We start from the raw sequence: 72,089 nt of genomic DNA on the forward strand, positions 1-72,089 counted from the left end.
ATCTTCTGGTCAGTCTGACATACCTTAAGCCATTCCAGGTTTATTTTCTCACTCTGCTGGTTGAGGTCCTTGGTGAAGGCAGCCTTGAATCGCACAATATAGGCAGGATCATCATCTGAGATCTTCATCGCGTGCTGGAGGTGGCACAGGGCAGGTAGAACCACAGAGCAGGATACATATTTATCCCCACCAAGGAGCTCAGTGATGTACCTACACACACAGACAGACAGACAGACAGACAGACAGACACACACACACACACACACACACACACACAGACAAACACACACACACACACACACACAGAGAGACAAACAGACAGACAGACAGACACACACAAACACACACACACACACACACACACACACACACACAGAAACAGAGCAATAAATAATTAATGACTGATTAATTTAACTCAGATTACACATGTTTTAAGTTCTTAATCACATTACATTTAAGGGCACGTGTTTCTTAAATACAAAGTGACATTTAAAATAACTTGTATGCCAATTTATGAACACGCTATCTTTGTAGACCATACCTGCATGGCTCCAGCAGTTTCTCTAGCTTTGCCAACTTCTCATATTCAGCATTTGTTGGGAGGGCCAGATTGTGCTTCTGCTGAGACAGCGTTGTGTGCAGTGCGTCTTTGTTGCGCATCACGCTTGATCATCTCAAGGGTGGAATTCCACCGTGTTGGAACATCTTGCACGAGTTGCTCCTGAACTTGTCCAAGGGAGGCTTGCTGGACATTCAGCTCGTCTGAGTTGGCCGGACTATGTTTGAAATGTCCGACCACTTTACGGCACTTGGCCAGTGCACCATCAAAACCACCTTCCGAGTGACATTACAATAGCTCTCTGTACAACATGCGCAACACAGGGCAAATGCTCGAATGGCAGTATCCTCCCTGCTGCCACCATATTAGGAGCGCTGTCTGTTCCAATAGTGCTGATTTTATCAGCTATCCCCCACTGATTAGCGACGTCGAGAAACTGCCTGGCACACGCTTCTGCAAAGTGACGCGTCTCTGTTTTGATCACACCTAACGGACAGACAAAGTAGATCAGAATAAGTTCACTACTAGTAAACAACTAGCAATCATCAAGAAGCAAACATAATGTGGTGGTAATTCGTGATGTCGTGGTAATTAATAGGCTAAGTAATTAAATTAAATGATGTAATTTAAAATTACATAACGTAGCCTACCTAAAGCGAAGGAATGAAGTTCCCAGCTGGCATCGATGATGTGTACAGTAACGCCGAGGTAGTTATCGTTGTTGACAGATGTCCAAAGGTCCCCAGTCAGTGCTACAGACCTCACCTCTATCATCTTCTCATCTTTTGCGGCTTTCTCTGTGGCATGCTGGTCATGTATTCTCCTCATGATAGTTCGCCTCGCAGGTAGTTTGTAAGATGGGTCACCTATGGCCGCCTGGAGAACAAGCTCGAGCCCATCATCTTCAACCACACTGATGGGCCGGCAGCTGGTGGCAATCCACTGAGCGAGGAGATTAGTTAGCTTGGCTGATAGAGCTGTGCTTACGGGCTTGCCTCGGTTGCACTCAAACAAAGTAGTTTGACGACGACTCTTCTCCGGCGCTACATCAGTGCTTGGCCCGGCATCAACCGCATTAACTAAGGGATGCTTTGCATTTAGGTGGTACTTGAGACTGGAAGAACTCCTACAGTAAACTAATTCCGCATCGCAGAAGGTGCAAACAACCTTAGTTTTGTCGAGGTTTCCATTGGTGTCACGAACCCCGCTCCTCTGCCCCATCTCCGCGTCCACGAGCACGCACACATGCACTCCGCGAGCGTGCTCGCTTCCCGCTTCCTCGCTCTGCCCCCTTGAGCTCGTACGCTCTGTTTCCTCCCTCGCTGAGCTCACTGCGCTCGTTCTGCTATTACTGAGCTCTCGCTCAGTAAACTCTCTCCCCCCTCTGACCCACTTGCACTCACGCGCTTCCTATCTTCACACATTAGTTTCACCCGCACTCGTCCCAATCACCTGTCATTCGTTACACCTGCACCTTCCCCTATAAATACCCAGCACTTCCGTTTCACGGGGGTTGGTTATTGTGTATTTAGATTCCCGTGTTTATGCCCCCGCTAGTCTCGTCTAGTTTTGCCCCTGCTAGTCTCGTCTAGTTTTGCCCCTGCTAGTCTCGTCTAGTTTTGACCTCCCCACTGTTTGATTACCTGTTAGCTTGCCAACTCCCCATTCCTCTCGTCCCCCTGTCTTCGTTCCCGCTAGTCTCGTCTTGTTCCTCGCCCTAGTTGTTAACTGTTTTCCCCGCTATCGTTCACCTCCCTCATTATATCTTTGATTCCCCGGCTTTTGACCCTACGCTTCCCACGACTACTCTTCACTGGATTTGCCCCCTTGTTTGTACTTTTGCCCGGACTGCTTTTATTTAATAAAGCAGTTTACATCCGTCATTGTGACTGTCTTATCTTGTGTGTGTGTGTTCGCTACAGAATAACCAACCTCACCGTTGACAGTCACAATGCCCTGCGCTAAGGATTCGTGCAGCTCACTCGAGCAGAGAAGCACGTCACATTCGGCGCGAGGAGCTAAAGTGTGGAGAGAGGACCACGCGCTCACGGCCCGGGGGCAGAAGGTATGCACTATGTCTGATTTATGTCACCCTGTTTCACCTGTGTCTGCCCCCGAGTCCGTTTATGCATCCAGTGCATTTCTGAGCGCCGTGAGCTCTCCATCCCCGGAGAGGTTGTGCGGCTCTTTTGACGCTGACCAAGGGGTGTTTATGCGAGGCGGCGGTTGTGTGGCCCATGGCCCCGCCCTCGGCATTGTGGACCCAGCGGCCCAACTCGTGGGTTTGCGTCAGGGGAGCCAAACCGTGGAGGCTTATATTATGGATTTTTGTGTCCTGGCGTACCAGGTGAATTTTAATGAGGTGGCTCTGAAGACCATTTTCCAATGTGGACTGAATGAGCCAACCTCATCATTAATGCCTGGTGGTCGCTGCCCCCTTAACCTGGTTCAGTTTATTGACCTCGCCCTACTGTCCTCTGGTTCCTCGTTCACTGTGGGGGAGGCAGACACTGAACCAGCGCTCCACACCAAGACCCCCCTCTCGAAGCCTACCACGGCCCCCGTCTCGAAGCCTTACACGGCCCCCGTCTTGAAGCCTACCACGGCCCCCGTCTCGAAGCCTTACACGGCCCCCGTCTCGAAGCCTTACACGGCCCCCGTCTTGAAGCCTTACACGGCCCCCGTCTTTAAGCCTTACACGGCCCTAGTCCCGAAGCCTGACACGGCCCCAATCCCGAGGCCTGTCACGGCCCCAGCCTCGAAGCCTGGCACGGCCAGCGAGTCAACGCCCATGCCCGCCACGGCCAACGAGCCAGCGCCCATGCCCGCCACGGCCAACGAGCCAGCGCCCATGCCCGCCACGGCCAACGAGCCAGCGCCCATGCCCGCCACGGCCAACGAGCCAGCGCCCATGCCTGCCACGGCCAACGAGCCAGCGCCCATGCCCGCCACGGCCAACGAGCCAGCGGCCATGCCCGCCACGGCCAACAAGCCAGCGCCCATGTCTGCCACGGTCAGCGAGCCAGTGCCTGTAGCCTCGACCGCTCCAGAGCCAGCGCCTGTAGCCTCGACCGTCCCCATGGCCACATCCCCTGTTGGCCGAAGACGTCAGAGAAGGAAGAGGGCCCCTTCTCCCCAGTCTCGTCTTGTGCTCAAGACCGCAGAGACCCCCCCAGAGTCTTCCACGGCTCTGCCGGGTTCTGCTCCGCCCCCAGAGTCTTCCACGGCTCTGCCGGGTTCTGTTCCGCCCCCAGAGTCTTCCACGGCTCTGCCGGGTTCTGCTCCGCCCCCAGAGTCTTCCACGGCTCTGCTGGGTTCTGCTCCGCCCCCAGAGTCCTCCCGGGCTCCGCCTCTCGAGCCTCCCAGGGCTCCTCCTCACGAGCCTCCCAGAGCTCTACCCCTCAAGTCCCTCAGGGCTCCCCCTCCTTCCAAGCCTCTCACGGCTTCACCTCTCGAGTCTCTCAGGGCTCCATCCCTCGAGTCTTTCACGGCTCCACCCCTCAAGCCTCTCACGGCTTCGCCTCTCGAGTCTTTCAGGGCTCCATCCCTCGAGTCTTTTCACACGCTCGTTCTGTTCCCTCGAGCTCACATGCTCGTTCTGTCCCCTCGCGCTCCTCGCAGCCGAGCGCTGCCGTCAGGAGCCGTCCTATTCAGAGGGGGGAGTACTGTCACGAACCCCGCTCCTCTGCCCCATCTCCACGTCCACGAGCACGCACACATGCACTCCGCGAGCGTGCTCGCTTCCCGCTTCCTCGCTCCGCCCCCTTGAGCTCGTACGCTCTGTTTCCTCCCTCGCGAGCTCACACGCTGCGTTCTGCTATTACTGAGCTCTCGCCAGTAAACTCTCTCCCCCTCTGACCCACTTGCACTCACGCGCTTCCTATCTTCACACATTAGTTTCACCCGCGATTCGTCCCAATCACCTGTCATTCGTTACACCTGCACCTTCCCCTATAAATACCCAGCACTTCCGTTTCACGGGGTTGGTTATTGTGTATTTAGATTCCGTGTTTATGCCCCGCTAGTCTCGGTCTAGTTTTGCCCCTGCTAGTCTCGTCTAGTTTTGCCCCTGCTAGTCTCGTCTAGTTTTGACCTCCCCACTGTTTGATTACCTGTTAGCTTGCCAACTCCCCATTCCTCTCGTCCCCCTGTCTTCGTTCCCGCTAGTCTCGTCTTGTTCCTCGCCCTAGTTGTTAACTGTTTTCCCCGCTATCGTTCACCTCCCTCATTATATCTTTGATTCCCCAGCTTTTGACCCTACGCTTCCCACGACTACTCTTCACTGGATTTGCCCCCTTGTTTGTACTTTTGCCCAGACTGCTTTTATTTAATAAAGCAGTTTTCATCCGTCATTGTGACTGTCTTATCTTGTGTGTGTGTGTTCGCTACAATTGGGAAGCTTCTTAAAAATAAATTTTCCCTGAAGCAAACACGGCGGCTTCCTGGCTGCATCCATGTTAGCACGTTTGATGTGGTAATTTCACAGTAGGCATACACACACACACCGATTCGAAGACTCGTTCTCGCCCCCTACAGTGCAATTCGGCTAGGTATACATCCGCGCTAAAATATCAAGTGAAAGTCATCATAGCTTGCGTAGTATAGACCCAGCTCCCAACCCAACTTTGAGAATAGATTAACGGCGATATTTTTTTTATCGCCCGATAAGAGTCTCACGTTAACGCAGCACGTTAACGCCGATAACGGCCCACCACTAAATTTAATCAACTGATATGACAACACTTTTAAAGTGACACACTTCCTTCCACCTGTTGGTGGCGCTACAGTTTAGGATGAGCTCACACCCCTGACAGTTTGTAAAGCTGCATATCTCAGCAACTACATCCTGAGTAAAAATTGTCTTTGATGTTGTAATCATGATTATTAATGTCCATTAAAATTTTAAATTAACATAATGTCACAAAGTAAGCAACCGTGTGGTTCTTCAGAGTAGCAGATTTCAATGGTGGATATGAGCTGCGCTGCACTTTCTTTTAAGCATTATGTTGTATTGTATTTTATATTGTAATAATGTTTGTTAAGCTAAGGCAGATAAAAACATATTTTAAATGGATGTCTATGGTATGGAATAAATTAAATTATTGCTAAATTACTGCTTAAATTATTAATTCACGTACAGTAAATAATATGGTATATTCAATATTCAAACTTATTAACAGCCGATTTAAATCAACCAAGCTACTCTGTCCAGTAAGCCCTTTCATGGAGAGACAGTGTACATTTCAGTTTATATTGTATTTATATAAAATGTAATAAATATGTTTATGAATATATTGTTCATTGTTCATGATGTCTTATACATTAACTAATGCTAATTAATGGAACCTTATTGTAAAGTGTTACCAAAATAATTTATTACATTTAAGTATTTGAATAAAAGAATGACTCAGTATTTTATTTATACATTTGGAAAAAGAAATGCCCTCATAAAAATAAAAAATGCCCCTAAAATTAAATCCATGAAGATAATAAAGCAAGCATCCCCTTATTTCCCCTTTATGCTGCACAATAAATTACATTTTTGAGGGGTAATATAATGAGGAATAAAGGTCTTCTTGATCTTTATAAGGTATAAGAGGAAACTGTTGTCATAATTATTTGCTAATTTTAGTAAATCTCACTGGTAAATAAAATAAGTAAATTTTACTTAACTTTTTCAAAGCTGGTGTTCCCAACATTCACCATTTAACCATTTAATATAGTTAATTATGTTGTGCATTTGTTAAATCTTTGTTTTGTGCAGTCTGAAATCAATTTTCTATTCAAAATGACCCATTCATGATCAAACAAATGATCTGCTGATTTTCACTGTTATCGTGATTTGTGCACAAAGTGTTGAGGTCTGCATGGATGGCTCTATTGTTTCTATCGCCAATAATGCAAGGTGATGTGGTCTCTGTAAAAACAGCATGAAAAAGTCAATTTCTCACATCATATTGGAGGTTGACCGCACAGTCTGGCGAAAGCTACCTAGGTCAATACCGAATGGATGGCTAGGCTTAAATGGGAGAGGTTTTGGTGCCTGTGAATCAATGTCAGAGTACCAGGGATAAGAAACAGAGTCAAGGAAGCATTTACGCTATCTAGCTGACTTGGGACCAGTGCGAGAGTGTGTTGTGTTTCTGAAGGAGGAACATTTTGTGAACGTTCTTGTGGAGAATGGAGTTGACGGTGACACCTTTGCGTGCACCTGCAACAAGAGTAACGATTTCAAATGTGCCTCCATTCATTACAAATGAAGCGATCATAAAACAACTTGGCCGCTTTGGAAAATTTGCAAGTGCAATTAAAATGGTCCCACTTGGCTGTAAGAACACTGCGCTGAAACACGTAATGTCTTTTCGGAGACAAGTTTTCATGTTTCTGAGCTCACAGTCTAATTTTTTGGAAGTTTCCTTCCGTATACAACATGGCGATAGCTCATTCATGATCTTCGCAACAACGGACAGTATGCAATGTTTTGAATGTGGAGATATAGGTCACAAGAAGTTTTCTTGTCCGCACAGAAAACAAGCAGAAGAGGGAAATGCAGAGACCAGGGACATTGAAACGATTAATCAGGTAGATCACTGAGGAACTAGTGATAAATCTGAAAAAAGATCTATGCTGGCAAAGGAAACACCTGTACCACCGAGAAAAAAAAACAAAGAATACAAAGTTAAGTTCAAGAAGAAGGGATAGAAGATGAAAGTCCTAACTAGGGTTGCAATGGTATTGTAGTGATGTATGTCTCGAGACCACTTTTACGTGGTCTCGGTCTTGTCACGGCCTTGACGGTCTTTGGTCTTGTCTTGGTCTCGGACCTCTCGGTATTGTCTAGGTCTCGCTGTCTCAGACCGACATAGTGGTCAGGGGATTTAGCAATACAATACTACAATATCCACGACGACACAACGTTCGATAATGCAACAGTATTATTATTTTGCGCCCTTCAAATGCAACCAATCACATGTATTTTTTTGTGACACAGCCGTTGGCGCTCATCCATCCATATAACATTATACCTCAGTGAGTGAGTGTAGCGTAGAGCGTAAAGAGCACAGTCAGTCAGTAGCATGTCAGCGAATTACTAGGTCATAAAATTTGCTTTCGTAGAACACAATGAGTTCTTCTGCACATCGTCAAATAAAAAGAAGCATTCGGTGAAATGTAGATTCTGCAAAGTCTGCTTGACAGAGACAGCCGGGACCACCTCAACGTTCACCAGACACCTGGGGCGTAAACACAGGGAAAGGTAAGCTATCTACCCATTTTCAAACTCTTTGAGGTAAAACCTTTCCAACCTCCCATGACCAAACAGATCATGTATCTGTTGTTTATCATGTGTTCTTCTCACACGTATGGTATAAGTTATTTAGGGACATATTTTTTGCAAGCCTCTCTAAGGACGTAACTAACGTTAACCTGATGAAGAGTGTAACTAACGTTACATGCTAAGTAACGAGATTTTGGGTAACCGCACAACTGACAGATGACTTTGAGCGCACCGCCAACGGTGTGTGTGTGTGTGTGTGACCATAGCGACAAAACGACCAACTTTCGGATCCTGCACTTAAGCCTATAATTTCGTTTTTAAATATATAATTATGTATTTAAAAGTTTCAGAATGGATTCATTTGGAGACTTCGAAATCAGCAGAGATAGGCAGGCAATGCAAAACAAAATCTTACATTGGGAAATAGTGGGGGGACAAAACTTATTACATAATTGTTATTATAATGAAAACCGCATTATATTTAATTTCTCTCTGTATGTTTACAGCATTATGTGAGATATATTTTTTCTTGAGAAATATTAACATGCAGGCTATCTACTGTAGCCTACCTAATATTTATCCAAATGAGTCAATATTGAATCAAGATTGAAATCAAATCCAAGAATTGAATTGAAATAGTGAAAATTGTGTTAAGCAATAATGCAAACAGTAGCCTTCCAGTCATTGTACATGTAAACATTGTAACATGTAAAATATCGTTATAATACCGTGTACCATGATAAAAGCTCAATCAATTAATTGCAGCATGAAAATTTTATACCGGCACATGCCTAATGTAATGTCACTGTACTTGTAAGATATAGTAGTTTGTTGTGGTTGTTAAATAGAAACAGATGTCTTACAGATTCATTTTCCCCTATTTTGTAGGTACAAAGCAGGATGTGCTGCATCAATGACAATAGCCAACCCCACACAGCCTCAAATATCATCGTTTGCTCAAAGGGTCCACTTATATTCCCCAAATTCAGCCAGGCAACAGGGCATCACCCAGTCCATCCTCCAGGACCTTGTGATTGGATGCTAAAATCCAAATTTTAGACGCTTCCTGAATGTCCTGGATAGCAAATACACTCCCGTGTCTAGGACCAGCTTGACAGAGAATTGGATACCTCACCTTGTCACTAAAGTTAAGGGCGACATAATCAAAGCCCTGGAAGTCCAGTCAAATCTTGCAATAACAACAGACCTCTGGTCTGACCGGAGGCTTCGGTCCTTCCTGGGAGTTACCGCTCATGTTGCCTGCAAGGACAAGGACTCTTACAGTTTAAAATCATTTTTGCTAGACTGTAGGCGTTTCACAGGGAAGCACTGTGGGGAACGAATTGCCACAGCATTTGACAACATTGTTGAGGAGTATGGCGTTGGCCATAAAATAAGCTACATTCTGACGGATAACGCGTACAATATGAAGCGGGCCTTTAAAGTGAGGATGCCAGAAGTAGAGCAGCAGCAATGACCTCGATGATGAAACGATGTGGGAGGATGCAGAAGATGTAGAGCCATGGTCATCGGGTGAACGTCTTTCTTGCTTCGCCCACTCGCTGCAACTCGTCATCAATGACGGGATGAAAGAGGTAAAGGCAATAGCTAGAGTCATTGCCAAGGCCAGCAAATTCACAACTCTGCTGCACAGCAGTAGCAAGCATAGGGACATGTCTGAGGCCCACTTTGGCTCTAATAAGTCTATCCCAGCAGCAAACAACACCCACTGGAATAGCACCTACAAGCAGTTAAAGGCTCTCACCACACTTGACCACCGGGGCATCACAGAAATGTGCAGTGACACAGAACATTTTGTGTTTTCAAACCGAGAATGGGCTCAGCTGAACGACCTTTGTGCTTTGCTTGAGCCATTTTTTGAGGCAACAGACCTCACGGAAGGAGACACTGTAGTTATCATCAGCATGGTGGTCCCCACCGTTCTGTACTTATGGACGCATCTCATCAAGATGGAATTGCACCTGCCGCAGATTGTGACAATAGTCAGAGCAATGAAAAAGTCTTTAGAGAAGAGGTTCTCAGGAATTTTCAGAAGGATCAACATGGACGAGGGAGATCCGGAGCAACCATTTAACCATCGCATCTACTTTCTTGCCGCCATGCTTGACCCCCAGTTTGGATTGGGTTGGGTAGATTTAGATGTCCAAAATGGTGAAACCGGTCCAGCACTGAAGAGGTTCAGAGATGACCTTAAAAAAACATTAACAGGTGGTTATATTATTATTATTATTATTATTATTATTGTTGATGTTGCTATTATTAAGGTCATTTTTTTATATTGTCACTAGCAGCATCCTGTCTAATCCTGTCTTTGTGTGTGTGTGTGTGTGTGTGTGTGTGTGTGTGTGTGTGTGTGTGTGTGTGTGTGTGTGCACCTTTTTCCAGACCTTTTGATCACAGAGGTAGACAGAGATGCAACTGAAGCACCGATAGCAGAAGACGCAGAAGACACAGAAGAATCGCATAGTGACTCACCGCCGCCCCTGAAACATCAGCGTCTTCTTTCACGCTACAAGGCTTTTAAGTTGCAACGTAGCACAACCCAGAACTCGAGCATTAATGCACAAATAAGCAAGTACCTAGACAGCATAAATGACTGTGACTGTGATGCACTGACCTTTTGGTCAAAAAACAAAGAGCGTTTCCCCAATCTACACAATGTTGCCTTGAAAGTTCTCTCTGTTCCTGCCTCTTCTGCCCCAGTTGAGAGAGTTTTTAGTAGAGGAGGCATTCTAATGAGACCCCACCGTGCACGGCTAGGCCATAAGGTGTTGCAATTTTTAATTTTCCTGAAGTGTAATCAACCACTGTTTTAAAGCACACACAGGTGCGTGAGGGGGGCGTGTCTTCAATTAGCCATCCCATAGCCCTACTCTCTGGATCCATACAGTGGACACACTGGAGCCTCTAGGTCTAAATGAGGATTTAGATCTATCTTGCTTCCTTTAGACCTGGAGCCTTTCCAGTGAATGGACTCAGATCCCCTCCAGAAAATTCACACTGTTTCCCTAACCATAGAACAATTTGTTCTTCTCAGCTAATCCACACTGGTTCTAATTTTAATATCCACACTGGTTCTGCGCACATGATATAGTATGCCTTTCATTCTAGTCTGTCTGTGTCCTATTGTTCTTGCCCCACTGAACAACAGGCTTGATTTCATTGACAGTGTGTTATAATCACTTCACACTGGTCTCTTGGTTCCCTAACCATAGAACAATTTGTTCTTCTCAGTTAATCCACACTGGTTGTCACTGTTTTAAATATCTACACTGGTTCTGATATTTATAATGTAATTGTTTGGTATATGTATAATTGCCTATGTATAGTTGACATGGCTGCCCCGCCCATGTATAGGCTGCCCCCCCCAACTCCTCCCTGAAAACTTAACACACAAATGCGCACATGATATAGTATGCCTTTCATTCTAGTTTTTGATGTATTAGTTTATCAATCTGTTCTTTGTCTATGGTATCTGTGTTCTATGGTTCTTGCACCACTAAACAACATGTTTGATTTCATTGACAGTGTGTTATAATAACATGCCACTGCAGAAATCAAGATATCAGAATTTTATAAGCTCTTATTCTTATTAATGTACAATTTGATGTACAGACAGTTTTTGATGTATTAATATTTAGTATTTGTATTTTGCATTTGTTTAGATGAATTTGTGTCTTTGATATCTGTGTGTGTGTGTGTGTGTGTGTGTGTGTGTGTGTGTGTGTGTGTTGTTTGATTACAGTATTGTATTTAAGATGGTGTTAGACTAAATAAATGGTCTTTTAAATATCATCTGCATATCTCCGTTGTGTTGACTAACCATTAGGCCTAATCCAAGTTTATAATTGTGTATCTTTAATTTGATGTTACGATTTCATCTACACATTATGTATAATTTCAATTGGTTACATATTTCTCATTCTTTAGACAGTTGTTGGAGGAGCAAGATGGTGTTGGAGGTGTTTGATGTTTTGTCAGATGAATCAGTCAGTACCAGTCATGTCAGTCCTCAAGAGTACACAAAAGTTAAGGGAGTCTCAATCCTCTAATAGTGCAGTAATAGCCGTCATGCAATTGCTACACATAGTTGATCTCACCCAGTCTGCAAAAACATTTACAGTAAGCTCACAGTCACACACATGACATGGTCTGTCTCTGTATTGTTCTGCCTGTGTAGTTGAAGTAATACCGTCTAATATGTATTGAATGTAAACTGTGGCTGAACCCTAGTATGCTGCTGTTCTTGAATTCATACAAGTTATTGCTTAGCTTCAACACTAGTCTGTTTTTTTTCCCTCCGGTCTCGACTTGGTCTCGGTCTTGGTCTTGACTTGGTCTCGATACCCTCTGGTCTTGGTAGTGTCTTGGTCTCGGTTTAGGCGGTCTTGACTACAAGTCTACGGTATTGTCACGATTCCCTTGTTGTCTACCCTGTGTTTCGCTTGTCTTTGTCTAAAACTACACTTCCCATGATCCCCGGCCCTCATCACTGCCAGCCCTGTGTCATTGTGCTCACCTGATTATCGTTTGTCATCATCATGTCTCCTGTGTATATAAACCCTGTTTGTTCTGCATTCCCTTGTCGATCGTTGATGTTTGTGGATGCTTGTCTGTCTTTATTATCCGTGCTCTACGTAATGTTATCCCGCCTGTTAACCCTTTGAATGTCTTCCGTGTTTTTTTTTTATTTTCCCATTGTGGTTCTTTCCTTTGTTCCTGTTTTGTCTGTTTTCAAGTTTTTTTCAATAAACCGCTGCAAGTAGATCCTCACCCCGCGTCTGCCTTCACCTGCTCATCATTACAGAACGATCGACCGAAATGGATCTAGCAGCGATTTTCACCGAACTGGCCCAGGCGGAGTTGACCATCCGCGAGTACTCACATCTCTTCTCCACTGTTGCCATCCACACCAGGTTCGATGACGCTTCCCTGAAGACCATCTACTGGCTCGGTCTACCAACATGCCGGCAGAGGGAAGTGCCGGAACCCGGAGATCACACGTGGAGGGAGTATGTGAGTCTCGCTGTGAAAGAACTCGCTGCCGAGGAACCACCTCTCTCGATCCAGGCTTTCGAGCCAGAGCCCACGCCTGCCTTGATCAACGAGCCAGCGCTGCCAACTTTGTCCGCCCGGAGGAGGAGGAGGAGGAGGAGGAGGAGGACAAGAAAGGCTTCCGCTCCCCAGTTCACGCCAGCCACGGTCAGCGAGCCAGCGCCTACGCCTGCCACGGTCAGCGAGCCAGCGCCTACGCCTGCCACGGTCAGCAAGCCAGCGCCCACGCCTGCCACGGTTAGCGAGCCAGCGCCTACGCCTGCCACGGTCAGCGAGCCAGCGCCTGCAGCCACCACCGTCAGCGAACCAGCGCCTGTAGCCCCTAAGTATTGTATTGCTCTACAAAGATAGATACTTTTCTATCAGGCATTAAAAAACAGAATAAAGGCTGAGCTTATACATTCATTTACTTATAACTTCCCTGTTCATTTATTATTCAGTTTTAATAATGAATATGATAAATGATTACTGCAAGAGTTAGATTAACATACAGGTGTGAGGGGACTTAAACATTTCTAAATTGCACAAATAAAAAATAAATTAACATATTCATCTCTGGCTTGCTTTTGCTCGCATGTCAATGATTACTCCTCCGTGTGTCAATGATGCCGAGATTTATATTTAATCACTGAGAAGGTTTACCTGCAAAGTAGCACCAAACATCACAAGCAGCCTCAAGAATGGACACAGAGTAGCTGTATAACACTTTTCCTTGAGCAGAATATTGCACTACAGATCGCTAAATTTGTTCAAAGGGGAAAGCGAGATAGAAATAGCGCACTCGCGTGCATGGTTGCCAGATTGCACAAAATAAGTATAACATTAGGCGGAATATTTTCAATTTGCACAAGTATAAATCTCAAACCGGGGGTGTTGCGTCTCTTATCTGGCAACCCTGAACATGTTAAACGCCTGTAGAGACGCATTAGGTCCCAATGCAAGTCAACTGAAATATCCAATGAAAAATAAAAATGCTTTTACGATAAATGAGCCGCGGGCCACATTAAACCATGTAGAGGGCCTGATCCGGCCCGCGGGCTGTATGTTGCCCATGTCTGCTTTAGCTGTTTGCGAGATTATCATTACATCTACGTTGGCAGTCCTAAATAGTCTATCACTTGTGTGGCTGCCAAAATATCTTCAATGGGAGAACCATGGCATTGTTTTTTCCCTGTTGTCCACGACCCAGTCCGAATAGACCAGTTGAGAAACACTGCTTTAACACACACTCATGTCAGACCCCCTCGCCTCGCTTCTCTCAGACATTTTCTCCGCTGCGTGTGTGTGTGTCGCAAGTTGACGAGTCTGACAGGCAGACAAGGAGGAAAGGAGATGTGCACACGCATGTGAGATTCTCCGTCCGGTTGCATTTCATTCAAACCGTGATATACCGTGAAACCAGTATACCGCTGCAACCCTAGTCCTAACAGCGGGTGTGCTTCTCATGCCCGTGAGATATTCCAGATTGAGGGTTCAGAAGGGCAAGCTGTGTCAGATATGGAGTCAGTTTCGAGAACAGAGGTGAGTAATCTTTATTTTCCGAATTTGCTTGGCGGTTCAAAGGAAGGTGCAGGTCAGTTTGTTTTGAATGGCAATGAAATGGAAATCGAAAAAGCAAGTGGAAGTGGTTTACAGTCTGGGATTTGATGTTATATCAAAACGAAAGCGGTATCATTTTAAATTTGTCTGTTTTCTTTCTTGTTTCTTTCTAAATCTTTTGACATGCAAGTTTTAAGAGTTAAAAACCCCAAGGCTTTTGTTAAGAAAACAAAAAATATATTACAAGAAAAAAAAAAAAAACAGATACATATACATATTTAAGTAATTTGAAAGTCTTAAAGACAGCGTTGAGAAATAATTATATTTATTTAGTCTCATGAGAGCATGTCAGTGAGGTTCATGTAATAAGGTGGTAAACTTGGCTAATGTAGATAGCGAAAGAATGGTGAGCTCGAAAATGGAGATGTTTCTTGTAAGTCAGTGTAAAATGCGAAATGCAACGGAGACAGACAACCCTGCCATCTCCAAGGATTTGGTAGACAACATAGAGGAGCGAACAGTGAGGATCACGATTGGGACCATGATGAAGAACAGGTGCCTGCGCCCACAGCAGGACCAGCTAGCCCCTACCCCGAGCTGCAGTGGAACAAGCGCTGCCCCCCCTCCTCCGCACTATATCCGACATCAGTCGGTCAACCAGTTATGGACCAAGGCACCCTATGTTGAGAAAACACCCGGCAAAGAAGTACGGTCAGCAAATGCGGTCGTTCAATCACCAATGGTATGAACAGTACCCTTGGCTCGAGTACTCAATGACCATGGAACGTGCGTTTTGTTTTGCCTGCAGACATTTTGCTCACCAGGGCCACGGATTCCATAAAGAAACCACGTATACCCATGACTGGTTAAGCACATTGGTTAAAGCTACGCAGTCATTCCATACACATGATGTTAGTGGACATAAAAACACGCCATGGATGCATGGTCTGAGTTTAAAATACGGAAAGAGAGCAACTCAAAAATCAGTAATGCACACAGCGAGGGACATTCAAAGATGGTACGTGACAACAGGTTATATATGCGGGCTGTTGTGGAGGCACTGCGTTACACTTTGTGTCAAACCATTACCCAAAGAGGACATAGGGAGGAGGAGGGTAGATCAAACAGGGCCAACGTCATCGAACTTTTACACTTACCTGGCAAGTTTGACAAAACTGTTGCAAACGAAATATCCAACAATCCCAGAAATGCCCAGTACACACACCACGACATTCAAGATGAGCTACTCGAGCTAATGGCAAATATGTTAAGGGACCAAATCAGTGGGGAAGTACAGGAGGCTGGAGTTTTTGCACTGATGGTGGATGAAAGCAAAGACGTGAGTAGAAAGGAGCAAGTGTCTGTGGTGGTGCGGTACTTGCATAACAATGACATATGGGAGGAGTTCCTTCACTTCACTCTAGCTGATGGCCTAAATGCCGATTCACTTTTGACCACTATCAAACAAACACTCAGTAAATGCAACATCGATTACAACATGTGCATTGGCCAGTGCTATGACGGCGCTGCCGTAACATCAGGGTGTAATAACGGTGTGCAGGAGAGGTTTCAGAGAGGTACCGCATGCTCTGTATGTACATTGCCATGCCCATTGTTTAAATTTAGTTTTAGTAGACTGTGTCAATAATGTAGGACCAGCAGGAGACTTTTTTGAAGTTGTGCAGATGCTGCATCATTTTTTTTCTGGCTCTCTCTCGTACACAACGTTTTCCTCATGAAGCAAAGGGAACTCGAACCAACAGAAAAGTCAGTTGAATTAAAAAAGATGTCAGAAACCAGTTGGGCTTGTCAGTATGCAGCACTGTGTGCCATTCAGAAAACACTGACAGCAATCTGTGCTACACTTGATGATGTAATCAAACAGTCGATGGCTAGAAGAAAAACAGAAGCTAAAGCAGTAAAGGCACTGATAGACGGACAGTTTGTTTTGCAGCTCACTCTATTTGAGGATCTGTTTCACACCACCAAATTCTTGTCCGACCATTTGCAGTCCCCAGGTCTGCAACTAGCATCTGCTTTGGATCTTGTTGAGTCCGTAATTGCATCCCTGTCTGAAAAGCAAAACGAAAAGTCATGGAATGACATTTGGGACAAAGCACAGGCCCTGTGCACCAAGACAGGGATCATCGTTCAGTTCAGACAAGAGCGACGACAAGGTCAGCCTGCATGCCACCTGGAGGGATTTGTAGTTGACGCCCACACAGGAAAACGTCCACCACTCACCTCCATCGATGACATCCGAAAGCACTGCTACTACCCTGTCATTGATAGACTTGTCAATGAAATGAAAAGGCGGTTTTCACCCGAAACTTGTGGTGTTCTACAGGGCACATCTGCCTTAAACCCCCAAAACAAGTCATTCCTTCAGATGAGCGTTCAATCACCCATGGCCCAGCATTATGGGGTAACAACAGAAAACCTGTCTGCTGAACTTCACCAAGTTCGACGGCTTCTTGACCGAAAAACTTAGCAGGGACAAACTGTGAACACCTCACATGAATTCCTCTCCATTCTCCGGCCATACAAGGACACATTTATTGATTTGCACAGACTTTTGTGTATCCCGTCACGTCTGCAACCTGTGAACGCAGCGTTTCATGTTTACGGCGTGTTAAAAACTACTTGAGGAGCAACAGTGGGGACTCTGTATAGAGGAATAGTAATTTGGATTTGCTGTCCATCAACGCAGAACGTGCAAGAGCCCTTGATGTGGAGGACATCATAGACGCTTTCGCCATGAATCACATGTGTGTGTGTGTGTATGTGTGTGTGTGTGTGTGTGTGTGTGTGTGTGTGTGTGTGTGTGTGTGTTTCGTTTGCAGTGGGGTGGCGATCTTTCAAAGAATGATTGCCACTCTGTACATATCGGCTTCGACTAACTCTTCATCTGTTGAAAATTGGCCAGTAACTCCTTGCGGTCATATAGCAACTGTTAAGCTACTGGAATGAAACATTTCTGGTACCGCCCATGGTTTTCATGCACACCAAAAGTACCGAAAACCTTGAAAAGAATAATAATAATCCTTAGAAGAACAATAGGGCTTCACTCTATTGAGAAGAAGAAGAAAAGATTATTCTGCACTAGTCATGCCTGTATCATGTAGACCAGTGGTTCTCAACCTTTTTGTCTCCAAGTCCCCCACTGCCCAAAATAATATTTGAAGGCCTCCTCACCCAAAACTAGACGTGTCTGATTAAAATAATTAATCAGGGATAATCTTTGATTCTAGAGGTTTCAGAAGGACTGTTTATAATTTGTAGGAATACTATTTTAAGTATTGTTTCGCATTTTAATTAAGTAGAATTATTTTAATATTTCTCATTTTAAATGAATTTGAAGTAGGCTAATCTTGAGGCCCCTTAGAAGTGTGCTGAGGCCCCCTGGTTGAGAACCACTGATGTAGAGTATATGTGTATGTGTCCTGCTACAATCATTCAGAAGCATTTGAGATTTTGTGATTGAAGCTTTTCTTCTGCCTGCATCAGCCTTCTGTGTACTGCTGTAATATTGCTGTAGAGTGTCATACGAGCCAGTAATATCTCCTCAGCCAATAACTCTGTACGGGAGGGGAGGAACACATGATGACCCGTGAGGCTATCTAAGGAATTTGAGAAGAGCCGCTGCCTGCTGCACCGACGCTCCAGTCGCGTTTCTTTAGGAATGAATAAATGCTTCTCGTCCGACACACGGTGAAGACATGAAGAGCGGCGCGCAGCTCGGCGCAGATCTCTCCACATGAACGCGCACAATATCACGATCAGATGACAGTAACACGTGTTGTCATATTGCGCTGGCTCTAGTCCAAAATTAATCCAGGATTACACTTTAACACACCGAGAACTCAATGACTAATAAGCGCAACTGACCGAGGCCGTTTCATTTGCCGAAGACTTCTGTTATATAACAAACTATATCAAAAAGAAAATTCAAACAGTAAAAATGAGGTCTAAAGGAGTGTTTTTGCTGATGTTGCTGGGGGCGTTGACAGCTTATTATGTTTATTCACCTATTCCGAATAACATAGAGGAGAGATGGAAACTAATGCTGACCGACTCTTTCTTCCGAAGTTTAAGTCACTTGGTAAGTTTCTTTTAAAGAGCATCAATTTGTCTTTAAGTTTGACAGAAAATGTGTTTGTTAATTTGTTAGTGTTTTAGGCTACCTTTAATTCCAGTAAACGCATTCAGCATCGATCAGTCTCTTGTCTTTGACAGGGTTGATCAATGTGCGTGTTTATGCAACTGATCGCAAGTGTATTTGTCGGATCAGTTACGCGGTTTAATATTTGTTTGGGTGTCGGAGGCGTCGCTCAAATATTAGGCATGACACAGTGTCTCTGCTCGGGATTGTGTGTTGATATAGTGAGGCAGATTTTCTGTTACAACCGATTATGTCAATTCTTAATCCGCACTGTCGCTTATATAGTAAGCTTTGTGTCTAACAGAAGGAAATCATTTCGATGAAATCAATTTTCGAATAATATTTGCGTTAAATACGCATCACAGATGCTCCAATTTAAAGTCTGTATTTAAAATACTGTATTGCTATGCTAAAATGAATATTTACGTGCTCATTAAATTAAAGGTTGGTTTAACCTTTTATTAATATTATTATTATTATTATTGCTCTTATATTTAATGAGATGTAAGGAACTTTTCTTTATTGTTTGGGCCTACTCAGAATTTGTCAGATCATTATTAAGTTAAAAGTTTGCACTTTTTGTCTGCAATCAATATCCTGTAATTTTCACAACCTTGCAAGTCTTTTTTAAGTATTTATTCAAGGATGTGCTCTGAGACAGTGGTTCTCAACATTTTTGACTCCCAGGTCCCATTTTATATAATAAATATTTTTTTTAATAAATAAGGAATCACTGTTATTTGACTGATTTCAGAGGTTTCAACTGTATGTTAATTCAGCAATTAAAAATGTGTGTGTGAAATCAGTCCGTGCAGACCTCTACGCCCCAATGAAATAAATTGTCCGAGCAATGCTGTGCATTTTGATCTGTCACGATGGTGGGTGAAGGCAGACACAGGACGAGGGTCTATTTGCAGTGGCGGTTTATTAAACAAAGGGGTAATACAAGAAAAACATGAACAAAAGAAAACATCCACGATGGGAAAAAGGTAAACAAAAACGCGGAAGGCACACAAGGAGTTAACAGGAACACAGACGGCACACAAGGAGATTACAGCGGCAAAAAACAACGATGGAAAACATGGAAATAAGGCATCTACATACAACATCTAAAGACCGACAGGGGAATGGAGAAATAAACAGGGTTATATACACAGAGGTGATGGAACTAAACGATACGCAGGTGAAAACAATGAGTGAGTGCTGGCAGGTGGTGAGGGCAAGGAGAGTTGGGAAGTGTAGTTTTCTACACAGACAGTGAAACACGGGGCGGACAACAAGGAAAACGTGACATGGAATATGACGTGCTGAGTGAAACAGAAAACACGGACCGGACCACAAGGGACATGACATGGAATGTGACGTGTGGTATGTGAAATAGAGAACATAGGGCAGACAACACAGGAACGTGACATAGCCCCCCTCAAAAGGACCGGATTGCAGACGGTCCTAACAAGAATAGAAAAAAATAAGCAAATGTTCCAGGAGAGGGGGGGCTAGACAAGGGGGAAAACAGACAGACCAAAGGGGCCACAAGGGACACAAAGACAGACTAAGGAGGCACAAGGGACAATTAGGCAGTCCATGGGGGCAAAAGGGGCAATTAGGCAGTCCACGGGGGCAAAAGGGGAAATGAGACAGTCCACGGGGCAATTAGGCAGTCCACGGGGGCACAAAGGGCAGACAGGCAGACCAGGGAGGCCGAGAGGGCAGACTGGCAGACCAGGGAGGCCGAGAGGGCAGGCAAGCAGTCTCTGGGGGTGTGTGAAGGGAACCGGGTCAGGTGGCCTGGGAGGCATCCACAGGGTAGGGATAGGCTTAGGAGGCCAGGGAGGTATCGACCGGGCAGGGACAGGTTTAGGTGGTCTGGGAGGCATCAACCGGGCAGGGACAGATTTAGATGGTCTGGGAGATGGCCGTAGAGCAGGGGCCGGTTCAGGGGGCCTGGGAGGAGGCCATCGGACCGGGACAGGTCCAGGTCCAGGAGGCAGCCTCAGGACAGGGACAGGTCCCGGAGGCGGAGCTGAGAGGGGCTCTGGAGACGAAGCTGAGGGAGGCTCAGGAGGCGGAGCTGAGGGAGGCTCTGGAAGCTCATGAGGCGGAGCTGAGAAGGCCTCTGGAGACAAAGCTGAGGGAGGCTCTGAAGGCTCAGGAGGTGGAGCTGAGGGGGGCTCTGGAGGCTCCGGAGGCGGAGCTGAGGAAGGCGGAGCCGAGGATGGGTCGGGAGGCCCAGGAGGCAGAGCCAAGAGAGACCCAGGTGGCGGAGCCAAGGGAGGCGGAACCATGGAAAACTCAGGGGGCGGAGCCGTGGGAGGCTCTAGAGGCAGAGCAGAGGGAGGCTCAGGAGGCAAAGCCGAGGAAGGTTTAGGAGGCGGAGCCGAGGAAGGCTCAGGAGGCGGAGCCAAGGAAGGTGGCGCCGTAGGAGGCTCTAGAGGCGAAGCCCTGGAAGGCTCTGGAGGTGGAGCCGAGGGAGGTGGCGCCGTAGGAGGCTCTGGAGGCGGAGCCCTAGGAGGCTCGGGAGGCGGAGCCGAGGAAGGCGGTGCCATAGGAGGCTTTAGAGTCTCTGGGAGTAGAGCCGTAGGAGGCTCGGGAGGCGGAGCCGTATGAGGCTCTAGTATCTCTGGGTGAAGAGCCGTAGGAGGCTCGGGAGTTTCTGGGAGAAGAGCCGTAGGATGCTCAGGAGGCGGAGCCCTGGAAGGCTCGTGAGGCTTGAGAGGCGGAGCCCTGGAAGGCCCGAGTGGCTTGAGAGGCGGAGCCCTGGAAGGCCCGAGAGGCTTGAGAGGCGGAGCCCTGGAAGGCTCGAGAGACTTGAGGGGTGGAGCCCTGGGAGGCTCAAGAGATTTGAGAGGCGGAGCCCTGGGAGGCTCAAGAGGTGGAGCCCTGGAAGGCTCAAGAGGCTTGAGAGGCGGAGCCCTGGGAGGCTTGGGAGGAGGAGCCCTGGAAGACTCGAGAGACTTGGGAGGCGGAGCCCTGGAAGGCTCTGGAGGCGGAGCCCTTGGAGGCTCGGGAGGAGGAGCCCTGTTAGACTCGAGAGACTGGAGAGGCGGAGCCTTGGGAGGCTCGGGAGGAGGAGCCCTGGAAGACTCGAGAGACTTGAGAGGCGGAGCCCTGGGAGGCTCGGGAGGTTCGAGAGGCGGAGCCTTGGAAGACTCGAGGGGTGCTGGCTCTTGGACGGTCCTGGCGACTGGCGCTGGCCCTTGGACGGTCATGGCGGCTGGCGCTGGCTCAGGGACGGTCATGGGTGCTGGCGCTGGCTCAGGGACGGTCATGGTGCTGGTGCTGGCTCAGGGACGGTCGAGGCTACAGGCGCTGGCTCAGGGACGGTCGAGGCTACAGGCGCTGGCTCAGGGACGGTCGAGGCTACAGGCGCTGGCTCAGGGACGGTCGAGGCTACAGGCGCTGGCTTGCTGACCGTGGCAGGCGAGGGCGCTGGCTTGCTGACCGTGGCAGGCGTGGGCGCTGGCTTGCTGACCGTGGCAGGCGTGGGCGCTGGCTTGCTGACCGTGGCAGGCGCAGGCGCTGACTCGCTGACCGTGGCAAACGTGAGCTGGAGAGCAGAGGCTTTCCTTCTCCTCCTCCTCCGGGTGGAAGGAGTTGGCAGCGATGGCTCATCGATCAGGGTAGGCAGGGGCTCAGGCTCGACAGCCGGAATCACGAGGGGTGGTTCCTCGGGCGCGTGTTTTCTCAGAACGAGACTCACGTACTCCCTCCACGGGTGGTCTCCGGGTTCCAGCGCCTCTCCCCGCCAGGATGACGGTAACCCGACCCAGTAGATGGTCTTCAGGGCGTCATCGTCGAACCCGGTGTGGATGGCGACCGTGGAGAAGAGCCGTGAGTACTCGCGGATGGGAAAATTTGCCCGGGCCAGTTCGAGGAAAACCGCTGCTAGATCCATTAGTGGTCGGTCTTTCTGTCACGATGGTGGGTGAAGGCAGACACAGGACAAGGGTCTATTTGCAGCGGCGGTTTATTAAACAAAGGGGTAATACAAGAAAAACATGAACAAAAGAAAACATCCACGATGGGAAAAAGGTAAACAAAAACGCGGAAGGCACACAAGGAGTTAACAGGAACACAGACGGCACACAAGGAGATTACAGCGGCAAAAAACAACGATGGAAAACATGGGAATAAGGCATCTACATACAACATCTAAAGACTGACAGGGGAATGGAGAAATAAACAGGGTTATATACACAGAGGTGATGGAACTAAACGATACGCAGGTGAAAACAATGAGTGAGTGCTGGCAGGTGGTGAGGGCAAGGAGAGTTGGGAAGTGTAGTTTTCTACACAGACAGTGAAACATGGGGCGGACAACAAGGAAAACGTGACATGGAATGTGACGTGCTGAGTGAAACAGAAAACACGGACCGGACCACAAGGGACGTGACATGGAATGTGACGTGTGGTATGTGAAATAGAGAACATAGGGCAGACAACACAGGAACGTGACATGATCAGATTGAGAAATATTATGTCAGTTGACATATTGTAGGTTTATGTCTCGATTTCTAGCAGTTTTAACATTTTAGCTGTTTTAATTTAACTTTGATTTTAAATAATTACTGTGAGTCATTATGTTTTTGCAGAGGCCCCTTAGTTGCGAACAACAAACCCCCTGGTTGAGAACAACTGCTCTGAGAAACTTGTTACATACTACACCACGGTTCATGCCGAATTTCATTCCTGTTGTTAATGTAAATGTTCCTGATGCTCAGCTGATCGAGCATGTTGCCAGCAATGCCAAAGTTGTGGGTTCAGTTCCAGGGATGCACATTCTGAAAAAACACACCTTGAATGCATTGTAAACTGCTTTTGGTAGAAGTACCTGCCAAATTAATTTACAGTATGTACATTTTTAGGCCATACATTATAATTGACTGCCACAAACATCCGACATTATAAAATACTGCCAATTGCATAAATATAAATTACACAATAAAAATGGGTTGTTGTGCAAAACACAGCCAGAGTTTAGTATCAGTAGTCATAAACTACTGAGAGAATTGATAAATATTGGATAAGGGAGAAATAGGGGCATAACAATGTATGCAATAACATAAGTGGCTTAACAATGAGCAGTTGTGCATTAGAGCAAAAGTTTAGGGCGTTCACTATCAGTTATGGTTATTAGTGAGATGATCTCAGCGATCAGTCAGCTATGTTTATAACATTTCATAAGGCAATAGAGCACCATGTGACCTCCACTGGAATTTCTCACTAGAATTAACCCAAACACTGCCACTGCAACGCTTCTCTTTTTATTTGACTCTTCACAGGCAGATCTTAGTGAGCAGGTGGGACTTTTGGACTACATGAGAGTTATGATGTTCATCACCTTTGCAGAAAGGGTGGTGCCTATATCAGATGAGCGGGTGCGTGTGGCTGATGATCATTTTGATGGAGTTGAGGTGGTTGTGTATCAGCCAACCCAGCAAGGAGAATCTGAAGAGCTAAGAAGAGCAATCATTTACCTGCATGGAGGAGGATGGTGTCTGGGCAGCTCCCGTGAGTTCTATTAACCACACACTGCTGTATTTCTGATAAAGTCCACATGAAATCAAAATGGACCTATTTACTTTCTTAATGCACGTAGAAAAACTTTGTTACTTTCATCAAATCATTTGGACCAACGTAAAACAATTATTTAAATAAACAACTTAAAATTAAGTTGGATGAATCTAATAAAGTTGAGGTAAACCAATTATATTGCATTGATTTGTCCTAATCCAACTAAATTATGTTGGGCCAATTAAACGGTTTTCATTTGAATGAAATAGATGAAATTGCTTGTAAAAAAAATTCTAATTCAATTAAGGGGAAGTTTATGTTATAACTAAGGCTGTCAATCGATTAAATGTTTTATTTGAATTAATTACATGGTGTCCCAATCAATTAATCGCATATACAAATATTTGCTGAGAAAGCCCCTCATATAACAATAATTCAATAAATAAAGATGAAATAATTATACATAGTTCTCTTTAAATATTAATTATTCAGATAATTAAAATGCATTACATTCTTGTGGCAGAAGAGTTCATCATTGATAAAAGCAGCTTTAGAATACAATGTATTGTTTACTACCATATTATTGAATTTAAGCAATCATCGGCACACAGTTCACAGCAGGGCTGGACTGGTAATCTGGCATACTGGGCATTTTCCTAGTGTACTGATGCACTTTGAGGCTATTTAGGGGCGGGCTGGCCATCTGAAGAACCAAGCAGGCCGGTGGATCAGCCGCAAAACGTGATAAGCTAAAATGAGCTGCCGCGTTATGCAGAACGGACCAGAAAATGGCGACGCGATATGCAGAAAAGTTGTTTTGAACATAATGCATGTCTGTGTTGTTCTGTCTGCTGAAGGTTTGTTTTGTTCTCTGTATACAATGATTGACTTATGATTAATAATATGGTAGTAAACAATACATTGTATTCTAAAGCCGCTTTTATATTGTTTTATCAATGATTAACTCTTCTGCTACAAGAATGTAATGCATTTGAATTATCTGAACATTTTTAAATATTTATATATATATATATATATATATATATATAATTTGTAAATATTTAAAGATAACTATGCATCATTATTTCATCATTATATATTGAATTATTGTTATATGAGGGGCTTTCTCAGCAAATATTTGTATATGCGATTAATCGCGATTAATTAATCGGGATGCCATGTAATTAATTTGATAAAGAATTGTAATCGATTGATAGCCCTACTTATAACATAAAGCCTTTTGACTTTATACACTATGCAGCTTTTGCATGACAGCACTTATCTGCTTTATTACTTTATTAACATGTGCTGCGTTAAAATGCGTTGTACTCTAAAGTATAACTATGAATAAAGGGAAGTCTTATAATGTAATTTATCTGTAGTTATAATTATATTAAGGTTTATTTATTGAAATAAGGTGTATTATGAGACATTATGAATACAGTATTATGTATTTGTAATGCTTTTACAATGCATTATAATATGGGCTTCTTTGAAAGTGTTACCAAGAAATTATTTTAACTTTAAAAGCAAAGTGGCCAATGAAATGTTTTTTAAGTGCTGTATTCTTCTCTGAGGATTCAGTCAAATTCAGTGATCCACTTTGTATTTAATTTGTTTTTACTTTCATGTACTAGATTTATTCCCTCCTTCTAACCCTCTACCTTCCCTTTCTTTACCTTAGGTATGGGCCCCTATGATCTCTTAGCCAGGCACATGGTTACAGAGCTCAGTGCAGTTATTGTATCTGTAGAGTGAGTATAATTCTTTTTTTTTTTTTATTCTGTCAAAATGCTTCTATCCACAGCTAAATATAAATTAGGAAGGCTACAACACACAGTGTATGATTCACCTTAATGCCTGAGACCCGAGCGTGACTGCTCTGTGCATTTTTCAGTTCTCTTTTTCATTTGTAACTAGTAGCACCTAATAAACAAGCAAAAAAATGGGACTTAGTTGTGAAATTTTAATACATTTTAAGTAATAACAAGCTATAGCAAGTAAGATTATTTTCATCAAATAGTTTATGTGTCCATGAGTTTTGGTTAATCATGTTTCTGAGACATTATAGACATTACAGCTGATTTTCTATAAAGCTGAATAAATAATTCAGATTGAAATTAATGTCCAGCATCATCCAATCACTGTCAACATGTTCAAATAAAATGATCCATTATAAATGGTGAATCTATGTATTGATTATCATTGTCCCATGTGTGTCAAACATGTTGAGTGATCCAAACATCATCTGCAGCCTGAAACTGAACTTTTGATCAGATTTTAGGAGTGAACGCACTTAACTGCATAGAGAGCTATAGGATGCTGCCTTGCTCCCTAATTAGTGCATGACTTAACCTCCAGTGTGCTGTCTGTCTGCACTGGTCTCAGAACAGTTATAGGAGAGCTATAGGATGCTCCCTTGCTCCCTATTTAGTGCACAACTTAACCTCCAGTGTGCTGTCTGTCTGCACTGGTCTCAGAACAGTTTGAAATGCATCTTATTTTCATCATAACTCCATATAAAGCCTCTGAAAGCAAATTTTTTCAGCTTTTGCATGAATACATTTATTCTCAATGTGAAAATGCACAGTGAATATAGGAATGCATTTACTAAATTTAATTCATAGAACCATATTGGTATACACACATGAGGAAGACGGGTTTCACAAGGTTAAGAAATAGTTTACTAATAACGTTTTTCACGGTTTAATAGTAAATTTGTTAATACTTGTCAAGTGCTCACACTTACGTTTTTAAGCATTTCTTGAAGAAAGAGAGGGAGGAATTTGATAGGTCCTTTCACCATTGAGGTACAGTGAAAGTGTAAGTGAATGTGCCTCTCTCTGTTGGTACCACGAGGTGCCACTCACTCACCTACCACAGACATCTGTAATGTAAAATTTAGGGCTGGGAAATTTAATGCATTCATTTCTGTGAGTAATGTTTTTTTGTTTAATGCCTAAAAAATAAATATAAAGTGCAATAAATGCAGTATCCATTTTATTTGTTCCCTTAACTTCACATGATAGAAGAAATGTATCCCGAGTCGTTCCTGGCAGGCTACTCAACCTTACAGGCTCTGATTAGGGTGGGAGTGGGGCTAGGGCATCTGCTGCCTGACAGGAACATACCTAGACACCTTTGTACAATGGATGAAACTTCGCTAATGTTTTTCCCCACTTTCTGTGGCTAAAACTGGCATATATATATATATATATATATATATATAAAAACACTGATTGTGTGGAGCAGTGCATGCTTATTCATTATGTGTGATGCATGTCCTGGGCATAATAAACACATGAGCGGATTTACTGTGTGGAGAATGGTGACTTCACCTGAAAGCGGTAATACAGGTGTGGGACAGACACGGTTAAGCTGGCGTATCTCTTCGCATTGCCCAAAACACTTAATGTCAATATGTTGAAATTAACATTAACCTAGATTAATAAATACTGTAAAAGTAATGTTCATTGTTTGTTCATGTTACTAATGTTTACAAATGGAACCTTATTGCAAAGTCTTACCAATATTTTTTTTATATCTGTATTTACAGTATAACATCTAATACATACATTATACCTGTAAAATTGTGTCTAATTAGCTCTATTTGCAAAAAAAAAAAACCTGAACATTTTAACATGTACATATTGAAATAATTAAAATAAATGATTATTTATTAAGTTCTTTGAGACAAAGTATAAAGTAAATATATTTATGATGATTTTTTTAATGTTTGTTGCAATGTATCATGTAACAATTAAATCGCAATTAATCACAGAAAACTGTACGATTGCTTAAAAAAAACAATTATCGATTCACAGCCCTAGTGAAATTACTTCCAAACCAGTATAAATCAGTATATAAACCAGGATCTCATGTGAATCTATTTAAACACATTACTTAGAAGTTAAATTATGTAAAAATAGTTTTGGAAAGGTAACTTTTCGAGGATTTTTTATCCTATCCATAAAGATCTGTAAGTTGAATGAGGAGTTGTGATTTGGCAACATCTGCGTCTGTATCCTTTGCACTGCAGTGTTTTGTAGTTGTAGTGTATTGTGTTTGTGGCCGTGGCCGGTGCACATGATGCGGTTGCGTTTGGTGGACATGAGGATGGGGATACTTTGTTGCAGGTGGCTTTGGATAGTGAGAACTGGTCACGCTAGGATTAGGCACTCACCGATGTTTCCCCCCACAGGGCTTGACTGTACAGCTCAGAGAGGCTACTCGCCCCAGTGGAAGCGGCTGAGGTGGCCAGCATGTGCACCTCCTCTGCTGAACTGGTATGTAAATCCAAGCCTTCGCTGCCATCCAAGCGCCTGTCCTGTCCCTAGCTCCTCTCACTTTTACCAAGTGTGTCGACGTGGCCCTCGCTCCGATGATGCTGAGCAGTGTCTGCATCCTGAACTACCTTGACGATTGGCTACTGTTAGTGCAGTCACAGGAGTTGGTGTGCAAGCTCAGGGATCTGTTGCTAATGCTCTTGGAGCATTTGGGTTTCAAGGTCAATTGGGCAGAGTCGGTTTTCTTCTTAGGAATGGAACTCGACTTGGTGACTATGACTATGACTAGACTTACTCTTGCATCAGAGTGTTAGACCAGATGATTTGAGACTTTGTCCTCAGAAAGTTCAGAGGATTTAGGAAGTATTCTGGGAAGCAGAGGTGGACCTGTTTGCTTCCCCAGTGACAATGCAATGCCGCCTCTAGTACTCACTGACTCCACTGGTTCACAAATGGCCAGCCAAATGCAAGTATGCATTCCCTCCTGTTTGCTTGCTACACCAAGCTCTGTACAAGTTCAGGAAGACTGGGAAACCATGCTGTTGTTTGCATTGGAGTGGCCCAACTGTCCTTGGTTTCTGGAACTGGTCAAGCTACTGGATGATCCTCCCCGGAGGATTCCAAGCTCAATGTCTGGCCCCTGAACAAGGCTGCTAGACATTTAAGGGTTGTCTCAGTCAGTACTCAACACAATGTTGCTGGCTAGGGCACCCTTGACGAGGCGGCTTTGCACTCTGAAATGGCACCTCTTTGTGGCCTGGTAGTCCTATCAAGGTGAGGACCCAGTTCATAGTCGCGTGCAAGCAGTGCTTCACTTACTGACGGCTAAGGTCTCTCGTCCTGCTACTTTCCCAGCGTGGGACTTAGCGTTGGTGTTGCAAGCACAAGATCTGTCTGGCAGCAGGCTGAACATCCCTTAACAACTTTGCTAGGTTCTATAACTTTGATGTTTCGATAATCAATTCCCAGGTTCTTACTGTCCAGATGGGCTCATTTAAATGTTTTCACTACCCTAACTGGCTAGCGTGCATTGCTTGGTGCATGTGAATCAGTTGCACAGCGTTATGAAATACAGCTCCCATAATGTCAGCTACTGATGCTGCGTCAAAGTGACTAATTTAAAGGGGAACAAATTGGTTACTATCCTTGGTTCCCTGATTGAAGGGAACAAGGCTCTACCCAGATATGTTTAGGGACTGAGATGGCTCCTCTCTTCAATAGAAAAATCCTAACAAAATGGTGCTGTGCTCTATGTTATATGCGCATAAGTGGCAGAGCATCTCTCGCACCATCTGCCAATAGCTTGACGTAATTTTATGCAGGCTTTAGAGATCAACACTCCTGGGGGAGTTTCAGCTTTTGATGCAGTGTGTGAATGTTTTTAAGCAGAATTCACAATTAATTGATAAGTTTGCACTTAAATTTATTCTAATTTTATGATAAAATTTTCAAACACACCATCTACTGTCCATGAATCTCTAGCAAGAGAAATGTCACAGCTGGAAGGAGACCTATGAGCTGAATATGGGTGTTTTTTAATATTGTGCACTGACTTGGGAGGGTGACAAGACATCCCAGTCCCAGTGTACCTGGTCTCACAAGGTGTTTCCTGCTGTCCAGACTGGGCATGTAAGGATACACAAATTTCAAGATACGATATGATGCATACCCTCACAATACAATATGAGCAACCACAAATGTTTCGCTCAGACTTATTCAAGTATTTGACATAAATGTCTTTTAAATCATAAATGCCACAAAAGTGACCGACATTGGCATAAAATATTATAATAAAGTAACTTAAACAACAGCACTGCATTTATTTAGCTTGATTGTTATGAGAAAGCCTAATATGAACTCACAATTTTCATGTTTTTCTTGAGAAAATAACTTTGTCTACACACTGTTCATTTATATTTGTATAGTACTTTTAACAATACAGAGTTTTAAAGAAGCTTTATAGAAAATCATGCCCCCTGTGAGAAAGCTGAAGTGATAGTAGCAAATAAAAACTCCTTTTAATATTATTTAGTATATAAAAAAATAAAAAAAGAGGAGCTTTACTATACATGTACATAATCCAATATTATTTAGCCGTTTGAGCAAATGTAATTTATTTGCCCTCTTCTCCATTTGACTTTGTATGTAAACTTTACAGTCGTTATTACCGGCGTATCCAATGCATGCAAATGTTGTTCTCAAAGCTGCTTACATTTCGAAGTCAAAAGCAGAGAATTAGAAGTCTCATGTAATCCCAGGTTTTTTACATTGTTGGTTTTAATAAGCAGTTTTTTATATATATTTTTGAGCTTCACACTCGCTGCGAGAGGCGGCTTTTAAACCTGCTGCTGCTGTTTCTGCCTCAGATAGCAACATATTTGCGCGGTGATGTCGGCGCAAATAAAATGACATGTTTGATTTACTGTAGCGGCGGGACATGACACCGTTGTTTGGCAAATTTGACAAACTGTACTGCTACAGTACAATCTACTTGCTGTTTGCCATTGATCTTCTCACCTATGTACTGTAGATCTGTTGCTCTGTTTGCACTCTCTGGGAGGAGACTGTTCCACAGCTCTCAATGTTGCACTGCTTGGCTTTAATTACACTATAATGTGTTTGTTTATGTATCGTACGATACATATGGTAAGGAATTATGAGTGTTGTATAGCACGATACAAGACGATACAATATTTTTTCCTAAAATATTTATTATGTCCTGGCTTCAGCTCACTGATTTATTTCTTTGAAATTAAATATCCTTAGTGTCCCTCTAGCTATCGTCATGCTGTTCCCTTTCAAAAAGCTCCATTTATGATGCTGCGCTGATTTAGTGCTTCGGGAACATCTTTAGGAGTGACCAGTTGTGAATATGTGTGCCACATGTCAATGAACATTGACCAGAATTTATAGCCTCAGCCGGTGACATCATTGGATGCACCTGTATCAGGGCTATAAATAGATGCGTCACAGGTGCATCATGAGCCTGTCCGAAACTTTCTACTTTCCTCTGTTAGGAGTTAGAATTGTTAGGCAGTGCGCAGAAACCTTTCTCTTTCTCTTTTCTTTAAAAAAAAAAAAGAAGAAAAAGAATGACTGATAAACAAAGCAAGCGGTTTTGTTTTGTGTGTTTGGGGGAAGAGCATGCTGCTCTTGCATTGCAGCAGAGCGGGTGAAGGCATTGCGATCTGTTTACAGTCAAAATGCTTCACACTCGTCTCGCTTACTTCCAAGAGCCAGCGCCCACTCTTTCGTCGAGGGGCTCTCACATAGATCTGGCTGAGGAGCGAGAGACGGGTCCGTCCCTATCGCTCGCTCTCTCCCCAGATCCAGCTGATCCTTCTCGTAAGCCTGAAGCGCTCCTCTGTGCCTCTTCGATTCACGAGGGGGACGTTGAACCTCCACGCACATTCCACGCACAATAATAAAGCGTCTGAGGAATAACTTGAGATGGTTACTCGGGCTGTGGCCAGACTATAGTTAGACTGGCCACGCGAACAAGAGACCCCCCAAACCCTTCAAACTAGAAGACAGATTTCTGTCTGGTGGCCAAAAATAAATAAATAAATAAAATGAAATAAATTAATAAAAAAAGGGAAGGGAACGCTATATCAGTCCCTTCCTGTCTTCTGTGACCTCCATAACGAGCATTCTCATTCATGGAGGAATCCTTATACTTCCCATGTCCTAGTGCCCTCGACATTGACATATTCGACTATCGTGGGTGCTGAGGCTCGGGGGGGTATTCGGTGATGCCGCCGGTAGAAGAGACACTTGCGGGTTATCTCTCGCCTGGCTCGGCATCATCGCTAAAGAGACCCACTCTCCCCACAAAGCTGTGCAGGACCACCTCCATGCTTGTGGGGAAGGCTTATCAGGCAGCAGGTCAGGCTGGTGCTGCCCTGCACACTATGGCAGTGTTACAGGCATACTAGGCTAATCTGTTGAAGTATTCGGTGATGTCGCCGGTAGAAGAGACACTTGCGGGTTATCTCTCGCCTGGCTCGGCATCATTGCTAAAGTGACCCACTCTCCCCACAAAGCTGTGCAGGACCACCTCCACGCTTGTGGGGAAGGCTTATCAGGCTGGTGCTGCCCTGCACACTATGACAGAGCCACGGATCTGTCTCTCTGCACGACCAAGCGGACGGCCCACGCCATTGGCCAGTCTATGTCTGCTTTAGTCAGCATGGAGAGACACTTAAGGTTTAACCTATCGGACATCAGAGACAAGGACAAAACTTTCCTTCTCAATGCCCCGGTTTCACCTTCTGGCTTATTTGGTGATGCTATGAATATAGTTATGACCAGGTTCCAGGAGGCAAAAAGTCACGAGGAAGCCTTCAGGCAATTCCTTCCTCGCCACACTCAGGGGGAGGGGCCATCCAGCCCCGCCCCGCTCCTTCTAGATGGGAGGCTCGTAAAGACTGGGGGCCAGTTCGTCACCCTCAGCAGCCCCCAAAGCAAGACCTCAGGGCAGTTATTAAAAAAAAAAAAAATAAAAAACCCTGACAGTTTTGCACCCAGCCTTGTGGGGGTAGCCCCCCCCTTGGGACGCGTCATGTGAAACATCCACCTTTACTCTCCGATATCCCCATGAAACCGCTCCATTCCCACCGCCTCTGGTGTTTCGGGAGTTAGCGGTTTCCAGCTAAATGTTGGGTGTTCCATTGCTTCCTGCCTTAGTCCAGGACACGGGACACTTGACACTCCCCTCAACAGGAAGTGTCAGAATCGATACCCATCTCAGAGAACCTGGCAGTGTGGAAACTACTGCCAGGTGGTTCTATGTGGGTCCTGAGAACAGTAGAAAAAGGCTACAGAATTTAATTTGTTTGCCATCCTCCACGTTTCAACGGCGTGGTTCCCACTACCATGAAACTGGAGCAAGCATGTTTACTGTGGAAAGAACAGCAAAATCTGTTGGTTAAAGAGGCCATAGAACTTGTTCCCCTTCCAGAGAGAGAGAGTCAGGTTACTACAGCAGATACTTCCTGGTTCCCAAGAAGGTTGGGGGGTTGCGTCTGATCTTTGACCTTCGAGGCTTGAATCGCTCCGGGGGCGTTCAAGTTCAAGATGCTAACTGTCAAGACGGCCGTGTCTCAAATCCAACATCGTGATTGGTTGGTCACGATCAATCTCATGGATGCGTACTTTCATACAGAAAGTCTACCACAACACAGGAAGTTCCTGAGGTTCGCTTTCGGGCACGAAGCTTTCAAATATCGGGTCTAGCCTTATCACCCCGCACATTCACGGAATGCATGGATGCAGCACTGGCTCCTTTGCGACTCCGTGTCATCCGCATTCTGAATTACATAGACGACTGGCTCATACTAGCACAGTCACAAGAACTGGCATTACAGCACAGGGATATCGTCTTAGCTCATCTGGTTCTCTGGGGTTGATGCTCAATGCCAAGAAAAGCATCCTCTCTGCCACTCAGAAAACTAGCTATCTGGGGATCATATGGATTTCGATCACAATGCAGGCACAATTGTCTCCCACTCTAAGCGAGTCCATTCAGAACACCATGTGCAAAGTCAGGCTAGGCCAAGGTTGCGCTGTTTGTCAGTATCAATGACTACTAGGTCTCATGGCAACTACGTCCTCGGGCCCTTTGGGCCTTTTTGCACATGAGACCATTTCAGTTGTGGCTCAAAGCCAGGGGATTTCATCCAAGGGCCAATCCCCTAGGCTGATAAGGGTTACGCGCTGCGTGCTACGTACCCTTTCTATGTGGTTCAGACCCCGGTTCCTTTGGGTCTTTGGGTCCCACTGTGCATCTTGCCATCACAGGTTGCTAACAACAGACCCCTCCCTGACGTGCTGGGTAGCGGTCTTAAGTGGTCGTCCAGCTCAAGGGGAATGGGAGGGTCATCAGCTCGATTGTCACCTTAACTGTCTCGAGTTGATGGCCGTATTTCTGGCCCTGAAATACTTCCTCCAGAGGCTGCCATGTCTTGGTGCGGGTGAACAACACGTGGTAGTCTCTTACATAAACCATCACGGAGGTTCACGCAAGCTTAACAGACTGGCATGACAGATTCTCCTTTGGGCCCAGGGCAAGCTCCTGTTAATCAGAGCTGCTTGTATCCCTGGATGCCTGAATGGGAGCAGATTTACTGTTCAGACAGAAAATACAGATGGGGGAGTGGAAACTCCACCCCGAGGTAGTGGAACAAATCTGGTTGAGATTTTACAAGAGCAGAAGTGGACTTCTTCGCCTCCCAACAGACTTGGTTTCTCTGCACCTGGGAGTCTTGGTCAGAGTTAGCCAGCAAGGGTCCTGCCTCTTACTGATAGCGCCGCTCTGGCCAGACAGGGTATGGTTCTCTGAGATAATGTCTCTCCTCGACGGCTCGCCTTGGGCGATTCCGGACAGGAGGGACCTTCTGTCTCAGGCACAGGGGACAATATTTCATCCCCGGCTCGATCTGTGGAACCTTCATGTTTGAAGGGGTGCTGTTGGGGGACATCCTCTACTCGCTTGCTTCATGTGTGGAGCTATGCGACTGAGGCCTCCTGTTAGGACCAGGACCCCTTCATGGGACTTAGCAATAGTCCTTGAGGGTCTGGTTGAGACCCCCTTCGAACTTCTAGAGTCAGCATCTGATAAACTTCTGACTCTCAGGATGGTTTTTCTTATGGCAATCACCTCTTTAAAAAGAATTGGGGATCTACAGGCTCTGTCTGTCTTGCCAGCCTGCTTAGATTTTGCCCCAGGAGTGGCTAAAGCAATTTTGCACCCTCACCCTGACTACCTGCCTAAGATTCCTTTCTCGACATTACATCCAGTCACTCTCGAAGCCTTCTGCTCCCCGCCGTTTACAGACTGTGCCCTTCAGACTTATGTCCACCACACTAGCCAGTGGTGTAAGTCAGGGCAACTATTCGTTTGCCATGGGGTCCGCAACAGGGGGGGCGGTCACCACCAAGCAGATTATGTCGCATTGGGTGAGGGACGCTATCGCCCTGGCCTACGAGGCTCGCGGTCAAGCTTCGCCAGTAGGTATCAGGGCTCACTCTACCAGAGGGTTCACCTGCTCTATAGCCTTGGCTAGAGGTGTCCCTCTTTAGCATGTTTGTGATGCGGTATTCTGGTCTTCTCCGCACACATTCATTCGATTTTATAGTTTGGATTTTCGTGCCACTCCGGGCTCTTATGTCCTTGAGTCGACATCACAAGCTTATGTCTGAGACCTCTCGCGCTCTTGTGAGCACACTACACAACCGTAAGTTGTCCGGACATCCACAGTGCAGCGGCGTGGGTATTCTCGTTCCCAAAGCGTTAACACAGCGCAGCATCATAAGTGGAGCTTTTTGAAAGGGAACGTCTATGGTTACTTGACTGTAACCCTTGTTCCCTTTTAAAAGCGGAACGAGATGCTGTGCTTCATTGCCGCACTGGGATGCAAATTTACATTTTAGGGTCCAGTGTTGTGAACTTTGTGTTAAAATGTGTAGCTGACAGTCCCTTTAATGAAATTTGATGCCATGAATTGCCTCGAAAGACATTATATAATACATGCTACATCAACTCTATCTTCTTGACTTCATATACCTGCTTCAATTTGTTTACCGAGCAGAAGGATGCACTCTGGACATCTGCTCTTTTTTTAACATCATTGTTTCTGACAAGCTGGTCCAAAATCTGGTTGATATAAGTCTGTACAACTCCATCAACAACTCATTACTGGATCACGACTGTTATACAGCTAGGCCAGATCACTTTCATCTCTACGGGTCGAAAACACAAGTGGTCCAGGCTGTACTCACTGTCCACATTTTACCATTTTGGCAGACACAGCATAAATAATTTCCTGATGACCCCACTGTGATTGTTCTGATAACTATCAACAATGATTCCACACTGTGAATGTGAGCCCTCTCTGCATGTGTCAGCGTTCCAGCATTCCAGAACAGATTCCCTGTAGTAGAATGGACAACAGCAAAAACAAGGACACGTGGCTAGCCAGTAGAGCATGGAAATTAGACACATTAGAAACTTTTACCTCTAATCACAAGACAAATGAGGCCGAGTGAAGAAAGGATAAATTAATATAGAAGAAGTGTGCTGAGTAACCTTCAGACCAAAAGTTTGCTCTCTTTATCTCCTGTACAGACAGAGAGTTGACTTGGCAGTCTGGCTTCATGCTGCCAATATTCCTGATGCAAGCACTGTGATCTTGTGCATAGATGCATCAAGTAATGCTACTGATGACACCTAAAACCTCAAGCGTCTATGCCCATGAAGATCATGTACTGTAACATGCAGCCCTCCTTATTCTTATTGTGCAAAAAAAAAAAGAAGAAAACCAGAGACCCTCCAAAGTAAATGTAAAGAAACTTCTGTATTCCCCTCACCCGCCACAAGGTACAGAGAAAAACAGTTTGAGGACAGTTTTCTATTGTGGTTTGAAGGTGGCAACAGAATAGAAATGAAAGAGGGAGAGAGTTCTGAAGCCTTTGGGCAACAGCTGCCAAAGACCTGCTTCCAAGAGTAGACAGCCTTAATTTAGGAATATAAAAAAGACTTGCTCCAGCAGACCTAAATGCCCAAGTGGTGTGTGAGTTAATCAATATATATATATAGTTTGGTGAGGCTATGAGGTTTACAAGTAAAAAAAAAGGAAAAAAAAAAGCAGAATTTATGTGCAATCCAATTCACTGTCATTTGGCCTTTAATGAAGTCTGAATTAATATCTTTGGGAGACCGCAAAATGGGTATTATAACTTTTGTTATGCTTAATTCTGAAGCAATGCTGCAAAGGTGCAGGAATTAAGTCTAAATGACCCGAGACCTCTTTTTTTCAGCATTGAGTTAAGTGTCCAGAGCTTTGATAATACATTTTCTTATTTATCAAAACACCCAAAGACACCATACACAGTATAAAATCAACATAAAGCAACAATAATGCGGATGATCATTCTAAAATAAATATAAATGTAACCAAGCATGAACACATACATTTAGGGTGTAGGGAAATTATGGAAGAGTTGTAGATGAGATACTGTATATTCGAACATCGTTGGCATAACAATGAAAAGCTTGAGTCAATGCTTTTGCATTTTATGCCCAAGGAGAAGGATGTAAATTATAAAGAGAAGAGTGTTCCAAACGTATCTTTTGGTGATCCTGTGTGAAATACTAGCAATGGTTCTGCTTTTACATAAATTTCCTTCAGAAAAGATTTGAACCAGAGGGAAAAAAGTGACCGTGATGTGTAAGGTTCATTGATTAAGTTTGCAGACGATGCTGCCTTGGTTGGGCTTTTAACAGATAATGAACAGGACTACAGAACTGAGGTTGACCACTTTTATGAATGGTGTAGTGAAAACTCATTAATTTTAAACATTTCAAAACAAAAGAAATGATCATTGACTTTAGAAAAAAGCACCCTCCATTGCAACCGGTTACTATTAATGAGACAGTTATTGAGATTGTGGAAGAGTATAAGTACTTGGGTACTATTATTGATCATAAACTCACTTGGTCAGCCAACACATTAGCAAGATACTCAAAAGCACAGCAACGGCTCTTTTTTTTAAGAAAATTGCGCAGCTTTAATGCAGAGACTAGCACCCTGACATTGTTTTATTTAACTTTTATTCAGAGTGTGGTGATTTTTGCCATTCAGTGCTGGGGAGTCTTTCTATCCAGAACAGGAACATGCTGGACAAGGTGACAAAAATGGGTAGGAAAATTACTGGATCAGATGTGAAAAGCATCACAAATCTTACTGACCAGCACACCCTCAATTTGGCACTGAGGATACTGGAGGATCCATTGCACCCACTTCGCACAGAATATTCCCTCCTCCCCTCTGGATGTAGATTTAGAATGCCCCGAACAAAAACTAAACGACATATTACATCATTTGTGCCGAGGAGCATTCAATTATTAAATGGATCATCTATGGGCACATAGATTTATTTAAATGTGCATTATTGAATACATATCTATTTATTGATTCTTTAAGTTGTCGAATTGATAATTTTATGTCACTATGTGCTGTGTTATTGTTGCTCTATGTTTGTTGTGGTTATGTTTATTGTAGTTCCCATGAGTGTAAAACAAATTCCCCATGGGGTAATAAAGGTTTTCATCAAGGTCAGGTCCAGGAGAAGAAGAATATTAAGTGCTTCAGGGTCTTCCGAGACCAGAATACCATTAACTTTAAAAGTGCTGTCTCAGTGCAGTGGAGGAGACAGTATATGGACTGGAATATCTCAAAAAGATTATTAGAATTTTCGGTAGCTTAGAGCATAAAAACATACCTTGTGTGTCCATTGTATGGCTCACCCATTAGACGTTTTCAGTCATTTCAGCCATCAATTTAATTCAGGATTCTGGAGCTTATTGACCTGGCCCTCAGTCTCCCTGCATTTGAAAGATTTATTTGATTTAATGCTATTAAACAGGAAAAATCAGACTGTTGTTCTAAAAAATCAGACACATTCTGTGTCCCTTGCCTTGAGTTTTCCTTTTCCTCGGAGTGGTTCAGCTTCCACCCACCTGCCAGGTCCAGCATTCGATCTTACCCACCTGGTCCGGTGCTGTAACTACAGCACCATCTCTTGCCCCTGTTCCAGGGACTGTGTCAGCTGTCCCTGGTCCAGTAGGTGTGTTACTGGTCCCCAACTGTGTCTGATTCTCATTGCATTTCCTATTACAGCCTCTTTAGTAGTTTCTACTCTTGTGCCTGTCTTGAGTTCCAAAGTGTGCCTATTAATGCAGCTACTGTTCACAGACTCTCTCATACTCCTGGTTTTCTTTTCTACATAATCTACCTGGGTCCTGTCTCACTTATAGTTTAGGGCTGTAACAAATGATTATTTTGATAATCAACTAATCTAACAATTTTTTTGTTTTATTATTATTATTTCCTTTAAATGGGGGTGGCATTATTTGAACTATTTGGAAGTCAATGTTTCCACGTCAGATGGGGTTGGGAGTTGAAGCTCTAACAAAGCATGTTTTCTGGGAAGGGGGGGAGGGAGGGGGAATATGTTATGTGTCTATATGTTATATGTTGATATGGATGGATGAATGTTTGTTTAAACTCTCTAGGTGCTTCCTATTATTTTTGAACAAAGTTATTCCGCAGATGGGGTTGGACTATGCTGTTTGCTCTATATCATTCCACTTACATATAAAAAATAAACATAAAATTATATAAATTAGTAATTAAAACAAAATAAAAATGCATACAAGGAATATAAAAGATATGTTAAACACATTTAAAGTAGTAACTTGGAATGTAAATGGACTACAGGAGGGATAAAAAAAACACAAAGTTATTTATCATTTGGAAAAAATGTCAGCTGACATAGTTTTTCTCCAAGAACTCCATTTTAAAGCTGGTCAAATAGAGTATTTGAAAAGAAAATGGGTGGGTGAGGCCTTTGAGGCTATATATACATCCAGAAGTAGAGGAGTTGGGATACTGATTAATAAGAGAATACCCTTTAAACTAGTGTCACAGTATTCAGATCCATATGGTCGATACCTTATAATCAAATGGGAAGTATTTGGGGAATTGTATACGCTTTTGAACATTTATAGACCTCCGGCTTCAAATATGGCCTTTTTAAAGGATATTCAAACAAGATTGGATAGTTAACAAACAGGTCTAAATAAAGACCTAAATAGTATCTTTAATGTTTGTGACAGCACAACAAAAACTAGGAAGGTCAATGTTCCAAAACATTTACAGAAATTTCTTTCTGTCAATGCTCTTCAAGATATATGGAGGACCTTACATCCAAACTCAAAAGATTATACTTATTATTCAAATCCTCAGAATAGTTATAGTAGATTGGATTATCTTTTTGTGTCTCAAGGGGGAATTAATAATTGTTTATCATGTTATATTGGTAATATCGTGATATCTGATCATGCTTCAGTTGTCTGTACCATGACTCCGAAGGAAAATACCTTACGGCATAGAATTTTGAGAATGAATAGGAAATATTTAATGGATATGGAATTTGTTGCTTATGTAAAAGAACAAATTAATATTTTTATTTTCACTAATGTGCAGCAACCTCACCCTCAAGATAAGCCAAATATCTGTATTATATGGGACTCCTTTAAAGCATATATAAGGGGGGGTAATGATAAAACAAGACATTAATTTGATGGAAATACAACTTAAAAATGGAGACCAAACAATAAAAAGTAAATTGCAAGAAAAGAAAATAGAAATGGACACTATGCTGATGGATAAAGTTAAAGACTTTAGACAAAATTCGAATAGGCTTAATTATATTTCAGCTAATAAATCGGGTAAACACCTGGCATCAATGGTCAAAAGGGTTACAAAGACTCAGTCTATATCTTTAAAAGAGGAAGAATCAGATGATGTTATTACAAACAATGATATTATTAATAAAAGATTTAAGCAATTTTATGAACACTTGTATACATCTGAGGTTAAAGATGATGACCCAGATTCCTTTCTTAAATCGGTTAAATTACAGCGTTTATCAGATCATCAAAAGGAGGATATACGGAAAGTCTTTTCCTGAAAAAAAGGCCCCAGGAATAGACGGCCTTCCTATCGAGTTTTATTCAACATTTTGGCCAAATATTAGACCTTTGTTCCTGGAAGTTGTAAATTCATTTGTTAATCAACAAAAGTTGCCAGAAACTATGTATCTCTCAACTATTTCTGTGATACCAAAACCAGGTCGTGAATGTAATAAGCCTTCTGATTTCAGACCTATCAGCTTAATCAACTGTGACAAGAAAATTATTACAAAAGTAATGAATAATATTGACATTAATCCTACCTAGTATTATCCATCATAATCAAACTGGGTTTATTCCTAATAGGGATCTTAGAACTAATGTTAGAACATGTATGTCCTTAACACAATATGCAAAAAAACATAATATAGTTTTGACTTTGATGGCGGTTGATGCCGAAAAAGCATTTGACTGCCTTAAATGGTCATATTTGTATAAAGTGCTTGAAACATTTGAATTCCCAGTAGAATTTATTAATATGGTAGAAACTGTGTATAGAGCCCCCAAAGCACAAGTCTATACCAATGGTGTTCTATCTGAGGCATTTTCATTAAGCCGTGGTACTGCTCAAGGCTGTCCATTATCTCCAGCGTTGTTCGCGATGGCTATTGAACTTTTGGCTGAGAAAATAAGATAGACAGATAACATAACTGGTATCACTATAGGCAAAAACGAATATAAATTAAGTTTATTTGCTGACGATTTGTTGTTGTATTTAAGAGATGTGGACATTTCAATCCCGAGTGTAATCAATATAATGAGTCAATTCTCAAAAATTTCAGGTTATAAAATTAACAGTGGTAAAACTGAAATTTTGACTTTTGACCAAAAACAAAAAATTTTAAACAAAAAAGTATTTAAACAATTTAAAGTACAAAGTAGTAAAATTAAATATTTAGGTTGCTATATCAGTGCAAACAAAAAACAATTGTATAAGAGTAATTTTTTAACACTGAAAAATAATCTAAAACATAATCTCAATAACTATAGTGATCTCAGGTTGAATCTAATTGATAGAATAAATCTGGTAAAGATGATGTGGCTCCCTAAGTTTATTTATTTGTTTCAGTGTATCCCGTTGACACCACCAAAAACCTTTTTCAAGGAAATAAATTCCATAATTACATCTTTCATTTGGGCTGGGAAAACCCCAAGAATAAAAAGGAATCTATTGTTTTGCTCTAAACGAGAAGGAGGGTTAAACCTCCCTAATATGGAATTGTATCAGATAGCAGCCCAGATGTTTTATATTGATCGTATTATTAATAATACTAATGAAGATCCATGGCTGGTCATTGAAAATCATCAATTACAACCAAATAGTTTATAATCCATTTTGTTCTCCAAGAAAAAAGTAAAGATTGATAACTTTGTTATCAACAGTACATTAAATATGTGGAAAAAAACCAAGCAGATTTTGGGGATGGAGATTGGTACCCCAACACATATTAAGATTTGGAACAATCCGTCTGTTAAAATTCAAGGTAGTAAATTAATGTGGAAAACTTGGATGAATGGAGGTATCGGAACATTATCAGATATTATTAGTTCAAATAAAATATCCTCATTTGATACATTGAAAGATAAATTTAAATTAAAAGACTCAGAGATATTTAAATATATGCAGTTAAAAAATTGGGTCAATGAGAACTGTGATATAGTGAATGATGCTCCGGAAAAGATCAAGACCCTTTTGGAACAAAGTAAGGAAAAGAAAAAATGTATAAGTGTTATGTATAATTATCTCAATAATGTCGTAATCAATTGTAATCTGCTAAGTAAAATATATGAAGGCTGGGATAGAGATATAAAGCACTTCAATGCCAAAACAAAATGGAAGGAGTGTTTAAATCTAACATATAAAGTCACAACTAACGAAAATCTTAGATTGATTCAATATAAATTAATGACCAGAGTTTATTATAGTAGGGACAAAATTCATAAGTTTGATGCATCTTCCCCTCCCACCTGCCTAAAGTGCGGTAGTAGTTGACTATCTCACTCATTCATTTTGGTACTGTGAAAAAATAAAGAAAACCTGGTTTGATATTGAGAGATGGCTCTCTAATATTTGTAAGCAGAAATTTGTATTTACACCAGAAGCCTGCCTACTCCAAAATGTAACAGAAATGAAATATCCTATGGGATGGCAATTAGTATTTTCTTCATTAGTCTATAAGAAGTTGCTGTTACAAAATTGGAAAAACACAGATACCCCAGGGTTGGATAAATGGAAAAACGTAATGAAATATTACCTAAATATAGAGAAAACTCTGTCAGTGGACAAAAATAAACAAAAACAGTTCAACTCTGTGTGGAAACTAATATTTGACGCTCTGTAATTAGCCCAACGCTAGTTCTGTTTAACTTATTTTGTATCTTATTTTATTTGTTTGTAAATCTAGTATGGCAATGTTCACTGTAGAACCCTCACGGGAAGGAGGACAGGAAACGAAGGTTTCAACGAGAAGGTAAGGTTTTTAATGGCTGTCTGTCTCACAATCATTTACAAAAACCAACACACAACAACACAAGCGCACTGGGTTGGCTTGCTCTGGTCGGCTTCCCTCTGCTCTGAGGCTGCTGGCTTTTTAACCGCTCTCCTCACTCTACTGCAATTAGAGACAGGTGTTAGTCATAATTTGGCCCAGGTGTGAGCGCCCTTACCGCTTCTCTCTCCCGGACGGGCGCTTGACCACGCCCCCGCTGCCACATACCCCCACCGCCCGACTCAGGCCGGGGCGTCATCCGGCCTGCCTACCACTCCCCCCCCCATTTCTGGAGAGGAAGTCGGCGGCAGCCATCTGCACCCCCGGTCTGTGGATCACCTTGAATTTAAAAGGCTGGAGAGCGAGATACCAACGGGTGATCCGGGCGTTAGTATCCTTCATGCGGTGGAGCCACTGGAGTGGGGCATGATCCGAACAGAGGGTGAAGGCCCGCCCCAGCAGGTAGTAACGGAGGGTGAGGACCGCCCACTTGATGGCCAAACACTCCTTTTCCACGGTGCTGTACTTAGTCTCCCTTAAGGAGAGCTTCCGGCTAATGTACAGCACCGGGCGCTCCTCCCCTCCACCAGCTGCGAGAGTACGGCCCCCAGCCCTCTGTCTGAAGCGTCCGTCTGCAAAATAAAAGGGAGAGAAAAATCAGGTGCATGTAAAAGCGGCCCCCACAAAGTGCAGCTTTAATCTGCGTAAACGCCTGTTGGCACTGCTCCGACCATGGGACCGGATCTGGAGCCCCCTTTTTAGTGAGATCAGTCAGCGGGCTGGTGACGTCCGAATAATTAGGCACAAATCTTCTGTAATAGCCAGCCAGCCCCAGGAACTGTCTCACCCCTTTTTGGTCTTAGGTCTAGGGCAAGTCGCAATCGCCGCAGTCTTTTCAATTTGGGGACGCACCTGGCCATGACCCAAGTGGAACCCCAGATACCGTACCTCCACACGCCCAACCGCACACTTCTTAGGGTTTGCCGTGAGCCCCGCCCGCCGCAGCGATCTCAGGACGGCCCTCAGATGTTGCATGTGCCGCTGCCAATCATTGCTATAGATGATAATGTCATCCAAATAGGCAGCGGCGTACGCGGTATGCGGTCTGAGGATCCGATCCATGAGTCGCTGGAACGTGGCTGGGGCCCCGAACAAACCGAAAGGAAGCGTCACAAATTGGTGTAATCCAAACGGCGTGGTGAAGGCTGTTTTCTCGCGGGACATTGGTGTCAAGGGGATCTGCCAATAGCCCTTTGTTAAATCCAGGGTCGAGTAAAATCGAGCAGTACCTAACCGATCGAGCAGTTCATCAACACGGGGCATTGGGTACGCGTCAAATTTAGACACCGCGTTGACTTTCCTGTAATCCACACAGAACCGAACCGACCCATCACTCTTGGGAACAAGAACAACCGGGCTGGACCAATCACTGTGGGATTCCTCTATTACGCCCATATCGAGCATTGCATCTAATTCTTCCCGAACGACTTTCTTTTTATGTTCGGGTAAGCGATAGAGGCGGCAACGCACCACCGCGCCCGGCTCGGTCTCGATGTGGTGCTGTATGAGGTTCAGTACGGCCCGGGAGAGGGGAAAACACGTCCGCAAACTCTTTTTGTAACTCAGAAACCTCTGTGAGCTGCCGCGGTGAGAGCTGGTCCCCACAAGTGACCGGAGTGTTAAGATTGTAGTTTTTGTTTACCTCCGGTCCGAGCTCCGCTCTCTCCGGAACTACCATGGCCAACGTCACAGAGGCCGCCTCCTCCCTCCACAATTTCAGGAGGTTGAGGTGATATATTTGACGCGCGCCCCTCTATCGGTACGTTTGACTTCATAATCGAGATCCCCTACTCGTCGTGTGACCTCAAACGGTCCTTGCCACTTGGCGAGTAATTTTGAGCTCGATGTTGGGAGTAATACAAGCACTTTATCTCCCGGTGCAAATTCCCGTAGCTGAGCACCCCTGTCATACAGCCGGCGTTGGCGTTCTTGAGCCTGGAGCAAATGCTCTTGTGTTAGTCGCCCCAGTGTGTGGAGCTTTGCTCGAAGATCAAGAACGTATTGAATTTCATTTTTGGCATTAGAAGGTCCCTCCTCCCAATTTTCACGGATGACATCGAGGACCCCGCGTGGGCGTCGTCCGTACAACAACTCAAACGGGGAGAACCCGGTGGAGGCTTGCGGGACCTCTCGTACTGCAAATAACAGGGGGTCTAGCCACTTATCCCAATTTCTAGCGTCATCGTGTACGAATTTACGAATCATGTTCTTGAGCGTTTTATTAAACCGTTCCACTAGGCCATCTGTCTGAGGATGGTAAACGCTAGTGCGAATCGATTTGATGCCCAAGAGCTCGTAAAGTTCGCGAAGTGCTCGTGACATAAACGTTGTGCCCTGGTCGGTGAGGATCTCTTTCGGGATCCCCACCCGGGAGATTATCTTGAAGAGTGCCCCTGCAACACTGCGTGCGGAGATGTTGCTCAGAGGCACTGCTTCCGGATACCGCGTCGCGTAATCCACTAGGACTAACACGAAGCGATGTCCGCGTGCTGACCGTTCTAATGGCCCGACGAGGTCCATCCCAATTCTTTCGAAGGGGACCTCGATTAATGGTAGAGGGCGCAATGGCGCTTTTGGGGTGGCCGGTGGGTTTACCAGCTGACATTCACGGCACGCCGCACACCACCTGCGGACGTCACCGCCAATGCCCGGCCAATAGAAGCGGGCTATTAGACGGAGAAGTGTTTTTCGTTCCCCTAGGTGACCGGCCATAGGATTATAGTGAGCCGCCTGGAAAACCATTTCCCGACGGCTCCGTGGAATCAACAATTGAGTTACTTTTTCCTTTGTCTGGGCGTCCTGCGTCACCCTGTATAAGCGATCATTGATCAGCGAAAAGTACGGATATGAGACGGCGACACCCGGCCGGAGTTGTTGACCATCGATTACTCTCACTTGGTCAAAGGCGTGCTTAAGGGTTTCATCCCGCGACTGCTCCAAGGGGAAGTCCCCCTCCGGGAACTCCCGGAGGGGAGCAGCAGAGGACGGCCCTGGCTCCGCCTCCCCCGCCAAAGCCTCGCACAACACACACCCCTTCACTTTCACGCAGGACCCATCCGCGCAAACTCCCTCCAATAATTTCCTAAAGTTTGGCCAATCTGTACCCAGAATTAGCGGATGGGTGAGGCGGGGACTAACCGCTGCCTCTACACTATGCTTTTCTCCCCTGAATTTGATCGCCAAAGTCACCACGGGATATTTGTGAATATCCCCGTGCACACACCTTACCCTCACCAATTTAGCTGAGCCCAAAGCCCCGGGTTGAACCAAGCGTTGGTGGATGGTGGTCTGGTTACAGCCGGTATCCAACAAAGCTTGGTATGTACCCCCCCTGGATTCTTACCGGAATCCGATACGCTCCAGCTCGATCGGGGGCAGTCTGTGGAACATCGGAGACCCGTACCACCGCCCCTATTTCCATCAGCGGACACTGATCCCGGAAGTGGTCCGGGTCTCCGCACCTCCAGCAGACCGGCCCAGACGCTGCGGCCGCACCCGTGCTGGCGGGCGCCCCCACCTGAGGAGGAGAGCGGCTGAAGGATGGAGAAGGGCTTGGTGGGTGTTCCCAAGACCGGGGAGCTGGGCGCGCGAACGCTCCACGCCTGCGGGGGGCAGGAACGGACCCTGGGGAGAGAGCAGAGCGAGAGGGAAGAGGGGAGGGAAAAAAACAGGGGAAGACACAGAGGAAGGGGAGACAGACAAAGAGGGCTCGTCCGCCCTAGGAATCGCCGCCATGTGGTCCTCCGCGAGCCGGACGGCTTCCTCCAGCGACGCCGGGCGGTGGCACTGGACCCACTCGGCCGTCTTCCGGGGCAAACGCTGGACAAACTGCTCCAGTACCACCTGGTCGACGAGCTCCTCGACGCCGCGGTCCCGCGCAAGCAGCCACCTCCGACACGCATCACGGAGCCGTTGGGCGAACGCAAACGGGCGGTCGGATTTCTCAAGTTTTAAGGCCCGGAAGAGTTGGCGACTTTCTTCTGGGGACCGACCAACCCGTTGCAGGATGGCTTTTCGCAGGTCGTTGTAAGCCAGGAGGCTTGTTGCCGGCAGTTGTTGGGCCGCGAGTTGTGCTTCCCCGGACAGGAGAGGGACTAACCGGGCTGCCCACTGGTCTTGGGGCAACCCCCAAATCTCCGCCGTCCTCTCGAAGAGGTCGATGAAGGCCTCTGGGTCGTCCGCCGGCCCCATCTTCTTTAACGCGGGTGGGGGCAATGTGGCGCGGGTGTCCGGGGTCGCGGCTGCGGCTGGAGCGGCCTCCTGGCTGAGGAGGCTCCGGATGGCGTGCCGGTCCTCTGCTTGAGCCCGCATGATTTCAAAAAAATGACGATCCTGGTCTTGCCGGAGCTCAAGCAGGGATTGTTGGTGGCTCTGGTGGAGTGTCGCGAGGGACTGGAGGACTTCAGCCAGCTGGGAGGACTCTATGGGGCGACTCTGTTCCATTATTATGGTTTCCCGGGTTTCGGCACCAGTGTAAAACCCTCACGGGAAGGAGGACAGGAAACGAAGGTTTCAACGAGAAGGTAAGGTTTTTAATGGCTGTCTGTCTCACAATCATTTACAAAAACCAACACACAACAACACAAGCGCACTGGGTTGGCTTGCTCTGGTCGGCTTCCCTCTGCTCTGAGGCTGCTGGCTTTTTAACCGCTCTCCTCACTCTACTGCAATTAGAGACAGGTGTTAGTCATAATTTGGCCCAGGTGTGAGCGCCCTTACCGCTTCTCTCTCCCGGACGGGCGCTTGACCACGCCCCCGCTGCCACATTCACCTACAACAATTTATTTATTTTTATTTATTTTTTCTCCCTCTCCCAACAGTCCATTCAAGGAGCACCACCAGTGTAATTTGTGTGTGTGTGTGGGTGTGGTCGTGCGTGTGTGAATGAGACACTATTATTACTTGTTTTTTTGTTTTTTTTGTTAGTGAGACTTGTGTCCTGTGTGTTGTAACTTGTCCAGAATGTGTCTAAATAGTTTGTTCTGTTTGTCTTGTCCATTTTCTCTTGTCTTGTGTGTAAAAAGAAAAGGAAGAAAAGAGTGTTGTAGGTATAAAGTGAAGGGAATGTGCATTGTGTTTTTTTTTTTTTTTCTCTCCCTATTTTATAGACGATATTGTTTAGTATTGGTTAATACTTGGATGGACTTGGATGGAAAACCAGGGTCCAGGTTGTTTGTCTCTGTTTTTCTTTGTTCTTGCAAAATAAAAAAAAATAATTCTAAAAAAAAAAAAAAACTAATCTAACGATTATTAGAGCATTTATTCAGTCTATTCGGTCGATTAATCATTAGCTCTTAATCGACTATTCAGTTTATGTCCTGACTTAAAAGGTTGTATTAAACATTCTTACTAACAATAAAGAGGACAAACCCATCTTTTAAATATACCTCTAAATGACATTCACTGAATTAAAGGGGTGAAAAAAAAAAACGTCTCTTCATATATTTTCACAACACAGCTTTGGTAAAGTGAGAGTGGCAGGGTAACATAAAGGAGGTCGCACAACTGACCCACCTGGAAGATGACAAGGCGCATTCTAAAATTCAAAACAATTATTTTCTATGAAGGTACGTCTTCAGTGGCACCCAGCTACAATAGCTATAAGGCTGCTCAAATTTCTGCAGTGCCACGGAGCGCATCTTGCATAGTTTTCCATAAAATTTGATACAAATAATTTCCAAAGATCATTTACTCTAGTTATCACTGGATGATTTATTGTGTATATGTGTCTTTCGCGATAGCCTACACAATGTATTTTCCGTTACAAGTTTGTCTTTTTGTAATTTGACAGCTTGAATGAAACCTATTCAAGACTACAGACAGAGAAATTGCACCATTTTTAATCTTCCAGTTTGTGCAGTTACATCAGTTTCAAACACTAACTTGCCAACTCATCAACATCAATTGAAGAAGTACATAAACTTTCTTAACTTTTGTTTATATGCTGACTAGATCCTAACTTCAAACTTTGTTTGATACCTGTGCCTTGTCCTACCCACGATGCGGTACTTCCCATTCGGTGTGCGACCGCTTCAGAATTAAGCATAACAAAAGTTATAATACCCATTTTGCGGTCTCCCAAAGACTTCATTAAAGGCCAAATGACAGTGAATTGGATTGCACATAAATTATGCTTCTAATTTAAATGCCAGTTAATGTTAATAAATCAATGCCTTAAAAACATATCGAGAAAATAATGTGCCGATCAATAATAAATTAATCGATATTTCAAGATATTCCTAGTCCCTTCCATGCAAAATTCCAGGCCACAAGGCAAATTTAATGATATTCATTGTGAGTTCTGCCCTTTATATGTGCTAAATATGCTTCTCATCTGCGATGTGCATTTACGTGGTGCGATTGAAGGCTTGTTTTTGCGCCAGTGTGCCGTGAGCCATAACAGAACTACTGGCGCAAGTAATTTGCTCTGTTCTAACCTACTGTATCTCCGGAGCATGCACGCATCAACCAGGCTTCTCTCGATATTGTGGTGCAGACCACAAAATTGATGCGGCCCATTTCAATTCGAGTGAGAATTTTATAGTTTAAAGTGCTATGGAGGAAGTAAAACTTCTGAAACACCAAGACAGCCCCAAAATGCTGAAAGTTGAATATTTTATATCAATATCAATATTTTATAGTAGAAACAGTAACTGTGGTATTTTGACAAAAATGAAATAGTTTCATAGTAAGTATCCAATTAGGTAGAATCCATTAGACCTCATTTTTATTACAGCTGTGTCAGTTGTAGTTAAGGTTTCTAAATGTGTTTAGGCTACTTATTTTGTTCATACAAATACTAAAATTATATTTTTTAGTACATAAAGCACTTTAAATGTGGACCTCCAAGTGTCATGGACAAAGTTTTTCTCCTGTTCAAAATATGTTTGAATATTGTTTGACATTTGTAAATTAACTGGCCTTGTTTGCCGTCAGACATTCCTAAAGTTTACTTAAATCATTAAGAGCCTGATGAAAGTAAAACAATATCTGTTATGGAGTGTTTTTCACTAGCACAGTCCCAACTTAGTATTCCAAGCCCTGTAAGGAATCAGCTGTTAATTAAATTACATTTACAAATTCTGTGTCAAATTCAAAAGGTTCCAGGTGCTTATATGATGAAAAATTACTTTTGAATGCAATGAAGTAATGGCATGTAATAATCCACGCCTAGGCATGTGTTAAACGATGTTAATGCACGACATGGGAGGCAAAAAACCACCCGATGCGTAGTGCATTAATATAGTTTAATGCTTAGCCATGGATTATCCCGTGTATACCATCGTCACTTGCCAGCACTGAAAAGTTTGTAAAAGTAGCACTTACAGTTCATGATGAGGAAAAGCGATCTGAGCAGCTTTGAAACCTGCATACTTTGACCTCTAAAACATGGTATAGTATCCACTAATGACAGTGATTTCATATTGAAATGGCCATATGGTCTTGCAGGTTTACTAAACCTCTAAAGGTGTGAGTGAGCGGCACCCTCTACGGTTGTGTTGGCACTTACTGACGATGTTTATCATATTTCAATCTGATCACCTTGCCGATTTATTTTCTGTAGCACTTCTCGATTTATAAATGGTAATGCATGACTTGAAGTTTGCATTGATTCCAGCTGTTTCAGCGATTTCTTTCTTCTCAAATTACATTATTTCAATGCAAATCAATATTATATATGTCCATGTATTTAGTAGTATTTAGTAGCCATGTATTAAGCAGAATAATGAACAGTCAGCCTGTTGTTATCACAAAATAAACCCCTTCAGGGTTATAGAAGAGTCTACGCTTCGCGTCAGTGTCCTGATCATCCTTGTACGGTTTATTGTTCAATAACAACCAGCTGGCTGTGCATTATCCCTTACTTAACGCATCCATTAAAAGGAAAATCACTGCTAAATTCAAATAACCTTGGTAGACCGCATCATTGATTATAGTTTCCGATTGAATTTTAAATATGACTGAATTTGAGGGGGTGCATGATTTTAACCAATTAGAACAGGGGCTTTTACGTTAACATTTAAAGGAGGAGCTGAGGCCAAAACCGAGCTTTTAGACAGAGGGCCTGAGACAGGGTGGTAAATTATCATATATTACCAAATTATGACTGCTTTAATACAAAAAAAAACTTTACTAATATTATCATTGGAGCATTTCATGACGCCTTTAAGTATCACTTTTTAGGCCCCTCTATTGCATTCAGAAAGAGAGACAGCTCTCTTATTTATTCAGGGGTGGATAGAGTACTGAAAAATCATACTCAAGTAGAAGTACTGTTACTTCCCCAAAAAAGTAGTGTGAGCAGAGTAAAAGTAGCTGTCCTAAAAACTACTCAAGTAAGAGTAAAAGCAGAAATATGAAATTTACCTCGATATGTTTCTTCAAATTAGAGGCAGGATTAATGCTGATATCTGGCTTGAGCAAGTTAAACTCACATGATGCAATTGGCCTTTTTCACTGAGAAAAGCCCTTTCAGGTGCACCTGTGATGTTCAGGTGTTGAACTGTGCTTGAGGCATTCTCCACAGATGGCACCAGATCTGCTGATGCATTCAAGTTTTTCATGTGTGATTTGATTTGACGGGAGTCACGAGACTCTCACTAGCCAATCATGTGGATAGATAAAAAATAAAATCAGGACAGGGAAGTAGCGAACACAGACAGTGGGAAAATAGCGCATAAAAAGTACAGTTACAGCACTTAAAAAAGGAAAAGTATAAACATTTTAAACTACTTCAAAAGTAAAATTCTTGGGAAAAGTAGTTAATTACAGTAATGTGAGTATTTGTAATTCTTTACTTTACACCCCTGTTTATTATATGAAAATGTACTCAACAGTTATTTCCAGTCTAAAATTTGATTGGGAAAGTGGTGTTCCAAAACTGCTGATGTATTTTGTTTAACAGCAATGGAATATTTCGCTGTTCACAGAAAATAAAACAAAATAAAAGCTTCCCATGTTGTGAAATGCCAATTACTTAATATTAACTACATATAACTGTTTTATAAAACAATATTACAATCGTAACCAGGCTGTTCGTGCTAAGACTTTGGCTTTATGCCAATGTCCAAATCTCTACCATGCTAATATGTAGGATAACTTTTGCTCACATGATATTGCTTAAGTGAACTTGTGCATTGAAAGCATTTGATTAATCTTGACATATTCTGAGACATGTTCTGAAGAACTAAATTATGAGAAACAATACTAACATTATTTGGTTTGTGCAGGTACAGACTTGCCCCTGCTTATCATTTTCCTGTTCAATTTGAGGATGTGTATCGTGTGGTGAAGTACTTTCTTCATGCTGATGTTCTGAAGCGTTACCATATCAATCCAGAACGGATCGCAGTGTCTGGAGACAGTGCAGGAGGCAATCTTGCAGCTGCAGTGGCTCAGCAGGTAAAAAATAAGAATATTCTGCATTTAGAATTATAGCAGTATTTCAGAACTTACAGAAAAGGCTCAGTGAGTGATACGGAAAATATACAATAATACATTTTTTTGGTAAATGCTGTGCTTTTTACTATTAAAGTGGGCTATATTTTGGCTGATGGTGTTTTACTGAAATCTCAATCTATTCAACTGGAGGTCTGTCAAACTCATCGATTCAGAATGGAGGAGAGGTGATAGACATACCGACTGCCTCAAACTTTCTCCCCAGTTCCCTTACACGTGAAGCTTGCCGTAATCACAACAGAACTACCACGTGAACATAAACAATTGTAATGAGTTATGACGACAGAAGTTAAATTCCAGTTGCAAGAGCCATTTACTCAGTGATCCGACTCCTTTGACTCTCCAACGATTATCTAAATTCGTTGGAGAGAAAAAACAGCTAGTGTAATGCCGGCTTAAGTTACGTTATATATGATATTTGATTGGTGATATGTTTAAAATACCTTTCCTGTATACTCATCATCAGTTGCAGCAGGATCCAGACCAGCACATCCAGTTGAAGGCCCAGGCTTTGATCTACCCCGTCCTGCAAGCCTTGGATCTTAACACCCCCTCCTACCAGCAGAACCAGCACATGCCAATACTGCCCCGCACACTTATGGTGCGGTTTTGGAGCGAGTACTTCACCAGCGATAAGTCATTTTTCAGATCCATGATGACCAACACACACAATAACCCTGATTCAGCTGCTCTGCTTAAATTTGTCAATTGGAGTTCATACTTACCTGATGCTTATCGCCAGGCATACAATTACAGTGCCCCACTTGTGTTCACTGGAAAATCTCCAGTCCACTCTATCGGTCCCCATCACCTGCTTTCAGATCCGCGAGCATCGCCATTGCTGGTTCCAGACACAACTTTGCGTTTACTGCCGAAGGCCTACGTTTTGACGTGCGAGTATGATGTACTGCGGGATGATGGCATGATGTATGTGACACGCTTGCGTAATGCAGGAGTGGATGTCACACATGAACATTATCCTAGTGGATTTCATGGTGCACTCATGTTTACTGTGTGGCCCACAGACTTTGAGATCGGACATAGAATGTTGGACAACTATGTAACATGGCTTAAACTAAATTTATAAGAGTAATGTAGAGTTCAGCATTGCTTCATGCACGTTTTGTTTGACTGGTTAAGATCATATTTCGTTTATCTGTTGTTTTATCTTAAAAGGGGTACAGTTTTGTTTGTATTAATCTATTAGGATATAAACATTCCTCTTAAAACCAAGTTTGGTCTTCACAATTTCTTAAGGCAAATTATAATTAGAGTGTTGATGAAATGTATCCATTACTTTTCCATGTTTAACCATTTGAAACTTTTCAACAGCGTTTACTGTATGTTTCTATTGAAGTTGTTCAACATGTGAACACGACAAAGGTCTTATGTTCTTATTATACATTTCTCTTGATCCCCTGCTTAAATGACCCGTAGCTCAAGGATATAGCAATCACGTTCTCATAAACAATGGAGAGTGCAATTTGGTTGTTGTATTTTTCTCTAAACGAATTACCACTGATGGTTAGGTTTAGGACTAGGGGTTGTGTTAGGAAATATGGTTAATAAAATATGCATTCCTGTTGACTGTATGGTGACATCATTTACAACTAAAACTACAACTAAATTCTTAAGAAATCGGTCAACAACACTTCCAGCTTCGGCCACTAGGAACAGTGGTTTCAATTTCGGCAATCACAGACCAATTTTAGCAGCAGAACTTTCTCCAAAAACCACCCAATTCACAGTGTTATTAGTCTGGACCAATATACCAACATCTCATGCTGAAGGCCAACATCAAAAAAAAAAAAAAGAACAAAAAATGATGGTGATGACCAATAATGCTGGTCTTTTCAACAGGATTTAATGTAGTTATGCCAATGACATTTTGTCTTTATTAAAAGGTTTGATATCCAGTAAACCATTAGCTGATGTTTTTGGTTCTCTGAATTCTTATCCTTGTTTTTGTTTGTTTTATTATCATTATTATTTGCAGAGATTTTAAAGAGCTGTGATGGACTTTGTTACTTGGAAATAAGTAAGAATTATTTTGTTGAAATATATTATGTAAATTAAATCTAGATATAAGTCATTTGCTTCTGACCATGGCCTCTGTTTATGCACTCATTAAATAAATGAAAGTTCCTCATGACAAATGGGAAAAAGATAAGTACATTTTCCAACTCCAGACCATATAAACTTGAATGCTTATTAGATTCAATTGTTTTCAGGTGGTGTGTATTTGTGTAATGAGGGCGGGTGTGGCGAAAGTGACTAACATCTTATATCAAGGTGTGCATAATTATTAGGCAGCTTCATTACCTCAGGTAAAATGGGCCAAAATAGAGATTCAACTGACACTGAAAAGCCAAATATTGTAAAATACCTTTCATATGAATGCAACACTCTTGAAATAGCTAAACTATTGAGGCATGATCACCGGGCAATCAAACGTTTTATTGCGAATAGTCAACTGGGGCACAAAAAAACGCACAGAGAAGAAAAGGTGCAAATTTACTGCAGTAGACTTGAGAAGAATTAAATGTGAAGCTACCAGGAACCCATTATGCTCCAATGCTACCATATTCCAGAACTGCAACCTACCTGGAGTGTCCAGAAGGACAAGATGTCAAGTGTTCAGAGACATGGCCAAGGTCAAGAAGGCTGAAACACGACCACCGCTGAATATTTTTACAAGTTGAAGCATCGGCAAAGAAATACATGAAGACAGATTTTTCAAAGGTTTTATGGACAGATGAAATGAGTGTGACTCTTGATGGACCAGATGGACGGGCCCGTGGCTGGATCACCAATGGACACAGGGCACCACTTCGAGTCAGGTGCCAGCAAGGTGGAGGAGGGGTACTGGTATGGGCTGCTATCATTAAGGATGAGCTAGTTGGACCTTTTCGAACTAAAGATAGACTGAAACTCAACTCTCAAACCTGCTGCCAGTTTCTGGAAAGTATTTTCTTCAAGCAGTGGTACAGGAAGAAGTCCACAGCATTCAAGAAGGCCATGATCTTTATGCAGGACAATGCTCCATCACATGCATCCAAGTACTATACTGCTTGGCTTGCCTCAAAGATGCCCAAATAATGACTTGGCCCCCTTACTCACCTGACTTAAATCCCCCTGAGAACTTGTGGGCCCTTCTCAAACATGAGATTTACAGTGAGGGAAGGCAATACACCTCTTTGAACAGCATTTGGGAGACTGTGGTTGCTGCTTCAGTGAAAGTTGATCATGAACAGATCAAGAAACTGACAGACTCCATGGATGGACGAATGGCCAAAAATGTTAATTAATTGTCATTTTGTGTTACTTATTTGTTGCACCTACTCTAAAAATAGAGAATAAACAATTGAGTTGGGAGAAATAATTTTTGTAATTTAGTTGCCTAATAATTGTGCACACTCACTTTTCCTTTGTTAAACATTCAGGTTTGAGGTTCAATAACATTTTGGATTGACTGAGAGCATTGTGTTTGTTCAACAATACCTCCGACACGCATCACGGAGCCGTTGGGCGAACGCAAACGGGCGGTCGGATTTCTCAAGTTTTAAGGCCCGGAAGAGTTGGCGACTTTCTTCTGGGGACCGACCAACCCGTTGCAGGATGGCTTTTCGCAGGTCGTTGTAAGCCAGGAGGCTTGTTGCCGGCAGTTGTTGGGCCGCGAGTTGTGCTTCCCCGGACAGGAGAGGGACTAACCGGGCTGCCCACTGGTCTTGGGGCAACCCCCAAATCTCCGCCGTCCTCTCGAAGAGGTCGATGAAGGCCTCTGGGTCGTCCGCCGGCCCCATCTTCTTTAACGCGGGTGGGGGCAATGTGGCGCGGGTGTCCGGGGTCGCGGCTGCGGCTGGAGCGGCCTCCTGGCTGAGGAGGCTCCGGATGGCGTGCCGGTCCTCTGCTTGAGCCCGCATGATTTCAAAAAAACGACGATCCTGGTCTTGCCGGAGCTCAAGCAGGGATTGTTGGTGGCTCTGGTGGAGTGTCGCGAGGGACTGGAGGACTTCAGCCAGCTGGGAGGACTCTATGGGGCGACTCTGTTCCATTATTATGGTTTTCCCGGGTTTCGGCACCAGTGTAGAACCCTCACGGGAAGGAGGACAGGAAACGAAGGTTTCAACGAGAAGGTAAGGTTTTTAATGGCTGTCTGTCTCACAATCATTTACAAAAACCAACACACAACAACACAAGCGCACTGGGTTGGCTTGCTCTGGTCGGCTTCCCTCTGCTCTGAGGCTGCTGGCTTTTTAACCGCTCTCCTCACTCTACTGCAATTAGAGACAGGTGTTAGTCATTATTTGGCCCAGGTGTGAGCGCCCTTACCGCTTCTCTCTCCCGGACGGGCGCTTGACCACGCCCCGCTGCCACATTCACCTACAACAATTTATTTATTTTTATTTATTTTTTCTCCCTCTCCCAACAGTCCATTCAAGGAGCACCACCAGTGTAATTTGTGTGTGTGTGTGGGTGTGGTCGTGCGTGTGTGAATGAGACACTATTATTACTTGTTTTTTTGTTTTTTTTGTTAGTGAGACTTGTGTCCTGTGTGTTGTAACTTGTCCAGAATGTGTCTAAATAGTTTGTTCTGTTTGTCTTGTCCATTTTCTCTTGTCTTGTGTGTAAAAAAGAAAAGGAAGAAAAGAGTGTTGTAGGTATAAAGTGAAGGGGAATGTGCATTGTGTTTTTTTTTTTTTTTTCTCTCCCCTATTTTATAGACGATATTGTTTAGTATTGGTTAATACTTGGATGGACTTGGATGGAAAACCAGGGTCCAGGTTGTTTGTCTCTGTTTTTCTTTGTTCTTGCAAAATAAAAAAAAAATAATTCTAAAAAAAAAAAAAAACTAATCTAACGATTATTAGAGCATTTATTCGTCTATTCGGTCGATTAATCATTAGCTCTTAATCGACTATTCAGTTTATGTCCTGACTTAAAAGGTTGTATTAAACATTCTTACTAACAATAAAGAGGACAAACCCATCTTTTAAATATACCTCTAAATGACATTCACTGAATTAAAGGGGTGAAAAAAAAAAAACGTCTCTTCATATATTTTCACAACACAGCTTTGGTAAAGTGAGAGTGGCAGGGTAACATAAAGGAGGTCGCACAACTGACCCACCTGGAAGATGACAAGGCGCATTCTAAAATTCAAAACAATTATTTTCTATGAAGGTACGTCTTCAGTGGCACCCAGCTACAATAGCTATAAGGCTGCTCAAATTTCTGCAGTGCCACGGAGCGCATCTTGCATAGTTTTCCATAAAATTTGATACAAATAATTTCCAAAGATCATTTACTCTAGTTATCACTGGATGATTTATTGTGTATATGTGTCTTTCGCATAGCCTACACAATGTATTTTCCGTTACAAGTTTGTCTTTTTGTAATTTGACAGCTTGAATGAAACCTATTCAAGACTACAGACAGAGAAATTGCACCATTTTTAATCTTCCAGTTTGTGCAGTTACATCAGTTTCAAACACTAACTTGCCAACTCATCAACATCAATTGAAGAAGTACATAAACTTTCTTAACTTTTGTTTATATGCTGACTAGATCCTAACTTCAAACTTTGTTTGATACCTGTGCCTTGTCCTACCCACGATGCGGTACTTCCCATTCGGTGTGCGACCGCTTCAGAATTAAGCATAACAAAAGTTATAATACCCATTTTGCGGTCTCCCAAAGACTTCATTAAAGGCCAAATGACAGTGAATTGGATTGCACATAAATTATGCTTCTAATTTAAATGCCAGTTAATGTTAATAAATCAATGCCTTAAAAACATATCGAGAAAATAATGTGCCGATCAATAATAAATTAATCGATATTTCAAGATATTCCTAGTCCCTTCCATGCAAAATTCCAGGCCACAAGGCAAATTTAATGATATTCATTGTGAGTTCTGCCCTTTATATGTGCTAAATATGCTTCTCATCTGCGATGTGCATTTACGTGGTGCGATTGAAGGCTTGTTTTTGCGCCAGTGTGCCGTGAGCCATAACAGAACTACTGGCGCAAGTAATTTGCTCTGTTCTAACCTACTGTATCTCCGGAGCATGCACGCATCAACCAGGCTTCTCTCGATATTGTGGTGCAGACCACAAAATTGATGCGGCCCATTTCAATTCGAGTGAGAATTTTATAGTTTAAAGTGCTATGGAGGAAGTAAAACTTCTGAAACACCAAGACAGCCCCAAAATGCTGAAAGTTGAATATTTTATATCAATATCAATATTTTATAGTAGAAACAGTAACTGTGGTATTTTGACAAAAATGAAATAGTTTCATAGTAAGTATCCAATTAGGTAGAATCCATTAGACCTCATTTTTATTACAGCTGTGTCAGTTGTAGTTAAGGTTTCTAAATGTGTTTAGGCTACTTATTTTGTTCATACAAATACTAAAATTATATTTTTTAGTACATAAAGCACTTTAAATGTGGACCTCCAAGTGTCATGGACAAAGTTTTTCTCCTGTTCAAAATATGTTTGAATATTGTTTGACATTTGTAAATTAACTGGCCTTGTTTGCCGTCAGACATTCCTAAAGTTTACTTAAATCATTAAGAGCCTGATGAAAGTAAAACAATATCTGTTATGGAGTGTTTTTCACTAGCACAGTCCCAACTTAGTATTCCAAGCCCTGTAAGGAATCAGCTGTTAATTAAATTACATTTACAAATTCTGTGTCAAATTCAAAAGGTTCCAGGTGCTTATATGATGAAAAATTACTTTTGAATGCAATGAAGTAATGGCATGTAATAATCCACGCCTAGGCATGTGTTAAACGATGTTAATGCACGACATGGGAGGCAAAAAACCACCCGATGCGTAGTGCATTAATATAGTTTAATGCTTAGCCATGGATTATCCCGTGTATACCATCGTCACTTGCCAGCACTGAAAAGTTTGTAAAAGTAGCACTTACAGTTCATGATGAGGGAAAACGATCTGAACGCTTTGAAACCTGCATACTTTGACCTCTAAAACATGGTATAGTATCCACTAATGACAGTGATTTCATATTGAAATGGCCATATGGTCTTGCAGGTTTACTAAACCTCTAAAGGTGTGAGTGAGCGGCACCCTCTACGGTTGTGTTGGCACTTACTGACGATGTTTATCATATTTCAATCTGATCACCTTGCCGATTTATTTTCTGTAGCACTTCTCGATTTATAAATGGTAATGCATGACTTGAAGTTTGCATTGATTCCAGCTGTTTCAGCGATTTCTTTCTTCTCAAATTACATTATTTCAATGCAAATCAATATTATATATGTCCATGTATTTAGTAGTATTTAGTAGCCATGTATTAAGCAGAATAATGAACAGTCAGCCTGTTGTTATCACAAAATAAACCCCTTCAGGGTTATAGAAGAGTCTACGCTTCGCGTCAGTGTCCTGATCATCCTTGTACGGTTTATTGTTCAATAACAACCAGCTGGCTGTGCATTATCCCTTACTTAACGCATCCATTAAAAGGAAAATCACTGCTAAATTCAAATAACCTTGGTAGACCGCATCATTGATTATAGTTTCCGATTGAATTTTAAATATGACTGAATTTGAGGGGGTGCATGATTTTAACCAATTAGAACAGGGGGCTTTTACGTTAACATTTAAAGGAGGAGCTGAGGCCAAAACCGAGCTTTTAGACAGAGGGCCTGAGACAGGGTGGTAAATTATCATATATTACCAAATTATGACTGCTTTAATACAAAAAAAAAACTTTACTAATATTATCATTGGAGCATTTCATGACGCCTTTAAGTATCACTTTTTAGGCCCCTCTATTGCATTCAGAAAGAGAGACAGCTCTCTTATTTATTCAGGGGTGGATAGAGTACTGAAAAATCATACTCAAGTAGAAGTACTGTTACTTCCCCAAAAAAGTAGTGTGAGCAGAGTAAAAGTAGCTGTCCTAAAAACTACTCAAGTAAGAGTAAAAGCAGAAATATGAAATTTACCTCGATATGTTTCTTCAAATTAGAGGCAGGATTAATGCTGATATCTGGCTTGAGCAAGTTAAACTCACATGATGCAATTGGCCTTTTTCACTGAGAAAAGCCCTTTCAGGTGCACCTGTGATGTTCAGGTGTTGAACTGTGCTTGAGGCATTCTCCACAGATGGCACCAGATCTGCTGATGCATTCAAGTTTTTCATGTGTGATTTGATTTGACGGGAGTCACGAGACTCTCACTAGCCAATCATGTGGATAGATAAAAAATAAAATCAGGACAGGGAAGTAGCGAACACAGACAGTGGGAAAATAGCGCATAAAAAGTACAGTTACAGCACTTAAAAAAGGAAAAGTATAAACATTTTAAACTACTTCAAAAGTAAAATTCTTGGGAAAAGTAGTTAATTACAGTAATGTGAGTATTTGTAATTCTTTACTTTACACCCCTGTTTATTATATGAAAATGTACTCAACAGTTATTTCCAGTCTAAAATTTGATTGGGAAAGTGGTGTTCCAAAACTGCTGATGTATTTTGTTTAACAGCAATGGAATATTTCGCTGTTCACAGAAAATAAAACAAAATAAAAGCTTCCCATGTTGTGAAATGCCAATTACTTAATATTAACTACATATAACTGTTTTATAAAACAATATTACAATCGTAACCAGGCTGTTCGTGCTAAGACTTTGGCTTTATGCCAATGTCCAAATCTCTACCATGCTAATATGTAGGATAACTTTTGCTCACATGATATTGCTTAAGTGAACTTGTGCATTGAAAGCATTTGATTAATCTTGACATATTCTGAGACATGTTCTGAAGAACTAAATTATGAGAAACAATACTAACATTATTTGGTTTGTGCAGGTACAGACTTGCCCCTGCTTATCATTTTCCTGTTCAATTTGAGGATGTGTATCGTGTGGTGAAGTACTTTCTTCATGCTGATGTTCTGAAGCGTTACCATATCAATCCAGAACGGATCGCAGTGTCTGGAGACAGTGCAGGAGGCAATCTTGCAGCTGCAGTGGCTCAGCAGGTAAAAAATAAGAATATTCTGCATTTAGAATTATAGCAGTATTTCAGAACTTACAGAAAAGGCTCAGTGAGTGATACTGGAAAATATACAATAATACATTTTTTTGGTAAATGCTGTGCTTTTTACTATTAAAGTGGGCTATATTTTGGCTGATGGTGTTTTACTGAAATCTCAATCTATTCAACTGGAGGTCTGTCAAACTCATCGATTCAGAATGGAGGAGAGGTGATAGACATACCGACTGCCTCAAACTTTCTCCCCAGTTCCCTTACACGTGAAGCTTGCCGTAATCACAACAGAACTACCACGTGAACATAAACAATTGTAATGAGTTATGACGACAGAAGTTAAATTCCAGTTGCAAGAGCCATTTACTCAGTGATCCGACTCCTTTGACTCTCCAACGATTATCTAAATTCGTTGGAGAGAAAAAACAGCTAGTGTAATGCCGGCTTAAGTTACGTTATATATGATATTTGATTGGTGATATGTTTAAAATACCTTTCCTGTATACTCATCATCAGTTGCAGCAGGATCCAGACCAGCACATCCAGTTGAAGGCCCAGGCTTTGATCTACCCCGTCCTGCAAGCCTTGGATCTTAACACCCCCTCCTACCAGCAGAACCAGCACATGCCAATACTGCCCCGCACACTTATGGTGCGGTTTTGGAGCAGTACTTCACCAGCGATAAGTCATTTTTCAGATCCATGATGACCAACACACACAATAACCCTGATTCAGCTGCTCTGCTTAAATTTGTCAATTGGAGTTCATACTTACCTGATGCTTATCGCCAGGCATACAATTACAGTGCCCCACTTGTGTTCACTGGAAAATCTCCAGTCCACTCTATCGGTCCCCATCACCTGCTTTCAGATCCGCGAGCATCGCCATTGCTGGTTCCAGACACAACTTTGCGTTTACTGCCGAAGGCCTACGTTTTGACGTCGCGAGTATGATGTACTGCGGGATGATGGCATGATGTATGTGACACGCTTGCGTAATGCAGGAGTGGATGTCACACATGAACATTATCCTAGTGGATTTCATGGTGCACTCATGTTTACTGTGTGGCCCACAGACTTTGAGATCGGACATAGAATGTTGGACAACTATGTAACATGGCTTAAACTAAATTTATAAGAGTAATGTAGAGTTCAGCATTGCTTCATGCACGTTTTGTTTGACTGGTTAAGATCATATTTCGTTTATCTGTTGTTTTATCTTAAAAGGGGTACAGTTTTGTTTGTATTAATCTATTAGGATATAAACATTCCTCTTAAAACCAAGTTTGGTCTTCACAATTTCTTAAGGCAAATTATAATTAGAGTGTTGATGAAATGTATCCATTACTTTTCCATGTTTAACCATTTGAAACTTTTCAACAGCGTTTACTGTATGTTTCTATTGAAGTTGTTCAACATGTGAACACGACAAAGGTCTTATGTTCTTATTATACATTTCTCTTGATCCCCTGCTTAAATGACCCGTAGCTCAAGGATATAGCAATCACGTTCTCATAAACAATGGAGAGTGCAATTTGGTTGTTGTATTTTTCTCTAAACGAATTACCACTGATGGTTAGGTTTAGGACTAGGGGTTGTGTTAGGAAATATGGTTAATAAAATATGCATTCCTGTTGACTGTATGGTGACATCATTTACAACTAAAACTACAACTAAATTCTTAAGAAATCGGTCAACAACACTTCCAGCTTCGGCCACTAGGAACAGTGGTTTCAATTTCGGCAATCACAGACCAATTTTAGCAGCAGAACTTTCTCCAAAAACCACCCAATTCACAGTGTTATTAGTCTGGACCAATATACCAACATCTCATGCTGAAGGCCAACATCAAAAAAAAAAAAAAAGAACAAAAAATGATGGTGATGACCAATAATGCTGGTCTTTTCAACAGGATTTAATGTAGTTATGCCAATGACATTTTGTCTTTATTAAAAGGTTTGATATCCAGTAAACCATTAGCTGATGTTTTTGGTTCTCTGAATTCTTATCCTTGTTTTTGTTTGTTTTATTATCATTATTATTTGCAGAGATTTTAAAGAGCTGTGATGGACTTTGTTACTTGGAAATAAGTAAGAATTATTTTGTTGAAATATATTATGTAAATTAAATCTAGATATAAGTCATTTGCTTCTGACCATGGCCTCTGTTTATGCACTCATTAAATAAATGAAAGTTCCTCATGACAAATGGGAAAAAGATAAGTACATTTTCCAACTCCAGACCATATAAACTTGAATGCTTATTAGATTCAATTGTTTTCAGGTGGTGTGTATTTGTGTAATGAGGGCGGGTGTGGCGAAAGTGACTAACATCTTATATCAAGGTGTGCATAATTATTAGGCAGCTTCATTACCTCAGGTAAAATGGGCCAAAATAGAGATTCAACTGACACTGAAAAGCCAAATATTGTAAAATACCTTTCATATGAATGCAACACTCTTGAAATAGCTAAACTATTGAGGCATGATCACCGGGCAATCAAACGTTTTATTGCGAATAGTCAACTGGGGCACAAAAAAACGCACAGAGAAGAAAAGGTGCAAATTTACTGCAGTAGACTTGAGAAGAATTAAATGTGAAGCTACCAGGAACCCATTATGCTCCAATGCTACCATATTCCAGAACTGCAACCTACCTGGAGTGTCCAGAAGGACAAGGTGTCAAGTGTTCAGAGACATGGCCAAGGTCAAGAAGGCTGAAACACGACCACCGCTGAATATTTTTACAAGTTGAAGCATCGGCAAAGAAATACATGAAGACAGATTTTTCAAAGGTTTTATGGACAGATGAAATGAGTGTGACTCTTGATGGACCAGATGGACGGGCCCGTGGCTGGATCACCAATGGACACAGGGCGCCACTTCGAGTCAGGTGCCAGCAAGGTGGAGGAGGGGTACTGGTATGGGCTGCTATCATTAAGGATGAGCTAGTTGGACCTTTTCGAACTAAAGATGGACTGAAACTCAACTCTCAAACCTGCTGCCAGTTTCTGGAAAGTATTTTCTTCAAGCAGTGGTACAGGAAGAAGTCCACAGCATTCAAGAAGGCCATGATCTTTATGCAGGACAATGCTCCATCACATGCATCCAAGTACTATACTGCTTGGCTTGCCTCAAAGATGCCCAAATAATGACTTGGCCCCCTTACTCACCTGACTTAAATCCCCCTGAGAACTTGTGGGCCCTTCTCAAACATGAGATTTACAGTGAGGGAAGGCAATACACCTCTTTGAACAGCATTTGGGAGACTGTGGTTGCTGCTTCAGTGAAAGTTGATCATGAACAGATCAAGAAACTGACAGACTCCATGGATGGACGAATGGCCAAAAATGTTAATTAATTGTCATTTTGTGTTACTTATTTGTTGCACCTACTCTAAAAATAGAGAATAAACAATTGAGTTGGGAGAAATAATTTTTGTAATTTAGTTGCCTAATAATTGTGCACACTCACTTTTCCTTTGTTAAACATTCAGGTTTGAGGTTCAATAACATTTTGGATTGACTGAGAGCATTGTGTTTGTTCAACAATAAAATGAATCCTGAGGAATACAATTTGCCTAATAATTGGGCATGCAGTGTATATCAACAAGTATAACTGTAGTTGTATTTCACATTTCAATGGTTGTTTTCATTTGGAAAATTAAAATGTATTATGGTAAAATGATTTTCAAGTGTGATGCACTAATGTGAGTGCACTAATGTGAGTACACTAAAAACAGTTTGCATAATTATTTGAAGTAGTCTTCCATATAGCAGTATAACATACCACACATCACCCCAAATTAATTCTCAAAGGAGCAGCTTTGAACAGAATGTTACCATATAGCAACACTATACAGTTTTGGTAAGTACTTCTTTGTTTTCATTGTTAAGTGTGTGAAATAAAAAGAAGAAAGCAACATTCTAGAAAATGATGTGCCTTGAGTAACACCCAGGGATTTGACCATAAGCCCCATAAGTGACATTATTCTAAATTCCTATGATTCTTTGCTCCAATAATGAAGATGGTGTGACTGAGATTAACAGATTTCTCCAAGATGGTCATATTTTGTGCATTATCTCAGGACTGAGATTAACTAAACAATTGTGATTAAATTTACAGCTTTAGCATAAAACTTCTTTATAGTTTGGTTTCAATTGTTGTTTGACTTGATTTTACTTGTGTATTCACAAACTAGAGCTTTTCTAACCATTAGTACACAACATTTGCTTTGGGCCCATGAAGTGGATTGGAGAATGTGCCTTATACTGGTCACATGACCACATTTTTCAGCCAAAGATGACAAGTATAAACACAAAGGATGACATTCAATGGGGACCATTAAGAGAAAAACATGACGGTAGATGAAGAGCAATAACTGAATTAATGAGAAAGTCCATCTGAACAAGCAACTAGTGGCATCTCACTCATGTGTTTCTAAATAAAACAAGTTCCCTATCTGTCACTCACTCGACGTTGAGAGCCCGAGACGCCTCTGATCTTTGATAAAAGGCCAATGGGAATTGGCGAGTGGTATTTGCATGCCACTCCCCCAGACATATGGGTATAAAGGAGGGGACGTGCATACCACTCATTCCGATTTTCTCTTCGGAGCCGAGCAGTTGATGGTTCAGCGAGCTGAATATCTCACAGCTTCTATCGGTTTCACGGTTTACACCCATAAACGAAGGCAAACTTCACCCCACTCAAAAAAGTTGGTTCAGTGTGTTTTTTCTGGAAATGCTTACTAACAAACATATTCCTGCTGGTTAAGCTAGTTAAAAAGACTTGGAACCAGACTGATCTCATAGGTCACATTCACACAGCAGCAGAATACGGTTGTCAGTCTTGTTTTGAGTGCTTAATACAGTTACATTCACACACAGTAAGTTATTTACGAGCGTGTCAACCGCATTCTATAAACAAACTAACACCCACAAATTTTCATGTCTCACAACCGCATTCTCAGCCTGTGCTGTGTGAACAGAACCGGACTGGACAACTGGTTGTTAGTTAAGTCATTTTATGTTAGAGAGCCACGCTGCACTGTGCACTCATTTCTTGCGTGTTTCATCCACGTTTTCATTAACTCATGGAGACAGAGATATTAGCCACTTGCCATCTGAAGATTCAGCTGCTGTTTTCCACCGGCTGCTCGTGGGCACGAGCCGAGCGACACAATATCTGCCTTCTGCACGTGGTTAAAAAGCGGTCAAATCCGCTGCCGGTTAATTATGATCTGATGGATGAACTCGCGCCTCAATTGGACTTGTTTATTTAATAACAGAGCGTCAATTGTGACATGACATGCCGGTGTTATGGACGTTGCCATCTTTGACATTTACTTACCTCACTGTCACTATGGTTACAGGTGTTAGAATACGGTTGTGACTTTGGTTGTTCATTCATACAGACAGTATTTGAACTGCTTCTGTAAACTGTACAGGACATTTCAAATCTCACACCTGTAAGTCAATCCCAAACTCTGACTCTGACTCTGAACAGCCATGGTAAATTTGGAAATAGTAGGTTGACTTTTCTTGAGATAAATTTGGTCTGCTTACTGAACTTTAAAACACTGCCTTCAGAGGCTGATTCGGAAAGTGTTTTTGAATATAAGGGCACAATGTCATAAAAATGCCTCATACCTCTCTGTACTTTTTCATATCTGTACACATACTCGTACCCTCATATCTTCCTCGTCAACTCTTCTCGTCATACCACATATTCGTCTGAACACTATGGGGTCTAGAGCCTTTAGTTATACTGCCCATCACTTATGGAACATTCTCTGGACATTCGTAACAGTGAAAGTCTTCATACATTTAAATCTCGTCTTGAAACTCACCATTCTAAACAGGCTTTTTCATGAGTTCATACATTGTGTCTTCCAATGTTTTATTGTATATCATAGTATTGTTTGCTTAATGTTGTTATTGTTGATGATCCTTGAGTGTTGTGAAAGGCACTTATAAATAAAATTGATTGTTATTTATTATTATTATTCCATGTGAGCTCCCATTTCTGGGTGAATTGCCCACCGAGGGGCACCAAAAGTGAGTTGTTTTTTTATGTTTAAATGATGTAATACAGGGAATAATTATTTTTGGTGAAATGCTGCCTGTTTTAATCTTTATCTAAAATAAATGAAAAGTGTTTATCTTAAGCAGTAATAGTCATAGATTTATACAGTAAGCATGGATTTAGTTTCCAAATACCTTTTGGGGCAACTACATACAGCAATATGATTGCTTTGGTTTGGACAGTTTATCAGCAGAAGACTTATTCAGACTTTACCGTCTTTAATAGATGAGGAATTTGGGGGCAGAAAGTCAATAAATGATATGACCCCATAACCCATGGCTTAGAGGATTTTTTCAGTGTTGACATAAATTTGTAGGAACACTAGAAGTAAACAATGCAAAATGCAATAATAAAGTGGATCAATGAAAACCTTAACGGACATCAAATGACTATTGATTTCTATCAAACATACCTAACCCTTCAGTCATATGGAAAGAATTTGATCTTTGTTTTGATATTTGACAGGTGTAAAAAGTCTGGCAATACCGCAAGCTAGGAATAAGAGCGGAAGAGCGACTGGTGGTTTTCATTACTGGCATTTTTCTGATATGAGAGAATTCCACAGTTTTCATCAGTAGAGAGAACCAGACAAAAACAAGATAAGAAAGATAGAAGGTACATTCCCTGCCGAATACACTCTCATGATGAAACTGATGATCCATGATGATCAGAACTTTTTGACTGCACCACTAAAAAACTGCCCTTGGTATGTCAGGGGCAGATTTAGGCATGGGCGACATGGGGTGGCATCTTGCCCTGGGCGGCAGGTTTAAAGTTACTTAAACTGGTGCTATTTTAGTGCATTTCAAAAGTTATACTTTGTTTGGAAAATGCTAATACACCATTATTGTTACAAATTGTTTTCTATTCTATGAGGGAATAAATGAATTTTGACAGGAAAAGAAGGACATATATATATATAAATGGTAAATGGTCTGCACTTATATAGCGTTTTACACTGTGACTCATTCACCCTTTCACACACACACTCACACACCAATGACGGTAGTATAAAGTACAATTTCATCACTTTAAACATTTGCAACTAATTATGAACAATTGTGTGATTAATCACAATTAAAAATAATAACTGACTGAAACCATTAGTTTTAATATAAAATGTATGGAAAATTCTGTCATCATTTACTATTTGCTTTATTTATTGTTTATTTGCTCATTGTTTGGTTTGCTGTGGGACATAAAGTGAGTTTAAAAATGTCAGAGTTGCAGCTCAAAAAGCACCATCAAAATTATTCTAAAAATAATCCATGCTATTTGTGCGCTGTATTCCTAATCTTCCGATGTCGTGTCATTGCTTTGTGTGAGTTCATCAACAATCAGTTATTTATCCTCTGTCTGATCCCTATCCATGACTCATTTATACAATAGTCAATGGATGTCATGTGATATACTCTCGCAAGAGCGAGGCGGATGCCGTTTTTAGAACCGGGTTCTCCAGTGCACAATGGGAAACGACACAGCTTTATGCTCATTGTCTAAAACCACAGTGATGTTTTGCTCTGGCAAAATAAAATAAAAAATGTCATTAAACTCATGTTTTTATGAGTATGAATTATGTGAACACTCTGACAGTGTGAATGTGCCTTTATTAAACAAAAATGTAATGAAAAAGGCTTTTGGGGCAATTAAATAATTGGCACAATGGGTGACTTGTTCATAAAAGCAGAATTTAAATTGCAGCCTCTCTATCAGCAACAAAGCACATGAACGTGTTTGAACTTGAGAAGTGAGAACTGTCCAATTTGACAGCAATAGTTTCTCTCCAGCCCTGACTGCAACCGCCTAATCTCGTCTTGTTTCGAGGGAAGTGTTTGGCATCTTAAATGAGCCTATTCAAAATTGCTGACTCAGTAAGCGTTACGACAGCTATGAAGTCATTCATAACAAATGCCATTGGCTCTCGTGTGTCATGTGACCAATTGTAACAATCTAATGTTTAGATGTGTATTTTGGAATGAGATGTGACTGCCTTCATGAAGAAGAAAATCTTAGCAAATAAAACCTTCAGTTCCACTCTGGAGCTTTCGCATGGTTTCAGAAGACTTTAAATGCAGCATGAGTCGTTTAGAATACATTTATGGTGCTGTGGCAGGGCGGAGGGTGGGGCCGGGTCGTGATTGTACACACCCGGTCCAGTATCAGGCTAATCAAGCCTCCCGAGAGGGATAAAGGTCGACTGCAGGGGATCGTGCGGGAGAGAGAGATCGTTTAAGGACATGTCCGTCATGTGTGTTTGTGTCTTTGTTTTAAGTTTCTCATTAAAACTATCATTTATATTATCAAGCCGGTTCTCGACTCCTCCTTCCCATTAATCCCTTTACACTGGTGCCGAAGCCCGGGAAGGAGGAGGGATACGGCGTAGTAGAGTTCTCGCCACTACCGTCCACCCCAACGGAGCAGCCGCGGCCATCTGCCGGGGGACGAGGAGCCCAGCCGCCTGAAAGAGGACAATGGCCGCCGACCGCGAGGGGATTCAGGTTCCACCCCTCACCTGTCAATCAAAACAAGAGATGAGCAGCTTTAAAAGGAAATAACCATCTGTTCTGAAAATGTTAAAAATGCGAATACATACACAAACACGAGGACTTGACAGATTTTCTTCAGTGTGTCTGATATCAACATGCAGAGACACAGATGAGAAGCAAACGCATCTGAAACTCAGGTATTCCACTAATATAACGGATCATTCTGCTCAAAATGTTTGTGCTTAATTTTATTTCAGCTGCATGTGGGAGAAACAGCACACCAGATTTATTCACATTTTCTTAGTATTTAATTACTTTTTTGCAATTTATTATCATGCAGTTACACAATGACATAGTAACTGATGTGTGTCATCTTGAAACAGAGACCCTAAAAAAATCCTAAAAATCCGAACACAAGTGGTCAAAGGAGATGCATTTAAACAACAGTGATGTGTCTCGCATGACCACATGTGATCGTATCACCCGAGACACAGCTTAATACCAGGTGTAAACAGGCCCCTTGAGTCTAAGCACTGAATTATAGAAATTGAGGTGTCCATCAGCGAACATGCTTGCTCACCAGCCCTTGAGCTACATATTACTCCACTTACTTCCTTGATCATTTTAATCGAAGTATATTAGGTTAAGCACCCTCTTCAGGCTATCAATTAAAATAAGCAGAAAAACTTGTCACTTCCAACTGTATTAATGCTTCCATTTCAAGGAATGAGGCCATGAGTGTTCTTAATAGCCTTCAATCTGTTAAGGTCTAAACCATTAGGTCTATGACAAAAATTACATAAAAAAGATTTTCATCTAGATAGAGTAATGCTAAAACGATCTAGTAATGTGAAACTGGGAACTAAGCAAGAACATTTGACAAAGTGGAAAGACCCAGAATACTGTGGGTCACAGGACAATTGCTTTAACTTTAAACACACGTTTTCAATTCCACAGCCTCTTTCCTTTAATAGAGGTACTAAACACAGGGGGAATGTTCTTGCAATGTTAAAACTCCAGTGTGGGGAGAAAAACATTGAGAGTAAGCAGACTCATATGTCAGCCATTACAATAAATGCACACATGAGCGGTGCTAGGTGTGGGCTACCGTGGCTTAAGCCAATACTGTTTTCAGTAAAGCCCAGAAAGTTTTTATTTAATGTAGTGATGTAAAAAGGTAAGCATTTCTTCATAACAAGTTGATGCTAAATATATATATATATATATATATATATATATATATATATATATATATATATATATATATATATATATATATATATATATTATTATTATTATTATTATTATTATTTATATCTAGTGATTATGTATTAATGAGAGCATTTTTTAAACTCAATTCAGTAATCATTCTCTGTCTTCTTGATGGCTTCTGTGTATTTGAACTCATGCAAGAATAGTGCTCGCAACTCGTGATCGCAGCTGTATGTGAATGGTCAAAATGCTTGTCTTGGTGAGATATGGGAAACTGTGTTGAGCTCTTCCATCTAGGTGCAGTAAGTACCAAATAATTATATA

The 72,089-nt window shown here is 42.5% G+C and overlaps 1 protein-coding gene across 1 annotated transcript; it reads left to right on the forward strand.

Moving 5' to 3' along the window:
* The first annotated feature begins 18,004 nt into the window (after window positions 1-18,004).
* aadac (arylacetamide deacetylase) lies at window positions 18,005-54,758 on the forward strand. Its single transcript, XM_052110483.1, has 5 exons — window positions 18,005-18,552; window positions 23,895-24,123; window positions 25,811-25,880; window positions 52,727-52,898; window positions 53,422-54,758. The coding sequence occupies exons 1-5, from the start codon at window positions 18,412-18,414 to the stop codon at window positions 54,040-54,042; spliced, it is 1,233 nt and encodes a 410-aa protein (XP_051966443.1). The 5' UTR covers window positions 18,005-18,411; the 3' UTR covers window positions 54,043-54,758.
* The last annotated feature ends 17,331 nt before the right edge of the window (window positions 54,759-72,089 follow it).

Source organism: Xyrauchen texanus, chromosome 38 (assembly GCF_025860055.1).
Source record: "Xyrauchen texanus isolate HMW12.3.18 chromosome 38, RBS_HiC_50CHRs, whole genome shotgun sequence".
In the NCBI taxonomy this organism is placed as follows: Eukaryota; Metazoa; Chordata; class Actinopteri; order Cypriniformes; family Catostomidae; genus Xyrauchen; species Xyrauchen texanus.

Excerpts from the sequence above, each read along its gene's own strand:
- aadac (XM_052110483.1), top strand. The coding sequence starts at position 18,412 with ATGAGGTCTAAAGGAGTGTTTTTGCTGATGTTGCTGGGGGCGTTGACA. Across the intron at positions 24,124-25,810 it reads ATGGTGTCTGGGCAGCTCCC|GTATGGGCCCCTATGATCTC; the intron begins GTGAGTTCTATT and ends TCTTTACCTTAG. Across the intron at positions 25,881-52,726 it reads GCAGTTATTGTATCTGTAGA|GTACAGACTTGCCCCTGCTT; the intron begins GTGAGTATAATT and ends TGGTTTGTGCAG.